Here is a 60,948-nt window from a genome sequence, read left to right as displayed (position 1 = left end):
CAGTTTCCTTCCATATGAAACCCAAGTTATAGGTGATCCATATAATTGATAAATCAATGGACTCACTACGGTGGAAGGTGATGAAGGTCTCTGGTTTAAAAGAGACAAATTCACCAATAATTTGCTTTAGAACAATTTGATTGTGTTCTTTTATTTAAAATAGGTTACATTTTTTGTGGATTACATTTTAGTATATTCAACTTTTATTGTTTTACAGTTTAAGAATTCAACTTTTAAAATTTGCTATTTATTATACTTTTGATTTACAATTTATTACAATTTAGATCATATGTGACATTTAGCTGATGGAAGTGCTAAAAGGCCATATCATGTGAGTTGCACGTGGGGTATCAAAGTGCAATTTTTTAAAAAGTAAAAGCTACTAATTAAATAGCAAAATTTTAAAACAAAAATGCATTGGTTAAATGTATTTTAATACCCTTTGGTTTTATACTTTTGTAGGTACTAAGGCCTATATCACAGCTTTTGTAAGTTAAGGATTAAAAAATTGCGAAATTGCGAAAATCGAAGATACCAAAATAAAATAAAGCTTTATTTTATTTTCTTCTGCAAAATATGTATATACATAAGGGTGTTTCTACGGTGCAGACCGTCTGCATGTGGACCCGCACCTTTGACGATGGTTTTTGAAAAATCTGTCATAAAAAATGTATCTTTGTAATGGTACTGACGATGGTTTTTTCAAAAATCATCGTCAAAGGTGTGGATCCGCATGCGAATGGTTCGTACTGTAGACTAACCCTACAACATAATACTGAATTATTTTTAATTTATGAAAGGATATATGTTATAATTTTAAAGCTAAAAAACTTCATTCACATTTTTGCCTTTTAATCAGTAGGCTATGCAATGTGAAATTAATTAATCTTTTTGAACCCAACTTACTATCAGTATCTTTGATATATTATCACATTTCCTAGTTTAGAATTAGAATAATAATTAGCGCAAATAAAACAATTGAAAGAGCATATATATATATATATATATAATATGCATAGAATATGTTTATGGTGCGAATGTTTACACATTATTATCATGCAGACGGCTAGAAAGATGACGGTTTTTGAAGAAATCATTGTCAATACTATCATATAAAGATGAATATTGATGACGGTTTTTTAAAAAACTATTATCTTTGTGGGCCTCCACACGATAAAAATGTGCAAATATCTGCACCGTAGAATTTTTAGGTATACATATATATATATATATATATATATACAAGCATTGATGCGGGCCTTAATCACGGATCTTAGTGACTAAAAGTCTGAAAGAATTGAATGCATAGTAACATATATATGTTTGAGTTAGTATACACTTGAAAGGATTAAACTAATGATTAAAGTGTGAAAGCACAGTTTTCTGAAATGCATTAGCTATAATTAAGTAGGCTGCTTGAGTAGGGTGAACGGAATCCCAAAATATATATTTAGATGCATCTGAACACGACCATACAAGCTCATTACACAGAGGACCAAGCTCTATCAACCCCGTCCCGCAGCACCCTTCAAGTGTTCGATCAAATCCTTCATATAAGACAATAATATTTACAAGTTAGCTATAATAAACTTATCTAATCAAATCAAACTAGAGCACTAGCATATATTATATATGTGTATATTTATGTTTGATATAATTAAGGGTGGGACTGCTATAATACCATATTTATGTGGGTTGGTAAACATATCCATCATGACATTGTAAGCGTCCAAATAGACAATTTTGGCTTTGTGCAAGGAGGCTTGCGACTTAAGAAGACTGAGTTGGAGTTTGGTATTGTAGGCCCGAGAGTCATTGTTCTGCTGCTCTACACACACACGGCCAAGCATGTGTTCGACGCTGCGCAGAGTGACTTGCATCGGTAAGCATCCGATGGGTGGAAGACCTGCCACTGCAAACCGCCGTGCACCTTGCCTATGGAGCCTCTGCAGCAACACCCACAAGTTTACTATATATCAGTCTTCGACTCCACTAGTATTAGGGACTCAGTATACATATCGTCCACTAAAAAGCTAACATATATAACATAAAGATAAAAGGATCAATAAACTTACTAATACATTTAAATATGTACATGCCATGATCAAATTTCCTTGTCTCAATAATGTAATTCCTATGTGAAATATGCTGTTTAATGGATTACTCAAACATAATGGAAAAATTCCCCATATAGTTTAGTAGTATTGAGTTGACGTATAAATAACATTTTATAATCTCATGACGGATCAAGAGCTTTGCACTTTACCTTTTAAATTATAAAAATTCATCCTCATATATATCACTTTTATGAACTATTATTTATATGTCACATTAGTCCAATAATACAGTTTTGTCTAATGAATTTGGCAAAATTAGCCACATCTTATGAGAGATTTTGTATAAATTTATTTTGATGTTGTCAAATTTATTTGTTAAAATGTATGGTTGGATTGAAGTGGGAAAAAATAAATAGTTCTAAGGGACTATACAAAAGTTTTTTTTTTTTGGCTTGGCACATGAAATCTAAGGTTGCTATGAGATTCATATGTTTATATATATTTATGCAAGATTGCCCCTTTTATTATTTTCCATCCATCATTGATAATATATTAGCTCATTTAAAAACATTAGTAAATAAATAACATAAATAAAATGATAAAAAAATAACTATTTTAATATAAAATAAGATTCTATTATTGGTTGGACATAAATAGAGAGAGAATCTAGACAAAAGATCTTCATCTCTTATGTGCACTTGTTCTCGATTCTCAAATTCTCTGTGATAGCTAGCTTATGGAAATTAATTAAGTGTTTCCATCTATTTAAGCTCTAAATATTGAGAATGTAAAAAATGAACAGCCCTTAAAAAGGGTGGTTAGACAACAGAGATATTACCCGAATGAAAGATTCAAGCTCTTGGAGCAGAAAATCCTGATACTCAGAAACAGAATACTCAAGCCTCCTCCGAGGAAGATCATAGTAATTAAACAACATATCATTGGTACCAACACTGATCACAAACAATGCCTTTTCCACCAAATTCCTACTTTTCATCCCCCCAACCTCTCTCTTTATCCTTCTCAAGGCTTCATGAAAATAATCCAACTGTTTCCACATATCGAAAGCCTTAGTAAGATCTATTGTCAGTTCATCTAAACCGGAACCTGCTGACGCAAAACTCACTCCGGTGAGCAAGTCACCGCCGGTCAGGTTCCGGTCCAGGTAAGCCGGCAACAACTCCTTGAGACCTAGATTGGAGACCATGTAGTCTGTTGCAAGCTTTCCATTAGAGAACCTACCGGTGGCGAGGTGTCCCGGGAAGTCCCGGCCGTATGGCGGATGGTTGCTGTGGAAGAGTGTATTCAGGCCGTCGTTGTTGCCGGAATCGAGGGTTGAATCGCCAAAGGCATAAAGGGAAGGTATTGACGGAGATGCATTGATAGTTTGAACTGAGAAGGAAATCAAGAATGCAAAAGAGATGGATACAAGGAAAACGGGGTTTTTTTCCTCCATTGTTTTCTTTTTTCCTCAGGTCATGCCTGGTACGTGTAAAGCTAATTAAGATTAGTTAATTGATTGGCTTTTGTTTAAGACTACAATAAAAAAAAAAAAAAAGTTATAGAAAAAAAGAGTCTTGATTCTATAGGGTTTTTGGTTGGATAGTTGAGTTTCATTCCAAGTTCTAACTCTTTTAGTTTTGAAAATCCTGTTGAATAGTAGTAATCATTTGCAGCTATATTATTATTTTAATTATTTATTAGTTTTTCTTTTTATTGAAAGAACTCACTTATTATTTTTTGGTTAGTAATTGAAGGCACATATCTAGGATCCAATTTTTGCTTGGTAGTCCCTTAACCAATTAATACTGACTTCTTGTTATCGGTCCTAAAAATAAATAAATAAATAATTAATTTGTTATTTTATTTTTTTACAAAGATGTAAGATATCGTTTTTCTTAAGTGTAGTCAAACGTATTTGTTCCTTTAAAAAATATATATATATATATATTTGCTTTTCATTTTTTGGTTTTTATACTCAATTCTTTTGTTGGTTCTTTTTATAAGAGATAAAGAACTCAAATTCAAAATTTAACTGTTTTTCCACCTTGCTTATCCTTGTGATTGATTGCAAAAATAATATATCATTCTAAATGCAAACTATGATTTTTTAATATATATATATATATATATATATATATTAAAAAGGAAGATATTTGAACTCGAAACAGGCTTTAAGGATTTTTTTTTTTTAAATTCTTTTCATTTAAAATATTTTCCCCCTTCATCTTGAGGTCTTAAGCCAATGAGCTCCTACTACATAAGCATCCTTAATGGTTAAACCTTTGACATATAAGCATTTTTTGTTTTTAATTTATTATAATGTTGATAGTTTTAATTAAATAGGGACAAGTGTTTTTTTTTTTTTTTAATAGTAATGCTATAGGTATCCAAATATTCAGCAAATTTATTTATTAAATAATACGCACGAAAATATTATTGGTTGATATATTTATATAATCTAAATATAATGAGGTAAACTCTTAAATAAATAAGTGAATTAATAAAAAAATTAATTAAATATTGCCACATTATTTACAGCACCATTTAAAAAATAAATTTGATAAACATTTTCGTCAGTTTAACATTATTGTTTGTTTTTATTATTACAAATTGAAGGAGGACAATTTCACCCATATTGAAGCTTAAACCTTAGACCTATGTATTTTCAATAATTTTACCATTCTAATAAGCCTACGAATACTATAAAAAATAAATTTTTTTTTTTTTAAAAAAAAGGTTAATGTAGATGGATCAAAATTGTTTGATTATAGTAAATTTTATCCTAGGCCTAAAGATTATTTTTAGACTTCCCAATCTCAAACATGGAATATGTAAAAATAAGATTCTTTAGATTTGTTATCTTAATAAAAAGGGCAAATTTCATTTGGACATTTCAATTTTATTATTGTTACTCTTATGCCCTATTTGAAAAGTATCAAAATTTTTAGTTTTCTAGAATTAGTTTTCCTTTTTTTATGTTTGGTAAGTAATATAAAAATTAGGATATGTAAGTAATTAAATTTAATATTGTGTAATAAATCAAGGGTAAATTTATATTTTTAAAAAAATTCTAAAACTATTTCCTGTGATTTTTAAAATAACACCTCCATATGCGAGAATAACTTTCCTACATATTTTTTAATATTTAAAACGAGAAAAGTCATTACTTTCCCGTAAAAATTAAATTCTCATTAATTATCATTATCTAAATCGGATCTTAGATATTACGCTTTTGACAAATCATCATTAACCTTCTTTTAGTTTTTCTACATCTATCAAAACATATTCATTTATTCATTTTTATCTTTTAGAGACTAAAAATCAGTATTTTATGATTGAATATATCATTAAAATATACTTTGGGTCTTTAAAAATAAAATTAGTTTGTAAAAATTAAGGGTATACTTGGTACGTAGAAAAAACATAGGAATAGAATAATTATGATCTATAAGTTGAACTATTCCTTTGTTTGATATATTTTAAATTTCAATAACATTTATTCTATAGATATACATATTCCTCAATTTCCATGGAATGGTCATTCCTTTTAAAAAATTCAGAGTTAATATTCATTCATTTCAAACAAACAACATACTTACCATACTTAAAATATATTTAAATGTAGATTGATTATTCTATATAAAAAATACATAAATAACTATAAATTTTGACCTTTAGTTAATTTTTACCAACGTTGAATCTTGTTTTGAAAAAAAATAGTTATAAATGCTAAATTCAATATAATAACCAAATATATTAATAAAAATAACTATTCTCTTTTCCCTTTTTTAATTCCTATAAATATTTATTTCTATTTTATAGGAAATAATCACTCTACATACCAAATTTGCTATAATAGATGAATTTATTTTGATAGTTTTAAAAAGTAAAGGTAAATTTAGTTTTCATAAATATTATTCCTATTAAAATGGAAATAACTTTTTATAGGAATAAAAAATATGAATAATTATTCATATTTATATATTTGTTAATAATATTAAATTATATTCAAAGTTTAGCTTTTATAAATACTTGTGGAATAATACTAAAGGCAACATCAAATTTACTAAATTATCTATCAAATGCACACATATTATTATTTGATTGGTTTATATTTACTATATTTATCTTTTCAAGTATTGACTTATTCATATCTAGGCTATATTAATATATTAACCAATTAAATAAAAACACATATATATTTGGTAGATAACTTGTTAAACTAAATGATTCTTGTAGCGTTATTCATACTTTTGTTTTAAAAAAATTTCAAATTTTATCAAAATTATAAAAAAATCAACATATATATTTATTTATAAATTTTACCATATGATAAACAATCTAAATTTAAATTTATTACAAATATGATAAAGATAGATATATTTAAAGATATATTTAATGCTTATTTAAAATAGAATATGGGAATAGCAATTCTATAATATATTCTAAAGCTTTAAAAATGAATAGTTATTTCTAAAATGAAAGCTTTTCTATTCTTTAATAACTTTTTTTTTTTTTTTGGAACTAAATGAAACTAAAATCGAACCAAACAAGAAATATCCTTTTGCAATGAGAAAGTAAAAATTCAAAAACTTCTTCCATCCAAAATTCAAACTCAACTAAAGACAAAACATGTTTTGCAAGCATATGGCTACTCAATTAGCTTCCCTACGGAAGAATAAATAAGAAATACTATAAGTAGATTGCAACATCCTCCTTATATCCTCCACCAAAAACACATCCAGACCAATGTAATTATGAGTATTAGCAATCAAATTTATAGCAACCTAGGAATTACTAGCCAACACTCCTTGCAAGAGACTCGACTCTGAAACCAAACACGTGACCTTCAATAACGGCCATAAGTTCCACAATTAAAGGAAAGCAACAAAGCCGAAAGGGAATGGCAACAATAGCCATCAGGAGCCCTTTACAATTATGACGAATAATAATGCCCCACCCACCAGATTACAAGACACAACAACAACCACATTTACCATATGCTGACTACATACAGTAGAAAAAATCAAAATTTTTCACAAAATTTCTATTTTTAGGATATTAAAAAAAAATTTAACTTCCAAATGCAAACAAATATAATTTCTATAATAACCATAAATTTTTTTTGACATTTCTCCATAATTTTTATGGAAATTTTTGTTATAATAGCCATGTCAAATCATTCATAATTTGATTAAAAAATCCATAATTTCCATAGAAACTTTCATAGAAATCCCACCCAAAAATCCCTATCTGAGGACACTGGTCTCTGATCCCTTATCACACACACGATAGGCACGTGATGAGAACAGTAAAAAGACATGATCTACCCTCGCTTGATGATCACTTGCGCAGCACATGGTCATTCCGTTAAGCTTTTTTGACAGAAGAACCAACGGTGCAAACGAAATACAAGTTTAGGGTGCATAATGCCAGGAAAAATAGTTTAAGGTGCAATGTGTCAACCCCGATAAAGTTCGAGGTAGATAACTGCCAATATCTCTATTTAAAATGATACTAGCCTATCATTAGGGAAAAAATTTCTAGTAATCTCATTTCACTGAATAATAGGAGAGCTGTAACACCTCGTCTCAAAATACAACAGAAATTTTCTTGCGTTGATTGAGTTTGACCGGGTTTGACCAACATTGACCAAGTGGGGCCTATTTTGACTTTTTGCTCCGGATGGAATTTTGTATTGACTGAGCTACCATTGTAGAGTATACATTGACTCGAGTTCATAGACTAATAGCATGTCAAAAATAGAGTTACGAATTGAAAGTTATGAGTGAAATAATTTGCGGTCTGAAGTGCCATGTTTGACTTTTTATTTTTGTAAAATTTTGCTTTGACTCATGTATGGTTGTTAAGTACTCATTGATACGAGTATATAGACTAGTGGCACGCCTAATTTGGATACTTGGTTAGAAAGCTATGGATCTGCAAAATTTTTCTCAGATAACGTTTACAAGGCACTGATCTATGTGTGCACAGTATCCAATGACACTGTACCATGTGTCAAAAAATTGGCTAATCTATGAGTGAACAGTGGCACCCATGGATGTTTTGATTGGCTGAGAGGGGTGAGAGAGGAGAGAGAAAGAGGAGAGAAAAAAGAGAAAAAAATCGACCACCACTGGTTGACCCATTTTTTACCATCCACCTGTTACATGTGCCACACCACCGTGACCCACCCCTCAAAACTGGCCGGCCACTCAAATTTCACTGTTTCCTATCATAGGCAATTTCTCTTGAACCAGCCATCCATTTTTTACAGCGCCAATCCCAATGTATTACCCATTCTCCTGAAAATCCAGTTCCCGTGAGTTGTCAATCACACTATCCACCTTTTCCTCCTAATTTGACCTCCCTAAATCCAAATCCGAAGTCTGTTTCCCCCAATTCTTGAGGGATTAAGAAATTTGAGGACATTAATTTTGGAACCTTTCTTATGAGATTCCGGCTACCACAGGTCCGATCTCCAAAAAGGTAAGAATCAATCCGTAATCCTTGCTTCATAAGCTTCATTTTGATATATCATTTGCATATTTTGGACAACGTTTGTGTTAGTTCCCCCGATATCCGTGTGTAACATACTCTAATTAAAATATTAATTTAAACGGTTTTGTGTGATATTGATATTTTAGATACATGTGTGAGTCATGGGATCAATCCTGTAGAGGATCTTGATTGACTCACGTGCTTGAGGTGAGTGATCCACTTTCAAATTTATTTTTGGGTTGTTAAACTATGCATATTTGTGTTAATTGAATGTTTGAAAAATATATTTTATCTGTTGGGTGTTTAATAAAAATTCTAATTTGATTTATGATGCCAAATTGGTTGAAATGAAAATATATGTGCATAAAAAAAATCATATTTTGATTTTTTAAGAAATTATGGATTTAATTTTTATTAAATTATTGTTGAGCAAATGTTGAATCTATGATGCAATAATAAATGTGTTCTTATGCCTTTAATTATATATGAATTTTATGTGTTTTAATATTATTTTTGGTGTAGATCAATTTCAAGGATTTGAAGGAAAATATTTGTTTAAAATTTTTATGCTTCAAAATATATATACTTATGCATTTAAATAATTGTGGAATTTATTTTATGGTATTGAAAAAATTTGTGTATTTACACTAATGATTTTATGATGATGGATTAAAAGAAAAAGTGAGATTTTATGGGTTCAATGATATATTAAACCTGTTGTTTTTATCAAAATTTGGTATTTGTGAGATATGAGATTTTTATGATTTTAGATGCATGATGCAATACTAGTGTTGTGTACTGTATATGTGATTGTGATTAGCGCGCAAGTTTATATGATTTTTTTATGAGAGTCATGAACTTGAGAGTAGGCATGTATAATGCAAAGTGAGCGTCAGCCATCCCCCTCCATGGCCAGGATAATTCTTGATAGCATCGGTGTTGTTTGGAAGCCAAGACTATCGGATGTAAATTCTCTTTTTAACCTCGACATCAAAGTGGTACTTGGGATGCTGGGTACCGCCTGACACCATTGGTATATGATATGGTACGTCATGATGTTTTTCCACATGAATTTTCAAAATAAAATGTTTTAAAATCAAATTTGAATTTAAATATATTTAATTGTGTATTTATTTGATTTATCATATTTTTATCATCTCTTTTAAATTGATGTTTGAAGACGCATTTTGTCGTGTTTTTATTATTTATTTCAAATTTGAGATTTTAACATAAATTTTATGGTAGTTTACTTTCCATTTCAATTTAATGTTTTAAATTAATTAAAAGATTTCTGTCATTATTTATTGATTTATATAATCAAAATTTTATAAAGTTATATTCACATTAATTTTGTTTTTATACCAAATTTCTCTAATATGAATTTTAATTGTGATTTTATTTTATTTTATTTATGATATTTTATTCACAATTTAATAATTGTTATTAAATTTATTTTTCGTTATAAATTTCAGATTTTTAATTTATTGTATTTTTATTTGCATGTTATTTAATTAATTATTTCTTCATTTTGGGGGTATAAAATAATGGATTTTGTAAAAATCATTTTAAAGGGGGGCACATTTCCAACTAAGTGAAATCGTAAGAATTTTGAGAGAAAATATTAATTTTACTAATTTATTATTATTTATATTTACTTATTATTAATTAATCAAGTTTATTTTATATTGTTCTTATTATTATTATTTATGTAGTGGTTAGGGTTACTCACTGAAATGATTAACATCTAATATTTTAAATTCGTTCCCCTAAGCTGGGTTAGTAAGCATCGACCGTCCAGGGTGAGCTTGACGTCTTTGTTAAACCTAAGTCCAAGAAGCCTTTTCATTTTTTTTTATTCTTATCTTGTAATATTTCTTTGTATCTTATATTGAATTAACTTTTATATTTCATTGTATCTCTATAATGCTCTATATGCTACATTGGATGTTTATTTAATTAATATTGCACTTGTTTCCTATTTGTTATTATGAAGTGTTGAAAATTTGTAAAAACAAATTGTTATAAGGTGGGAGGAATAAAATAGTATTTTTAGAAGTGTATTTTCTGTGTAGAGAATTTTGTGATATATCCAACCTTTAGGGATGATACTGCCAAATTTTTCATTGAAAAATTCAGTAGGATTTCATTGGGATCATGATTTATTTAGAGTTTCGATGAGAGATCTTGGATGGATACTGACAAAAACACTCCTCTATATAATTTTGTTACATGTGGACACGTTTTCCAAGTTAGAATAACTGCAAAATGACAAAAATTAACTATTTTCTCTTCTTCTTCAAGCCCTTATAATCTAGAAAACAAAGCACCAATATTAATCTCCTCCATTTGAAGTTGAAAACATTACTTTGTATTTGTCGGCCAGCTAAATTATTTTCATCAAAAATTAAGTTTAAGATGAAGATGAACTTTCAATGAAATATATAAAGCAAAAGATGCATCGAGAAGTAGTTGTAGACTACAAGTGTATGCTAATGGAAGCCCAAAAAGGAAAAAGAAAATATTTTGAAGATGAAGAGAAATATGGGTTACTAGGTTTCTAAGAAGAAGATAAGCACAGATTCAATTTAATGGTTTCCTAATACTCAAATTTGACGACGGTTCTCCTTTCAAGGAAATCAATACTCAAAATCTTCTCCAAATGGAATAAAATAAAAATAATAATACCCAATGAAATAATTCAAATATCAAAAACCCATACTGGATTGTTAGATTTTGTTGTTACTCTTTTCTTAAATGGCTATGAGGGTTTGGTGAAGAATGTAAAGGTTTTCGTGTAGAACTGGAAGGCATATCACGTCATTAAACAAAAGGTAAAGGCTGTTTTCTGACATGGAAAAAATTGTCCATGTGTAATGAAATCATGTGGAGGAGTACTCACTGCTGAGTGCAAGGGGAGTATTAGAAAAATTTCCCATCACTAAGAAAAACACCACACACCCTTTCAATATCCCAACCACCAGAATCTATAATCAAATTCAAGACCTTTGAACCTGTAGGGAAAACTCTTGGTGGTAGAACTTTCATTGAACCAGTACAATTACGTCAAGAACAAGACTAGAAATTAATATAATATTGTGTTCATTCCCCACTCTCCTATACAACCATTTTCTAACACTTTATGACCCTAAATAAGACTACGCCATAAGAACAAAGGTTTTCAACAAATGCAAGGTTTCATAAAAAAAGAATGACCGAAATATTTAGCCTTCAACACTTATCTAGCTAAAGTCTCGAGATACATAAGTAGTCTTTGACCCTGCTTTACCAATAAAGCTAGATTAAAATTTTTTAAAGAAGAAAAACCTAGAACCTCCTAAAGATTTAAGCTGACAAATATAGGAAAAGCCAATTTTATAGAATAATTATTTTATTCATGCATTCATTCTATAGATCAAACGTACCCTAAAAAGAAGTTAGTAATAAAAAGAAGTTAGTAATGACTTTCTAAAAATATGGAGTTTAAGTATAATTAGGGTAAAAACAAAAATAGATAAAATTTTCTCTAATAAAAATAGATGCGGCTTTAATGCATGCGATGATAGATGATATAACTTCTAAGAATGATGTATTAAATCCATTCCTCCTTTTTCTTGTTATTTGATTTATTTTGCCTATCAGATATCCCAAATATATATATATATATATATATATATATTTTAAAAGTCTTAAATGTGCATAACATTGTTCATTTTGAGTTTTGATGTTTATTACCACTAATGATGAGTGCAATTAAGATCTTTATTTAAGATAACAAATACAAATTGGATACATTTAATGCTATTTTAATTTTTTATACTAAAACTAGTTAAATTGGTACCCGACATAGGATCTCATTTCGTTAATTACCATTGATGGCAAATTGTATTTTTCTATTCTTTAGATGATATTGTAAATTTCCCTTTATTTTTCTTTTTGGTGAACACTTGTTAGAAAATGTGATTTCATAAGAGTTACTTTTTTTTTCTCTAAGAAGTGATTTATGAGAAATCACTTAATTAATCGCTGTTTCTTCCGAAATCACCAAATTGGTGACTTTCATGAAACAAAATCACCAAAAAGAATATATATATATATATATATATATATATTTTATAGGTTTTCTGTTGCTGTTTTTAGCCTCTTCGCAATGCCTAGGGCTTTCACTCTCAAATGCAAGACATGTTTGGCATAGCTTTTGCCTATTAGAATACTTCTTGAAATGCTAGTTTTTAAAGACCTAAAACAATTTAAAAAAATTATCCAAATATTTTCAAAAGAAGCTTTTAACCTTAAAAACAAAAAACAACTTTTAAAAGACTATGCCAAATAAGGTATTAATATATTGTATCAGTAGCACTGTTAAATTTTATTATATGGTATATTGATTTTTCATATCAAATTATCAATTATATTTTATTTGATATTTCAAAAAACATTTTTTCAAAAGCTATATTTATAAGAGATGGATCCATAAAATAGTTTATATATACTTCAATATGCTCCCTTCAAGTATAATTAATTTAATATCCTTTAGGCTTGGTTTAGAGTATCTGTGGACTATTAATAGGATTCATTTTTCCTTTTAGTTTTTCATATTATGAGATTTATTTTTCATTAGAACCCACAAATTTCTTCTTTTAAATATTATCCAAACAAGAGAAATTTTCACTTTTCTAGGAAATTTTAAAATCCCACTAACTTTACCACTACCCAAACACCTCATCAAAGAATCAACAAAAGTTGTGTTAAAACAACTATTAGCTTTATTATCAATGCGATAAGTGTATAAAATTTTATTTCAAAATTGTTAAAAGCTACAAAATTATAATTTAAATGTTTGATAAATAAACATTTATATTAGTACTTTTAATATTATAAATCTTGATTCTGATTTTAATAGAATTTTCAAAGTTACCTATGATTAAATATCAAATTCTTTAAAAGAGTGATTATTGAAAAATATGGAATTTACAAATTTATAAAACATTTTCATTTTTCAAAAAAAATAATAATAATAATAATTTACGATGTATTTTGAGTGTCTAAATTTAACTCTAAACATACACTTATTCAAGACATTTATCAAATGTGAATTATACTATTTTTTCAATCACTTTAAAAAAAAAAAAAAATCTCTCATTATTTCTCAAATTCTTGCTTTTTTAAAAGGATGATTATTGAAAGATTTTGAAAGGATGATTATTAAAAGATTTTGAAATGTAGAAATTTACCAAATATCCTCTTTTCAGAAGAAAAAAAATGTTCAATAAATTTATAAATTTCAAAATTTTTCAGTAATCACTGTAATCAATTGTGGGAGTCTTAAATTAACTCCAAACTTACACTTTCCCTTGTAAGTTGGTCAAAATTTTATCAAGCATAGAAAAGTTGACCGATAACTCTTTATCAGAAAAGATAATGAACTTGACAAAATCTATACTTATTTGAACATGAATTTGTGTTATAGAAGATGATGAGTTTTGGGTAATTTATGAATTAAGTAATTTATACTGGTACAAGCCTCATGTTATACTAAAATTGTTGAAAGTCGTCTTAACAAAAATAGTTGAGGTTGATTTTGTAAGAAATTAAAATAAGATTAACATTCTCTATTTATTAACCATCTTGTAAAAATAATAATAATAATTAATAATTCATCGAAAAAATAATAATAATCAACTTCGATATTATCTACAACTGTCTTAATTTAAGAATTTTTTTTTGGTTCCTTGACTTTAAAACTAAAAGGTTTGAAAGAGAGTGTTGATGGATTTATCGACGATAACGCAAATTTTGCTTTCTTAAAGATTTTAATATATGAAAATATTAGGAAAAAAAAAAAAATATATATATATATATATATAACAATAAATAAATAAACACAGTTCACGAGGGGAAGGTGTAAGGTGTGCTAAAAGGAGGGAAAATGAAAATACAAGCAGCCAATAGGCAACGTCCGTGTAGGTGAAAAAAGATGAGGTTTAGGACACTCTCCCCTCCACTATGACGGTTTGAAGAAAGAGAACACAGGCCACAACAAAGCCGGCTTTGGTATATCCTTCAGGTATCTTCCTCTTTTTATACCTCTATTCCTCTTCATCTTCTTCTATGCTTCGCCATTTTCCTTCACTCTCTCAACAATGGCGAGGTCACCTCCAATACTTCATCACAACAACAATTACTTGCTTTTCTCCTTTGCCTCCAAAAACTCCAACCACTCTCACTTCCATTACTCTCTTCGCCACACGAAGCCTCTGCTGCTTTCTTTATCATCTTCCTCTTCGTTTTCTTCTTCGTCGTCTTCATCGTATTCTCATATCACTCGCGTCACCACCGCGCCGTTGGAATACGCGCTGACGCCTCCGGACTTCGATTTCCACCGTGAAATTTCGCGGCTCAAAGCTCTTCGTTCCAGACTGTCTGATTCTAAATCCCTGGAAGAGAAGGTCATGGTGATTGACAGAGACAAGAGAGTTAAGAGCTTCTTCAATTCAAGGAGATATGGATTCTCTAGGGCTCTGGCTTCGTTGAATTTGAGTGAATACGAGCTGTTCTTGTTGAAGTGCTTGGTTGCGGCTGGGCAAGAGCATGTTCTCAGTTTCGGATGTGAATTTGTGGACAGCGAAGTGGAATCGGTTAGGAGTTCGGTGAAGAGTGCGTTGTATGCGTTGGTGGAGATGATAGAGAAATTGGACGTCAATGGCGGTGGTGGTGGTGGTCAGAGTTTGGAGACTAATATTGGTTTCGCTTTGAATGATGAAGACATTAGCGACTTGAGGAAACTGTTGAAAATTTTGGGAGAGGTTGAACGGTTCTATGACTGCATTGGAGGCATTATAGGGTGAGTTGCTATTTCTAGTTTCTTGTATTTTTCAACCAGCATATTTATTAGATAGAAACTATAAATGGAATTGATGGAAGTTTTTAGTATGTAGTTAATAAGAATGTTAAGTTTTGTTGAATTCCTGTAAAAATTATGCCTGATGTGCAGAATGACTTAAAGAGATATTTCTGACTGCATTGTTCTGCCAAAAAAAAAAAAAAAAAAAGAAGCATCTTCTTACGTATTGTCAGCTGTCCAGATGATTCTGCTAATATGCACTCCAATGTATAAATTTTGGTTCTATAAATTACCTTAATGATAGGAACTTCTACTTTATTGTTACTGTGACCGAAACTTTGTCCCTAAGGTCTTGTGCAATTGAAATTTTCTGATAAGAAAGGTCAAATAAAGTTCAAAACCAGCTAAATATGATATATGTATTATAAAGATATGCTTAAATCAATGTAACTGTTAAATCTCTGTTCATACCTATAATGGTTTTAGGAATGGATTGGCATTTTCTTTTACTTTTTCGCTCCTGGTTTGGTGAAGACTGAAGATTGCCAAAAAATTTAAGCTTACGACATTATGAGGTCTATTCACGCTGTTTTTATTACTATTAATTTTCTCTTTTTCTGTTATATTTGTAAAATTTATTCAAGTTCTTTTTTGGCATCTATTTTAGAAATTATGTTTTGGGTATAGGTGGATATCAGGTATTAGGACTTGATCTCTTAACTAAAATGCGAAAACATTCAACATGGATTTTATTTTTCTTTCTTACTCAATTACACCTTTTGTTTGACTACGCCCTCTTTCCCCTTAATAAAGGTCTTTACCATTTCATCATTACCAATGTATTCATCATTAATTATGTTTATGCTGCAGATATCAGATAACAGTTCTGGAGCTTCTTACCCAGGCAATATCTGAAAGGTGGACAACAAACCGGTCCAAACATGTAAATGAAATAATGGAATGCCAATTTTTGGAAATTCATGCTCCCAGTGGACTTAATCTTTCTCAAAACACGCAATATGCATTACAAGCTGCATTATGGGGAATTGAGGTTGGTACCTTAATATATATTTTCATTCAACATGAAGGATGTTCCACAGATTGTCTTGAACTACAACATCTTATCCTTCTAGGGTTTGCCAAACCTAGGTGAAATTTATCCTTTAGGAGGCTCTGCAGACAGGCTTGGTTTAGTTGATCCTGACACAGGCGAATGTCTTCCTGCTGCAATGCTTCCTTATTGTGGACGGACCTTATTGGAAGGTCTTATAAGAGATCTTCAGGTATAAAATCTCTATATTTCGAGCCTGAAAGAACTTGATTATGGCTTGGATGCTTGAAAAGAACATTAATTTGCATTACAGTCATTAATTCTTTAGTGATGAAATCACTGAATCGTACGTTTGTCTGTTTCATATGCTAGGCTAGAGAGTTTTTGTACTTCAAGTTGTATGGAAAACAATGCATCACCCCTGTTGCAATCATGACTAGCTCTGCAAAGAACAACCATGAACGCATTACTTCTCTTTGTGAAAGACTTGGATGGTTTGGAAGAGGTCGATCAAGTTTCCAACTTTTTGAACAGGTTTTATGTGGAAACAGATAATGATATGTGCTATTCTTCTTTCTGAGAGAACTCTTTCCATCATTCTGTTGATGAATTCTCATCTAGATTAATAATTTGTGGATGCCAGCCTCTTGTTCCAGCTGTTAGTGCTGAAGATGGGCAATGGCTGGTCACCAAACCTTTTGCACTTGTATGCAAGCCTGGTGGTCACGGCGTAATATGGAAACTTGCCTATGATAAAGGTGTTTTCAAGTGGTTTTATGGTCACGGAAGAAAAGGTGCAACTATCCGACAAGCGAGGTATGCTTTAGTTAGCAAATTTGATACCATGAATCCTTTAGTTTCTTCAATTAATGGTGGGTGAACCTGCAGTAATGTAGTGGCTGCCACAGATGTGACCCTTTTGGCATTGGCAGGGATTGGTTTGCACCATGGTAAGGTAGGATTCTCCTTTAATAGGAACTTATATTGACTATAGAAGAAAGCACACATTTTCGAATTTGTCTACTGGAACACTCTATTTTTAAGTTGCAATTTAACTTAAATGTACTTGATTTAACATCAAGAAATTACTATCAAGTTTGTTGACTTTATGGAGATTGGTAGCTATGTTGACTGAGGAGTTAATGCAGTCTGTCTTTCTTTGTCTTTCTTTTCCTTTCTCGATTTCTATGTTAATTGTCCATGCAACAGAAACTGGGGTTTGCATCATGTAAGAGGAACTCAGGGGCTACAGAAGGAGTTAATGTTCTAATTGAGAAGAAAAATATTGATGGGAGGTGGTCATACGGTTTGTCGTGCATTGAGTACACAGAGTTTGACAAGTTTGGGATAGCAGATGAAACTCTTTATCCTAATGGGTATAGTTTTAATTCATATTCATATTATATCCAATAGTGCTTTAAACTTGCGCAATGGCTGCATGTGCAACTGTGTTGGCATTGTTGTTGCTTCATAATTTTTTTCTGGTAAAAAATACTGTTGTAAGAAAATGCATACCTTCATCTAAAAATGTTTGCTTAGCACTAACTGTTAATTAGATCTTCAGAATCAAGATATCATTGCAAACGGCTGGACAGAAGCAAAACCGTTGAATTGACATGCTTTTTAATATGGAACATTTCGGTGCTTTGCCAGTTTATAACCTAGAATGCCAAAATATGTTGAATATTTGCGCCTTTCCTGATAAATGCAAATAAATTTGTTTCTTTTCCTATTAAAATTACATTTGGGGGAGAAGAATTAGTGCTAGTATCTATTCAGTTTCTTAAAGCATATCTTACTTTATTTGGTGTCAGCTAATATGGATTCTTTTTGGCATTTGTTCATGAACTCACTTCATAAGTTTCTTGGTTTCTAAAAACAAAAAACACAAACAAAATTGGTTTTTCCTTTGTCCACCATGTTCCTTTTCCCTCATATGTATCTTGTAGTATAAGATTTCTAAAAAATTAGTCCAGTATATTAACCTTTTGTTTTTTTCTGCTATCAAGTTTGCAGGCAGAGTTTCCTGCCAATACGAACGTCCTGTATGTGGATCTACCTTCTGCAGAATTGGTTGGATCAAGTAATAATGGAAACAGCTTACCAGGCATGGTGCTTAATGTGAAAAAACCAATTGAGTTTGCAGACTATTTTGGAAAACGACACAGGTACCTTTCTAAAATTTTGACTGCTATATGCAAAACTGACATTTTTGGTTGATGTTAGATTGCCCTTTATCAAAGATTCCTTTTTAGCCCATAATTTTAATTACTGTCTCTATGGAAAAAGCCATTTGTGGTTATGTCAGAATTTATAGCTCATGGTATTGGTGAAAAAATGATAAATGTTATAGCACATAATATTAGTGAAAATCTTCTTTTTTTTTTTTTTGTTGGTGGGTCTTTCAGCAATAAGAATATTAGTATTCACTGATGAAGATATCTAGATTCTAACAAAATTTTGCTTTTCATAGTGTCTCTGGTGGCAGGCTGGAGTGCACAATGCAAAATATTGCTGATAACTTTTTTAACACTTGTTCATCTCGATGTTATAAGGCCGTGGAAGGTATACTTTCTGTATGTTGGTAATAATTGTGATTCATAAAATATTATTTCCTTTCTATGTTTATTATTTCTTTCTGCTTGCCGGTAACTTGCATGACCCTTTTTAGCAGATGAGCTGGATACTTTTATCGTGTTTAATGAGAGGAGAAGGGTTACTTCATCTGCTAAGAAGAAAAGAAGACATACAGACAAATCTTTACACCAGGTAATACTTATCTGATTATGTTTCCTTTGTTCTCTAGCTATGGAAAAATTGATCTGATGCTTATAATCCATGGAATTGAATCTACTTTTTGGAACTGTAGACCTGGCCAAAATTGTAACTTAAGAAACATGTCATGCCAATTTATGAAATTACTTCCTGGAAATGTCTTGCTGTCCAGAAGTGAAACTTCAAGCCAAACCATAGTTTGCAACTAAACTTCTTCTTCCCATGGGTAATAAGTTTTACGTTTAAATTCATGCGCAGACTCCTGATGGTTCACTGTTGGATATCTTAAGAAATGCTCGTGATCTTCTTTCTCAATGCAACATTAAACTACCTGAGGTACATCCTCTTAAATATTCTGCTGTATCAGTGCATTGCAGATGAGCAATGACTAAGTAATAACTCATTTTATGTCAATGGTATATTGTATCTGTGTGGTAATTCTCTTCTTCACCTATGGTACTTTTTTTCATATTTAATATGCAGATTGAAGATAATAGCAAATATCTTGATTCTGCACCACCATTTCTTATTCTTCTACACCCTGCTCTTGGCCCTCTTTGGGAGGTCGCCAGGCAAAAAGTGAGTTTACTATAGTATGACCATTATGATATATTTCATGATTCAACTCTTTTTTAGATTTTTCTTTTTGGGGGGTGCGGAATGTGAATTAAGTTATCTACTTGACTACTTATGAATTACGCATGATGTTTTCCTTCCTTCACATCTAAGAATATACATCTTTGGTTCTTTTGTCATTTTTCCCCTTTCATCTTGTCAAGACTGAAGCTCCCAACGACTAAGTATCACATCATAACTTTGTTCATCTCTTTTCTGTTAGTTCCATGAAGGTTCCATATCCAAGGGCTCTGAATTACAAGTAGAAGTTTCAGAATTCCTGTGGAGCAATGTTCAGGTTAGTAATATTTAACTTGATAATAATTTTTTAAAAAAATGGAGGATTATTATTATAACAACATTTAGAATGAAGAAATAAAGACTTCATGGCCTATAGCATTCACATGGTACAATGTATGTACGTTTGTAGTAGCCCTATGCAATTGAGAAGCAATTTTTACATAAATACAAGAGAAATAAACGGTTGTACAGATATTACAATTGTGAGATTGATGGAACTAATGTTTCTCCTTATCAATTTTTGTGATGTAATTGGTTTCTCCTCTTATCCAGCTTGATGGAAGTCTGATCATAGAGAATGACAGTGTTATGGGCTCAACTAAGATAGATGATACTGGAGAACATATTCTAAAATATGGACACAGGTATAATGCAATCTCCATTCTTTTTTCTTTTTTCTTTTTCCCTTTTTTATTTTTTTTTATTTTTATTTATTTATTTATTTTGGTAGAAAATAATAGCAAGTTTATTTAAAGTAGTTCATCTGGATAGGTGTGGAAGGTGTAGATTACAGAATGTCAAAGTACTGAATGAGGGAATTGACTGGAATCATGGGGACAATGTATACTGGAAGCATGATGTACAACGTTTGGAGGCATGCAAGATCATATTGCATGGAAATGCTGAATTTGAGGCATCCAATGTTACCTTACAGGTTAGATAAAATCAATATTTACTGAGTACAGATTTGCAGGGCGGTACATGTGTGGCATATTCCTTAATAAGTCATGTACTTTTATTCCCGAGATATTATAAGTCTATAATGTTTTACCGTTTTGTATGTTATAATTATTATCCCTGTTTTTTGTATAGCGTTGCTAAAAACTCTGTTTAAAGCTGGAAAATTCAAGCTTCTTTGTTACTTTTCTATCGATGCAGGGAAATCATACATTTGAAGTTCCAAGTGGGTACAAATTGAAGATCAGCCCACAAAATTCAGGTTTTCCTCAGGGTTCAAAACTTTCCATACGTATTTGTTCTTTTATTTCTTTCTTTCTTTTACCTTGTGATTTCAAAAAGCTAATTTCCTATGGCAGATTGACCATGCTGTTAGGCACCATTATCATATAAAACCTATAATATTCACATGGATTGTCTATACATATACATACATATTAACATTTTATGGTCAAGGATGTTCTTTCTTCTCTTTTTCTGCCTCTAAAGGCATGGTGAAGTGTTCATCTCTTGATCTAACGTGGATCCATATTCTCTGCATTGCTCCAGGACTGCGAGTCTTTGATTGATGATGAGACCATCATAACTTAACTCTTTCTCCAGTACAAAACTACACATACACGATACAAAACTGCATATACATGTCTATGCATGCCAACTTAAACATAAATGATCAAATTCATCCATCACTTAATGCAGGTATAGCAGTGGAATTAGTCCCTATTGAACAAAATATGATGGACAGTGGGAGCTGGTACTGGAAATACAAGATAAAAGGCTTGCACATTGAATTGGAATTGGTAGAGTTTTAAGCAGTTAACCATAACTCACAACCTCACCAGACATGAATCCTAGTTCATTGATGGTGTGTATCTCACCTCTTATTCTCGAGCTCTTTTGAGTTGATTTGGTTGAACATAAGTTGAACCATGTTCGAGTTAATTCGAGTCAAAAAAATTTTTGGCTCAATCCAGCTGCTGCTTATCTTTCTTGTCTTTTTCCTTTTATTTATTTATTTTTAAAATCGGTAGTAGGGAGAAATTGGGAAAACGGGTTGGAGCAGCTAATGTAACTTGTATAAAAGAAGAGTTCGAGCAATAAAATATGTCCCATTTTTTTAATTTTTAATAGAGAATTTTGTATTATATGCAATGCATCAATTTTTTTATTATTATTACGATTATGTTAGAGGACAAATTGCTGGCTTGCAATATGCTTTTTTCTTCCTTCTACAACAATAGGTCTTGACTTTGAATCCTCATCCCCAACATAAAAAAATATTAATAATAAAGATAAAATTAAAAAGCTTTATAAAACCATTGACCTATAAGATTTAGAGAATGTTGATGTGAATTTGATCTCGCATTTTAATGTAAATTTTGGAAGTCCCCATTTATAAATGTCCTAATCTCATTTTACTTCAAGTTCTACCTGAAGTTTCATCTTCTGTGATCCTCTACTGTTCAAATTGTTTCTATGTGAACCCTTTTGGTTTCCCATATAGCCTTTCCAATATTATAAGGATGAATTCAACTTAAAGTTTGATGGATTTAAAATGAATTATAGATTTTAAAAAATTTGATAAGATGTTATGGAATTCTATAGATTTCATAAAGATTTTATAAGAATCCAACGAAATATTTGGATTTAAGATTGGATTTTATATTGATATATTTTTTTCACAATTTCATTATTAAAATCCTTTTAAATCTATTTAAATCTATCATTTTTTCAAGTCTTTTAAAATCAATGATTTTTTTAATACCATCAGATTTTAAAAGAATTTTACAAATTTCTAATTAAATACAACTAAATTTTAATGAACTTTCATAAAATCTATCAAAATCCAAATTGAATACCATTACACTTATATGGACTATTTTAAAAGCTAAATCGAATACTTCTAAATTTTTAAAAACTTTTAAAATCCTTCAAATTCTAAATTGAATACACTTCTTTTATTTCCTAAAAATCAAAAATTAAAACATGTTTTAGGGATAACTGCCTTCTCATTAGGATTATCCTTAATTACATATTGCTCACATGGAAAGATTTTTAGTTGAACAGGTTTAATATAAAAGAAAATGCAGATGAAATGGTCTCGAAACTAACAATAATTTATCAGATGAAAGATCCAGTTAAAATAACAAATGAACCAGCATTCATTTATATGCTTTTCACAAAATATACACTTGGATCTCCCTCTATATATTCTTGTTCCATGGTTATCCAACCTGATTGTGCGATTGAAAACAACACCTATCCAGTAATCTAAGCAAAGCATCAGCCTTTTTTCGAGCTTTCAAAGACCCATCAGCAGCCAAGCTATGAAGAGAAGGAATACTTCTAGGGTTCATCAGCAATCTTCTTGCTACCTCCTCTCTGTATCTTCCATCTTTGCACAATCCCAACAAAAGTGTTATCGAATTCTCCTTCCCTTTTGGAGAACCGAATCTTAGAAGATCAATGAGAAGCGGAACAATAACTCTACTCTTTCTTATCTCCTCCAGTCCCTCCGGACAGCCCAATAGTAGAGAAAGAACTGCCAAGGCATCGTCTGTTATCCCTGCCTTGGCATCCATCAACAGCTCAATGAGCAATGGAACAGCTCCGGCGATGACTACATAGGTTTTGTTTGCATTATATACCGCGAGGTTGAAGAGTGCTGTCGCAGCATCCTTTTTACCGGCTGGTGTGCCTTCTTTCAAGAGCCCAACAAGTGCTGAAATGGCTCTTGGACGTGCTCCTATGGCTACTTTGCAGTCGTCGATCATGGACAAGCTGAATATAACTGCTGCTGCATTCTCTCTTGCTTCCATTGTCTTCCCTGATCCCAAAACATCTATTATCTTGTCGATTGCCCCGGCCGCCATTATCAAAATCTTGTTGTTGTTGAAGATAGAAAGGTTGAGCAATGCAGTGATAGCATTTTCTTGAATTCTGGCATCGTGTGAACAAAGCAAGGTGACCAGAAAAGGAATTGCTCCTGCCTCGGCAATGATCCTTCGATTATCCATGCCAGTTTTGGCAAGCAAACGAAGCTCGTAAGCAGCCTGCCTTTGGATTTCCAGCGACCCGGTTGCTAGTTTTCCCACTAGGAATTCTGATGTCATTTTGATAGCATCTGCAGCAATTTTTGTGGCTGAAATATGATCAACAGCGTTCTCGTTTTGTTTTCCATTTTTGTTGCTGTTTCTCTCCAAGTCTGAGACAGATGATAGATTGGAGTCTACCAAAGGAATGTTGTTCTCCTCGCACCATTGTTGTAGAAGACTTTTCAATGCATAGTTTGGTATCAGTGCCATGTGAATCAGCTTTTGCCCACTTTTTGGACATGTATGGTGCCCTGAATTGATCCACTGAGCTATCGAATTCCGATCATAAGTGTGTCCAGACGCTACAATCACAGGATCTTTCATCAAGTCCAATGAAATCGGGCATCGGAATTCATCTGGGATATTGAAACTCATAGATTGTGAAGATGAAGAATGATGAATGTTATAAAATCTATTTGTAGACAGCTGTTTAAAGTCTCGTTTGGTTTTCTCAGATTCTTCATCACTAAAAAGTATGGATTTGCAATAAGAGACAAGTGATATAAGATTGTTGATATTGGACACCACAATTAGTCCACCAGTCCCTGCTTGCTTCTGAGCTTCTGTCTCTAACTTCAAAATCTCTTCCTCATAATCTAGTGGATTTCTCAGGCCAATGCCATTCAAAATCTCTTTCAACTCTGCGAAATCTGAAAACCCTTTTTTCTTGCTGGTCTTTTTGTTGTTTCTGGCCATTAATTGTAGAAGCTCTTCTCTTTTATGAAGCTCTTTAAGATCAGTAAACAATTCTACCCTCTTTGCTTGCTTGTGAAGAAGTTCAACTTGTTCTCGAATATCTGCTGTGATATTAAGCAAACTCAGAGGCAAAATATCAAGGGCCCTGCCCATTTCCTTCACCAGGACATGAAACTGGTTTGAAACAAACTCAGTCTGTATTAGTCCCCAAAGAGAGCTTCCATCTTTGCAACTTTGTATCATAAATTTCACTCTCCGAATCACGTAGAAAAGCTCGGTGAGACAGAGAATTGAAGATGGAGGAAGTGGACCATTTGTTTCCTGAATTTCTTCAAACAAAGAAGACAGTAGCTTGATCCTCCTTATCATGGTTGAGATATTCCTGACCTGCACTGAAGGAAGATTTTCCATGGAACAAACTTCATTTGATATATGAATCAATGACTCAATCAAAGACCCAGTTGGCAAAAATCCAGAGGAAACCATTACAGGAGGAGGAAGAGCTAAATCCATGGAAATTAATTCCAGTTCCACTATGATTATGCTTCTGCTTATTGTTGTTACAAAAGATTTTCTCTTTTTCTTTTGTCAGGGATTTTGGATTACTGGGAGAAATTTTCAAAATCATTGCAAATAACAAAAAAAGAAAAAGAAAAAAGGGACCCGCAAAAGTAATGTTGGGATTCAAATGGCTCCAAAAGAAAGAAAAAATATTAAATTAATTACATGGACACTTGACTGCTTCTGTCTGTAAAGTTGACATTAGAGACAATTATAAAGAATGGTAGAAAAGGAAAAGGAAGGTTTCTAATTTGCTGCCACTTGGAGGAACGTCCGGCCTTAGCGGCTTAGTTCTACTCCTCAATTTTTATATTCTACGTTCTGTAAATATTGAACATATAAGCTTTGTCAAAATTGTGTTCGGTGGCCTCTAGTTACAACCAAGTGTTTTGCTTTTTGGTAAAAGTTACAACCAAGTGTTTCATGTCTTATATATTTGGAATCTCTCATTATAAAGCCTAATTAAAGCTAAATACGTGGTCCTATTGTATATGATCACAAAACATTATTTGAAAGTGAAATATATGCCCTAGAAAGCTTTCATGTTAATTTACCAAAAAATTAAAAAATTAAAAAATTAAAAAAAATATAACTTTCAGAAAGGAATTACCAAAAAAAAAAAAAAAAAACTTTTCCATTGTTTTCAAAGTATAATAGAATAGTCATTTTACTGATTTTTTATTGTTTTGAGTTTTTTTTTTTTTAATATAATTTTTGTATAAATAACACTTTGAATCTTGAACTCTGTGTAGAGGCAGCGTTCTTAGTCCAAAAGCAACACCTTGGTTGATGACTTTTTCTGGTGACATTAATTAGTATCTTGAATATTGATTTGTTGTTATAGTGATAATCAATACAAGCATTATTGCTAATGGATCTGATCGCATATTTAAAATGTATGGCCAAATGGTTAAGCATCATCTTATACTTTCTAGAATATTCAAAATTAATTACTTCGTGAACATTTTTTCTCTGTTCAAAATTAATTATCAAAAATAATAGTTTAAGTTTTTAAAATTAGTGATAATTTAATATAATATGAAAGTTTAAAATCATAGATATATAGGTTAAGTCTCACTACCATCTATTTAAGAAAAATTAACACTAGCAAGAACTATAATGACTTACAAGTAAAGGAAAATGTTGATATAGCTTGATAGACATTATGTATATATATGTGTATTGACATAGCATAATGTATATGATAAATTCAGGTCCTTATAACTTAAACCAATTAATAGTAAGTTAACATGTTATTAAAGCTTAAAATACTAGACATGGTCAAGTCACACCGTCACCCATATAAAACAGAACTAATGCTTAGAATAACCAAAAAGCCTACAAGCCATAAGAAATATTTACATAGCTAAGATTTTTGTTTTAATTATCACAATACTTATCACAATATTTACATAGCTAAAATATTTACATGGTATTTGCATGTGACATATACTAACTTGTATATTTATATTATTACACATATGGCTAAGATTTTTAAAGGAGTACATATGAATATTACATATATATATATATATATATATATATATATGTATATATATCGAGAGAGAGAGAGAGAGAGAGAGAGAGAGAGAGAGAGCATGTATATGTGTATGAATAGCAATGAAAGAATAGCTTTTAAATGTTTGTATTTGCATGTGACATATAGTAACTTGTACATATGGCTAAGATTTTTAAAAGGAGTACTTCGATTTTATGCCAGCAGAAAATATTAACGCACTTATGTCACAAGGTTTGACATTTGGTACCAATATTACACTTGCATTTGTAATTTATTATCATAAAATTATATAATAAATATGACCGATATATATATGTAGTTGACTTACCAAAAAAAACACATAATAGTTTGTATGCATGCCAGTGTTATTAATTCAACCTTGATGTAAGCTTATGACTTAAATTTCATTTTGTTCTTGTCTTTTTTGCGTTCTTTAATTATCCCATCATTTTGCCCACTTTTGTTTCTCTTTCACGGAATTTGTCAAGAAAGCATCAACAAAACACACAATTTTCATATTATGTCTCCTTTGTTATATAATTAGTATTATTTTACAATATTACAACTCATTATAATTGGGGAGGAGATTTTACATAGATTAAGATTTGAGTTATAGATTTGAATATGTATTTTTAATGGTTTTTATACTTAAGAATACTTCTATTTATTTTGTATGCTCCAGTTTAGTATTAATTTTCATTATTTAAGATAGGAATTTTTTTTTTTGGGTGTTTCTTTTTTAATTCATAACAAAAATATATATGTAGAAAGATAGAAAAATTGCTAAATACTCCAAAATTTTAGGGTTCTCAAAACTTTTCCAAATAATATTAGGTCAAATCTTACATATGGTTTGCTGCTTCATCAAGTAGATATTTTTAATCATATATTAAGGTGGCAACCCATAGTCCATTTGGAAAAATATTTAATTAAGAATCCAAATTTTTTGGGCAATAAATTTTGGGATCTTTAGCATCTTCCAAAATTTAGTTTGATCAGGTCTTATGCTCAAACTATGAGCATTTGAAATTTGATAATAGACTTATAAAAACTGGTCATGACAATATATAAATAAATATATATGGATCAATTTCTTATCCGGACATTTTGATTTTTTTTTATGAGGACATCACTTCTCAACCTTTAGATAATTTAAGTGCTGAGATTTAAAGATATTTTAATGGTTTAAATGAATTAAGTGATGTACTAAAATCTTATAAGGGCAAAGCGAACCACATATGAACTCATTTAAATCTAAAAAATTATTTTACATCTTAACCCTTAAAAAGCAATCTAAACACTGAGAAGTTAGAAGTTACGTCAGAATAGAAAAACCATCAAAATATCTTAATATAAGAATTCTCTTATATTTGGAAGTATATATATAGAGTAAGGCTCTTATGTGGGGAATATTGGACAATTTTTGTTCGGGACAAACGTCAAGAAAAATTATATATATATATATATATAAGTATGCAGTTTTGGTTTGGAGACTTATGGAGGGAGACTATGAGAAATAGCATCCATAGCCGTCAGATCTGTCTGATCTCATACTCTGATAGCTGTGGATGTCAATCATCCACAGTCCTTCTCTATAAATCATTCATCATATATCAAACTCGTATATATATAGTTTTAATATGATAAAAATTTATGAAGAAGGCTTATAAAAGATAGCTATATCTATGATTGCCAAATCACGAAAATCATACAAATCTAAAATTATATATATATATATATATATATGAATTTTTGATTAGAAAAAAAAACGCAATGTTGCCTGACATAATGCGTGCAAAATATGGTGAGGATGAAGTGTGCATTGAGCATATATATATATATATATATATATATGTACATCGTCAGGCAACATATTACCTGATTTAAAGTGCTCAAAATATGGTTAAGATGAGACACGCATTGTAGCAGGCATGCATTGTAGCAAATATATATATATATATATATATATGTAATCGGGTTCAAGTAAGGTACAAATGAAGGTTTACCTTTGGTAACCATTAGATCATATTAAGTATTATGATTTAATATTCAGAAAGGGTTAAATATGGATTTATGACATACTAAAACTCTATTTAAAGAAAGTAAATCATGTTGGACCTAGTGATTAATAAATGTAATTTTAAATCTTAACACTTGATGCGATCTAAATACTAAAAATAGAAGATCTTATGTTGGTTTTCATATTAAAGACCATATTTGAGTATGGTTCTATATGTATGTAAATGTAATGATCAATTTTCTTCTCCAATTCCTTACCTTACATATAAAGCTAGGACTTTTAAATTATAAATCTATGCTTAAAAACTTTGGCACTAGAATAGTTCTAAAATAAATTAAACCCACAAATATTTTCTCATAAAAAGGAGGAGGAAAAAAAAGAAGAAAGAACACGCAAATATAATTTTTTCACACAATTTGATAATTAAAAGTAGAATTGAGTCTGTTTCACTTGTCCACCTACTAAATTGGATTCTTTTGTTTGTACTGTATATGTGCGACCGGTTTGCTTTTGTTCTTATTAATGTTATCGTTATTCGTTGTTTAACTTACTAATTTGCTTTTTAATTAACTAGCTCAATGTAATAAAAGATATCATATAGAATATTAGTCATTCTCTTGGCAAATATAGGTAAGGACTAAAGACAACATACATCAACCAATCTGCAGATAATAACATAGGAATTAATCCGCATATTGATAATGTCAAACAGCATATGTCACCTTTTCTTCTTCTTCAAGTTATATGCATTGTTAAAAGTATAGCGGATTTACAAGTCTACCTCATGATTACTTTTACCTTTTTTATCAATTTTTGTAGGACAAAAAACAAAAAATATAAGCGTTGATGATCGGATGAGTATCTTTCACTTTAAAGCAAGAGTTCGAGTCCATTATAATCAACTTATAAAATAGTCAATTTAGAAGATCTAAATTATATTATGATCATTCATGGGTATAAATCCCCCTAAATGTCAAAAAGGGCATGTGTCATTTTTATTCTTCTTCTAAGTAATATGTATTGTTAAAAGTAACCATAGCCAGCTTACATAATTACGTTATGGTGATATGGACACACATTCCACCAATTTTAGTGGGATGTCAAACCAGGAATATGTGGTTTGGTAGGATACTCGTCGTTTAGTGAGTTCCCGTAATAAAAAATTATATGTAAAAATAATTATACTTCGAAAACACTAAGAATTTAACCCAACTTAATTGCAGATGGACTCTGATCATCGTAAAAATTAGTCAGGATTTGCATAGCCAGCCCATCCCCACAAACAGAGTTTTTGGCCCACTATCCATATTACAAACGGAGGAAAAATACCGCTTATAATTTTTTTTCTTTTTTTAAATACTAGCCAGATCAGGTTTCTTTTTTTTTCTTTTTTTTTCCTTCTAATTATTATTTGTATCACATATATTGTAATAATCTTTCTAAACAAGTCATGGCGTTTATAGACGGAGAAATGAAATGACAGTTTAGGGGTCTATCAAATCAAATTTATGACACAAAACGGATAACAAAGAAATTGAGAGAAAGGAACATCATGATCTTGATTTTAAAAGTATGTACTATTTAATGGGCCTTGGTAAGCCCACATGTATACTAAAAAAAGTTCGAGGAAGATCAACTACTGAATGCATGACACAAATCAGACAACGCAACATTGAGGTCCATTTAGAAAATATCAAACTTTTGAACAAAATTGATTTTTGAAATTCAGTTTTTTAGGATTGAGTTTTTCTCATATATGGGAATGTTAAGGTCATAAAATAATTAAATTAAGTTTTGTATTATAAATTAAATATAATTTTATATTTTAAAAAATCTTATAATTAGTTTTTCAAAAATTTTCAAAATAACATATTTTTAGGTAAAAACAACTTTATCATATAGTTTTTTCAAATTTTAAATTTTAATTCTTGAACATACATTTTCTCATTTTCAAATAATTATTCAAATATATAAAAGTTGTCAAATTTCGCAAGAAAATTAGACGCCTACTCAAGGACACATTTAGGTGCTCAATTTTTTTTTTAATTAATTCTATTTTTGTTGTTAACTAAATTAGCCCTCAAGTCTTCCTTATATTAATTTTTTTGTCTTTTTGTATTCTAGTTTAATAATTTGTTTTTACCAATAATATACTTTATTACAATAATAACTATTTAATATAATGGAAATATTTTTTGAAGTAAATAAATCAAAATATCTATAATTTTTTTAGCAAAATAATCATTACTTAACCGCTATATTAAATATTTTATTTGTCATTATAATTATTTAATAACAAAAGAAATATGTAATTAAAACAAAAATATGATTATCACAATACTTATTTATCTTTTTATTTTAATTACACAAAAATGGATTTGCCGAATTTATAAAGTTAATTACATATTTCTTCTGGCTAGCTTTTTTCTTTATAAAAATATTGAATTTACTTTAGTTTGTTAACTACTGTCAAAATCAACCATTTTTCATCTTCAAAGAGTATAAATATTTATTTTGTTTTATAAATTTGTAATAAATTTAGTGTGAACGGCAAATCAAATTTGTCAAAATCATTGAAATTATATTTTTCTCTCAAAAAGTTTGAATAAAATTGGAAAAGAATATTTAATCCTATCCAGTTTAGTGAAGATTTCAAATTTTATTTATATATTATTGAATATTTTAATTAATTAAAGCATGATATAGCAAAAGATTTTTAGATGTTTTTCTTTCCAAACTATAAATTTGAGAACAATGTATTACCCCAAAAAAAAATAATAATAAAAAAAAAAAAAAAAAACCAACCCAACACTATCATATATTTTGGGAAAAAAAATAAAAAAAATCAAACACTATCTTATAATGGTATTCCTTCCTAAAAAAAATTTCCTTTGTAGGTCATTGCGCCTGCTAACTTTACCATTTTTTTCTTAATTATTAGTTTACTCGAATTGATGATAAGCGTCAACATTGTTCTTAGGCTGTTTTTATGGGCAATCATCCTTACATTTTCTATCTATATATATATATATATATATATGGGGTATAATTTTCAATCACTTGTTTTTTTTTTGGGCAAAAATTTATTTTTCATTCACTCATATTCATGTGAAATGATCACATTTAGTGTCCCCACAAGTCAAATCTCGAAACATGTAGATGGGCTTTGATTAATTCCAAGTGGAAATTGAGAAAAATTGGAAGGTGGGAGGTGGGGCAACATTCGAGGCCAGCACACACTTAATTCAAATCTACCATTTTACTTCATTCATATTCATGACATGATAAAATCCACACCACTTTAATAACCCAACGAAAATATCAAGCCAAAGTGCTGCTACTCACTCATCGTTTCGTCCTTAAGCATTCATTATTGGGCCGGCCCATTTTTGTTGTACCATGTTCCAAACGCTCCTTCTAGCAGTTTGTAATTCACTCTCCACTATTATTGTGGTTCACATTTTATGTCGGGAAAATGCGTGAGAAACACTCTCGGGGTCTTGCTTTCTAGGTTCGTGTGGTGTGGGAAAACGACGGCCATTAACCCAAGTGGCTCTCCTCTTAGAGGACCACTATTATCATCTTCCACTCCAATACGGTTGAAGTGACATTTATATTCCTCCTAACTAAAAAATAAATTATGAAAAAAAAAATATATATATATATATATGCCTTTTTTCTTTTTCTTTGTTTTTTTTTTCCTGCGACCTTAAGTACGTTCTACCCTTAAATACTAAAAAACAAATTAAATTAAGACATAATTAAAACATGGTAAGATTTCTTCATGTTTTTTTATGAAAATATTGAAATCGTCATATTGTTTTATGAAATTGGCCTAATTGCAAACTATTATTTCCATAAATAATATTGAATCATATTTTTGGCGTTCAATAATATTTTTACATCAACATATTAAAAATTCTTAACTTTGTCTTCAATATTTTCAAAGGAGTAAGTTTAATGTTGACCCCCCAAAAAAAAAAAAAAAAGGCGTAGGAATTTGACTTTAATTATTCACAATAGAGAATCTTAAACTTGTAAAATTTATATTGGCATGGATTTATAAAAATTGAAACGCTTAAACTTTATTAGAAAAATTCATGGGGTGCAAAAGATCTGCTTTTGGAATTCTTTGGGTAGCTATGGCTACAGCGTTCACTCCATCTATCATTTTCTCTTTGATGCAACTTGGTTAGCCAGTTAGGTGACCGAAGAAGTAATATCATTATTATTATTATTATTATTATTATTATTATTACTATTATTATTATTCATTTTTTCCCTGAATACTTCTTTTAATTAAAGCTTGTTTACTTTTTTTTTTTTGGTTTTTTTAACACACAAAAACAAAAAACAGATTTATAGAAATTGATTGCAGGTTTTATAAAGTTGATTTGCTTATGAATTTAAAGCCTAATAAAGGTCTGAATATATACTTAAACCAAATTATATATGCAATTAACAACATGTCCAGACACTCATTGACATGTTTCAAATATGGAACTGAATTTCACCAATAGACTTATAGTATCTTTAAGGAGGGGAAATTATGAGATCCGTATTAGTCTAACAACATGACAAGAAATTCAGTCGTGCTAATGAAAGAATCCAAAGAATATTATATGGAGCGAACTATTTCATCTAATTGTTTTTTGACGTTGAGCAGAGATGCTTCACCACAAGTTTGCAATTTATATTAACCAAGGCTCGACTGGGCATGTGAAAGGGGGGGAAATTTTTATTTTTTATTTTTTATTTTTTTTATTTTTAATAATGAAAGACATACAAGAAGCATATAAACACTTATAATGTAGCATAATTGGGCAGATATTGGTAAATGGGTAATTCATCCATTTTCATGTTTCATTATTCCTTCTCATAGATGTTTCCAACTTTCTTCACTTTTATTGTGAAACCTCTTTTCCACATTCAATGAAATATCAAATATCTCATCCTTGTGGATAAACTATCATATGGTTGATGTCCCAGTCACATCTTAACTCACCAATAGATATTACCCCACTTTGAATTATTTGGACTCCTCCTAACCCTCTTCAATGTAAGAGGAAAATGAATGGAGATAATAATAGCAAAAGGAAGACCAATGTATACAATAGAAATGGAGAAAAATACTCGTGGAAATCATAGAGAATGGAACCAATTAAGGATTTTTTTTTTTTTTTTTTAATCATAGAACCAATTAAGTTATAATTGTTTACATAATATAAATATAATGATAAAGCATATCCACCTTAATACATTTTGGTATCGATGCAAGAAATTTGATGTCAAAAACATTATAAAATAAATTAATAAATGGCCCATGCAGGTCTCGAACCTGCGACCTTCGCGTTATTAGCACGACGCTCTAACCAACTGAGCTAATAGGCCAAGTGATTGGCAGAAAGTTCCAAATATTATTTATCATAAAGCTAAGTTCATGAATAAAATAAACAAATATAAATAATGGATGAGGAGGTTATTGTATTAGGAATGGTGGATGCGATGAAGGGGGGTGGCCATAGAGCCCGTTCAAGCACATCCTGTGCCGCTTGCAAGTTCTTGAAAAGAAGATGCATTCCTAACTGCATATTCGCACCTTATTTCCGTTCCGACGAGCCGAAGAAATTCGCAAAAGTCCACAAAGTATTCGGAGCAAGCAATGTGAGCAAGATCCTCAATGAAGTAGCAGAGGAGCAAAGGGAGGACGCGGTGAATTCACTTGCTTATGAAGCTGAGGCGAGGCTGAGAGATCCAGTTTATGGTTGCATTGGAGCTATAGCTATGTTGCAAAGAAAAATGGTTGAGCTCCAAAACGATCTTGCTCTTGCCAGAGCTCGTCTCGCCGCTCGATGTGCAACCAATATTTCTTCTTTTTCATCATCATCTTCTTCTTCCTCTTATACCATCTTTGATGATCGCCTTACTGGGACTAGTTTGAGTGGTATGCAATCTGCAGCTTATAATGGATTTACTGATAGCCTCAGCTGCTACAGTAGTAGTACCAATTTGACGGAATCTATCCCACATGGATTAATGTATGATTATAGTTATGTCCCATATATCTTATGATGAATTTAATTATGTATGATCATTTCCCCTATTTTATTGATGATCATGAAAGAATATGATCAAAATTGATTCATCGAGTTCTCTTTGATTTTGATCATTTTTAGTTTGCTTATAGAGATTCTATACAATCTCAAAGTGTGTTTTCTTCAAATTTTGAAAAGGGGCAGCGGAATTCATCTTGGGATTTGACAATTCATGAACCAAGAAGATCAAAAATGATTGATTTGAGGATGCACAATACCTGTTTTGATGCATTCTTTTTTTTTTTTTTTTTTTTAAAAAAAAAAAATAAGATACTTTTCCTGAATTTTCTCGAAATTCCTCACAATCTCGTACCCACTTTGTCTTGGTCTTGTATTTTTATTTTTTCTTTTGTTTCTGGAGAATCAATTATAGAAGTTTTCTTTTTTTAAAAAAAAAAAAAAAAATCAAAGCTTTGTCCGTTGAACAAAACCTCAATTGGTATATATGAGCCTAAAGATTCTATAAACACCCAGTTAGCCCAAGAGTGGAGGAGACCATCAGAGAAAGAACTATATGAATTTGGTTGAACATTATTGCTCTTTTAGGTTAATTACACCTTACTCATTTGAAAAAAAAAAAAAAAAATTTCCTAAAGAAGGATGTATGGACCAAACATGGCACTGCATTGATCGGAATAGTATCAAAGAACTGTTGAGGACCTAAAGCAGGCAGTGATTGATGACCCCTATTGCAGTGGCCAGGTCACACTACGACACTTGAAGTACACTGGATGGATCAGACCGAGCCATAAGCGATGCTCTAGTATAATAAAGTAACAAAATAGCACACCAGAGCTAAAAGCTCAATGAGATTGAAAGGCACGTGTTGCATTTTACCTTCAAAACTATCCCCCAAAAAAAAAAAAAAAGAGGAAAAATGTCATGTTAGCCTCGGAATTATTATTTTTTTTAATCATTTTAGTTTAATTATGCATTTTAATTTTAAACAAACGAATTTTGTAGGAGTAACCATACACAATTAATGTCATTTTATTTAAAAAAAAAAACTACTTTATTATTGTTTTATTTCATTTTTAATTGGTGCACATATTTAATTTCGCCAAATTTGTTAGAAAAAAAATGGCCGAGAATTGAACTAAACTGAAGAAAAAACAATAGTTTATAAAGTAACGTGATACTTTTTCAAATTTAAAAGTAAAGTGCAAAATATATACAATGTCACGAACAATCGCAAAAATAAAAAATTTAAATTTAAATTTGGTTTGGTTTGAATGGTATTAAATAATTTGACTGTTGGTGGTTCTAAGATTAACTTTTTATTGATTAAAAGTTTTGTTTTAATTGGTATACCGTAGTAAAGAGCTCATCAATACAAGTTCGCAAACTGACAATAGGGCTAACTAATTTTAAGTTAATTTTGGAAAGTTTTCAAATATTAGTATTTTATCTATGCACAAACCAATTCACCTTATTGTCTTTTAATGAACCCAAGGTCTGAGAATTATGTCCTCATTAAACAAATTAAAAAATATCCAAAAAGTCACAAAAATCCTCCCCAATCCCATGGAATCTAAATTGGGTCAACGGGACCTATTTTATCATCAAACCAAATCAATGTCGATTTGACCCTTTTTTAAGCGCTGGACAAGGCTCTTGCCTACTGAATTTCTAACTAAACCGTGGAATCTTATAGCTGCCCACCACTAGATGTGCTGGGATTGGCCACCCAACATAAGTGATGGCAGCTCACAGGTTTCATCAAAGTTTGACTGCTTTCCGGCCATTTCAAGCCACCCCATTAACCTTTCCCCCCTATTTTGAATTCTCTGAGCTTATTTCCAATATTTATTTTTTGAAATTGTTTTGCAAGATCCAATAAAACCAAGTTTGATTGATACTTTGGGGAGGTTTTCTGACCACCGACAATGTCAATTGGCCGAAGTAAGTGCACCACTGCATTCTTTGTTTCATTTGCTTTTTGTTAATATAAAGTTTATAAATTTTGAACGTCGTTTGGTATTTTTTCTATTTTTTAATCAATTAATGTAATACTTGATAACTTTAGACCCTGTTTGGATATAATTGGATAAAATGGACGAAATTGAAATTGAATAGTGCAATTAGGTGTCAGTGGGATCCAATTGAAGGTCTAATTTTAATAAATTAGTCTTCAAATGAAAAATCCTAATTTTGGATATCTGATATTTAAGGCTTACAGTATAATTGGGTTGTTCGATATCCAATTTGAAAAATTTAAACTTATTAAAGTTATTTTTGAAGATTGGTATGTATCCAATCTCTTTTGTTTAATTTTGGAAGCCTAATGTCATGTTCCGCACAAAAGGAATGAAATTCTCTAGGCTTAGTGTGAGATCCCACATCGATTGGAAAGGGGAACGAAGCATGCCTTATAAAGTTGTGAATATTTTTCCCTTGTGAAGCATTTTAAACCCGTGCGGGTGAGACCCAAAGCGAACAATATCACAAGCGGGTGGGTCTGGGCTGTTACAGTTGGTATCAGAGCCAGTACCAGGATCGATGTGCCAGCGAGGACGCTAGGCCCCAAGGGGGATGGATTGTGAGATCCCACATCGGTTGGAAAAGGGAACGAAGCATGCCTTATAAGGCTGTAGATACATTTCCCTTATGATACGTTTTAAACCCATGCGGACGGGACCCAAAGCAAACAATATCACAAGCAGGTGGACCTGGGCTATTACATTTAGCCGGAAGATTCTACATTCTCCATGAGAATTCAAGAAAAATCCATAGGGGTCCGGAAGATTCTAGAAGCTTATAGGTTAGAGAAGTCTAGAAAGTTTTAGATGATTCAAAAGAAGTTTAGAAAGTTCTAGATAATTCAAGAGAAGTCTAAAAGGTTCTAGAAGTTCCAAGAATATTCTAAACTAATGTAATTAGTAAGCTATTTAGAATAGTTTTTATAAATATCTAGTAGAATATTCTAGAAGAAGCTTGTATTCTCATACTACGTGTCAATCCCTCTATATAAAGGAGGTGAACCTTCATTTGTAAACATCAACCCATGTAACCAAGTATTTTAGCAATACAAGCACTCTTCATATTCTCTCAAACTCTCTAAAACTCTCTTACTTCCTACTTTACTACTTTTAGCTTCTGCATTTTGTTAGCTTGTGGACAAGGTTTAGTTAGTAAAGGAGATGCTAAGTGCCGAACAGGAATGTTGAAAAAGATAGGCTCGTGACACTAATGAATATTATATTATTATTTTAGGTATCCGGACTAATATTGAAGGTGATCCGATCGGAAAAGCTAGTTTGAGCTACAATCTATGGGTAAATTTTATTTTCTAAAATGGTTTGGGAATTATGTGTTTGATTATATGTGATATATAAATTATTCTATTATTATTATTATTATTATTAGTATTAGTATTATCTAGAATTATTTGAATTACATGTTTTATCACATGCTACAAAAAAATTATTTAATTTATCATATTATAGTATGCAAAAAGGAATTGTTTAACTTAAACAAATTCTAATTTATGGTTATACAAATGTATATATATATATATATATATATGTTTATGTTAGTATATGTGAAAATATTTTAATATGATGATTATGGATAATTATTTAAATAATTATATAAATATATTCGGTTGTAGATCTTTATATACCATACTATACCATGAATATGAATTTATTAAAATATTATTACACGCCTTTGTTTGACCATCTCATGCTTGATTATGTGTTTCTTGAAATTGGATAGGAGATCTTTCAATTTGCGATGCCTCTATGACGATGAGGGCTGCGTTAACAGTTTTTCCTACTTTAGAAGTCGACAACACACTGGGCTGCTAATGTGGTTAGAGGACTGGTTATGATAATGAATATGGACACATAATTATTGTTATTAGACTATGGTTATAGTATATGGTTATTTATATTTTTCATTGTCGATAGTTATAATTCATTACTTATAAAAATATTATTTTATTATAACGTGGAGAATATTTAAGCTCATTTTATAATTTTGTTTTTTTAAAAAAAAAAACTATTTCTCCTAGATCTCACCTAGCAATTGATGCATACTATGTATAGGAATCATTCCATCATCATCGCTTTTGTATAATTTATCATTATTACATCTTCACATTCAACACATTTTTGCTGCTGATTTATTGCCTCTTTTCTAATTTATTGCCTCTTTTCTATTTTCTATAAGACTATTATATTTTTTATTTTATTTATCTTTGTATTTATTTATTTTCTTTTAAGTATACTTTGGTGGCTTAACTCAATATGTATGGTTATTTTTATTTTTTTCTCTTAAGTTGGAATTCTTAATTAGTATGACTATGATTTAAGAAATTCTATTAAAAATTGTTATTTTTTTTTTATGCTATTGGATTATATCCAATTTATATAAATATCCTGCTAAACTCTGGTACCAATTTAATAGAGTTTTCTTATGTAGGGCTATCTTAGATATCCGGAAAGATTTCGAAAGAGGTTTTTCATACAATAATGCTAGACTTATCAAAATATTCATCAAATTTATTTACTAAATGATGTAACAAATGGTGCGTCAGTATTTAATTAGTTTATTTTTTCAATTTACTTATCTATTTAAAAATTTACTTTTTATATTTAAATTATATAAACATGCTAATGAATAATATTTTAACACATGTATCATTTAATAAATAAATTTAATGAACATTAATATATGTAGTATTATCAAAATACATAATAATTCATAAAGATAGAATGATGTATTTGACCCTCCTTTGTTTACTATCATTGCGTACTTTTTTATTTTCACTTTTTGATTTAATTTTACCATAAGAAATTTCTAAATATTACCAAATTAAGAAAATTACGTGATATCAAATCAGAAATCAGGGACAAAATATGTAAAAGATTGGTAAAGTTGCTAGTAAAGGATCTGAGCAAAGATTTGTGGCTAAATTGCCGGCTTCTCTGTCAGCAAGCGCAAGGAAATTGAGTGTATAATAAGACTCTTATATATTATCACTAGGAAGGCTTCAAAGGTGATCTGAAAACGTGGTTTTATTTGAAGGAGCTGAGATGTTCATTTTCATATATATGTTTGAAATACAAATTATATGTGAAGTAAGATAATACAGTACAAACCAATCGGTCCTTCCCCTTATCATATAGTGCCGGATAGTGTGGTACTGGAAAAGAAAATAAAGACTATGGAATAAAAGCCAATGATCGACCCCATGGAACATGTCCAATCAATTTGATTTTTATTGTCTTTCTATTTTTTTTTATTTTTTTAATTTTATTATTTTCTGCACACTCAATAATTTCCAGTTACCTTTGGGTCTGTTAGACTATTGCTGATGGTACCACTTCATATATATATTACAAATATGTAAAGCATCTTAATTTTCATTGTTTAATTATGAAAAATGTATGGAAAAGAAAAGAAAAGAAAAAGAAAATGTATTACCACAATCTATATATATATATATTGATATTCTATATGCATAAGTGAAGAATTGACATTTTAAACTTGAAACAATAATTTAAAAGTTATAGATTCATTTAGGAGATTCAAGATAAAAGAAAGAAATAAAGTTTTTACCATCCCTAAATTAGTAACAACTTTTTCTCGTGCAGATAAACGAATAGAACAAATTGAAAGAGAAAAAAAAATTAAAATAAAAAGGGGTATGTTCTATTAGAGGTTTTTCTCATAGACAGAAATTGTAATAATCTTTCCACTTAAGAACATTTGACTCGAGTCTGTTTATGGGAAAAAAAACAGCAAGATCTTGGTGCTAAAGCAAAGCGTTAAACTATCTAGTGGGCCTTCAGTAAAGGCTACATGCATAATTGAAAGTTCTGAAGAAGAAGATCAAGTAGGCCCGTTTATTTTCACTCAGGCCCTACGAGTCAAATCTCGTGAAAAGATGCTTTTTGATTTATGAATGAAATCCCACGTGGAAAGTATAGCCGGTGGGTGGTGGGGGTCCAATATGAAAGACAAGCAAAACCGCACCAAGTTGAGAGATACTTTTCTGAGGGTTGTATTTGGGATAGCATTTGTTTATGCTTTTTTTAAGAGCTTCAACCTTTTTAGAACACTCTTTTGGAAAACTACATTTCACTACGTGTTTAAGTTAGAACTCCTGAAAATCTAAAGTTTAATATAGTTCAAACTCTCTTTACAAACTGCTTTTGAAACGTGTGAATCTTAATAATCAAAACAATGTTTTTAAAGCTATGCCAAATAATATATTCTGATTTTATACACATCACTTTGTAACCCAATAAAATAGCAACTTGAAAAAATGTTTAATGATATAGAAACTTGAAAAAAATATTTACTTCAACATCTTAGTTGGTATAATTTCTGTTTAAAAAAAAATGCTTATTGAAAAACAACTAATTTTAATCAAAAACTCTTTTAAAAATTTAAAATATTTATAAAAAAAATTATCCAAACAATCTAAAAAATAGTATACTTTTTCTTTTACTATTTATGAAAGTTTAAAATATTTAAAAATATTTCTTAAAAAAACTACTCTTTTAAAGCAATTTCAGAAAAATTATTACTCTTGGATGCTGAATCTTAAAAATTGTTTATAATTTTTTAAAAGCTATGATAAATTAGCCTGAGCATCCCTGATCACTCAATATTGGGCCGGCCCATTGTTTCACAACACATCTTTCATGTAATGTGTACACCACGCTCCTTCCAACCATTTGTCATGCACTGTCCACCAATATTTGTCTGACTGGGGCTGGCACTCAAAGCGTGAGACACACTCTCAGCCTTGCTTTTATGGGCTACGTGTGGTGTGGAAAACGACGGCCATTAAACAAAGTAGGCTCTTCGGAGGGAGAAAAGGAGGAGGAGCACCATTATCGTCTTTGTACCTTTTCCACCCCCCTACCACTCAATTAAGTTTAAAATTTTGAAGTGACACTTTTTAGTTCGAGAATAAATCATAAAGACTCAAAAAAAAGAAAAAACTTACGAATGTTGAATTATGGAAATGTATAGCTTCTCTGAACTCACATTGAGACATTCATGCTAGCTAGCTTCTTGATTAACATACGCTTGTTCTTACATAAGGCTTCTTCTATATACAAAATATCTCTTTCACCAAAAAATATATATATATATATATATATACAAAATTTAACAAAAATCTTATTTTGATCATTGAATTGGTATATATAAAGGGGTAGGAACAATGAGAAATTTTTTGTATAGTTATAATCATATTTTATATAACATTAAATATATCTATTCAACGATCAAAAATGATTTTTTATTCAAAAAAATTTTAGTCGAAAATCTTGGTTTATGAAACTTTCTTCTTCTTAGATTATGCAATACATTATTAGACAATAAAAATGTTATTTGCATTGTCCATTTAAATCCAAATTTGTAAAAAAAAAGCACTTTATAAAGAAACATGATAAATTTTAATTTTTAGCAATATACCGAATTTAAAAGATGTTCGGAGTATGGAATATATGAGAGAAAAATAAGAAAAACAAATATAAAGAACTCCATTTTTTTTTCTCTGATTAAAAAATTACAAAGAAAATAAATAATCTGAAAAATGAAAAGAAAATGCATGTATTATTTTTTTATTAGGTTTCTTTCTTCTTTTATCAATAAATTTTAATTTCTTTTGTCATTATATATATATATATATTTTTTTTTTCTTTTATTAAATTGCAAAGCGTGGATGATTAGTAAGTAGAAGAGGAAATCCTTTTTGTAGAAGTGGATTGCGTTGTATATATATATATATATATATTTTTTTTTTCTCTTATTAAATTGCAAAGCGTGGATGATTAGTAAGTAGAAGAGGAAATCCTTTTTGTAGAAGTGGATTGCGTTGGCTGTGGTGATTGTTAATGCAGAGCACTTTGGGGGCAGAGTTAGCTAAATAATCTATGCTTCAATGATTCCTTCTTGTGGAGATGTAACTTTCTTCACTTTTTCTTCTTAACTTCTTTTTTCCTTTGTCCATGTACTAGCATCTTTTATGCATCAATCTTATCATGAACTACAAGTGTTTGAATTCATTCCACTTTCAAATGAAACAAACCAAGCAAAATACATAACAATAAATATATATATATATATATATATATAAGATAAAACCTAAATAATATTAAGAACATTTAGTGAATGTTTATCAACACAAAGTGGGCTATGTAAAGCTTGTAAAAGGGGTATAGATGGTACATTTTCATGTGCTGTGGGAATCCATTAGTTAGCCAAAAAGTTGAGGAAACATAATAGATAGAAAAAAGAACATGATAGATTAGAAAAGTACATTCAAAGAATTTAGCAGGAAAAACATTAAATGAGAAATACAGCGGGAAAAATAAGCAGTTTATGTTATGATGCTTTATTGCAATGTATGATATATGAAATTACAAGAATTACCGATTGCACAACCAAGATTGACAAAAGAGCCATTAAATCTAGCTTAAAAAATTAAATGTGCCATGTCTTATATATGGAGTTTCACCCAAAAAAAAAAAAAAAAAAAAAGTGAGGACACTGGACAAAGAGGGAGAATCAAAGAAGAATGAAGCCGACGGACGATCCAAAACAAACACCACCTCCAAGTGATACTTTTCAAGGAAAACAACTAAATATTAATGTCAAACGAGAAAAATTTAAATGTAATGGTTGTATAAAATAAATGATATGACAGTCAATAATTAGGTACAATATCAACAAATAATTTATAATTCCATACAACTTATAATTCCATACAATGTAAATACCGTGTATCATCCATCCAATACAATAATTGTATATGTCTTTTCCAATAAATTAAAATGCAAACAATGAAGACCACGTAAATTTGGGCTTACCCCTATATTAATTTGCATTGCAATAACATGATTTTCCCAATTGAATGGATCGAGTTCTTTTTATATGATTAAAAATTATAATATATAATATGTTCTTTTGTTGGTATTTTTTGTATTAGATGCTTGGAATTGGAAGATACATTTTCACCTGGAGGACGATATGTTCAACTTTATTTAAAAAAAAGAAAAAGAAAAAGAAATAAAATATATTTTCCCTTTTATTATAAAGTAGAGAAAAAACTATTTATCCATTTAATTCCATAAAATTAATTTGAATACCATTTTTATTTTCCAAATATAACATCATTGTTTTGAATCAATTAGATTTCAAATGCAGATAATCTACCATCAAATTTTTTTTTTTTTTTTGGAAAAAAGAACTTATAAAATTTTACAATATATGATTTTAAAAAGATATCCTCGACTACATCCTCAAAATGAAGTTTGTTTATCAAGATTGGTTTCGTAAAATTGTTTAAGTTTATCACCCATACTCAAACCCATTCTCTGCATTTCATCAAGAACCTTCATTGCCTCCTCCGATCTCTGAAACTTAATCAAACGGTTAACCAAACACCCATAACTCTCCCTATCCAGCCACGTGTCCTTCCCACTGTAAATCCTAACAAACTTCATCGCCTGCTCATAATATCCAACGCTCAACATCGCATCAATCACATAATTACGTGTCGAAAGCAGCATGGGCAATCCATCATCCTCCATCCTCCGCAGAAGCACCAGAGCACCCTCAACGTTCCCAACCCTACACGCGCCGAGAACAAGCGCGTCGTACGTACGCGTGTCCGCTCTCATCTCCTCCTCTTCCATTCTCGTCAGTATTCGGGCCGCCATAGCCAGATCTCCTATGAAACAGTACGTCATCAAGAAGTAATTATAAACCGTCAGATCCGGCGACACACCGGTCGTCTTCATTATATCCAACAAGCGCCACGCCTCGTCCATCCTTCTCTTCCTCGTGAGCGAGTTGAGAATTGAGTGGAAGCTGCAGGAATTCAAGCCGTAACCCCCACGCGCCATGGTTTCCACCAACCGTAGACACTCGTCGATTCGATACAGCTTGCAGAGGCGAGAGATGAGGGAGTCGTACGCGCTCTTACGCGTGAAGCCCTTGTCAAGCCGAGACAGGGTGTGGGAAAGGACGTCGAGGGAGAGAGAAGACTCGGCGCTGGTGATGAAACTGAAGGTTTTGGAGGTGGGGAAGCAGCCGTCTTTCACGCGCTTGTTGAGGAGGTGGCGGAGGGTTTCGAAGTCCCTGGAACGACCCGCGGTGTTAACGAGCTCGTCGTAGTAGGCGGAAGTGGGCTCGTCGGGAAATGGGTTTGGGTTTGGATCCGGGTGCGGTATCGGGTTTTGGGTGGTGAAGAAACGGATCGGGATGGTGACCTTACGTTGAGAATTGAGGAGCTTGCGGGGTAATTTGCGGAGGAGCAACATGGCTTTAGGGTTCCACTGTTACAGATAGATGATACTGACATTGAAGAAGATGGGGTTTCAGACTGCAGAGAATTTAGGGTTTAAGCTCAGAGCTACAAAACCCCTTTTGCAGAAAATGGGCCTTACTAGATTAAGCCCATTAAGCTAATGTGAGAAACTATAGTTTGGGTTTTGGATGAGCCCATTAGATACCCTTTTCCAGTTTTTAATGGGCCTTTTGAAATTGCTCATGAAAGAAAGCTTTTATGCTTCCGTCACAAAATAGAGAACATTTTAAATATGCATGGTCCAAAGTATTTAATGTAGTTTATAACTGAATAATTTAAAATGTGCATTCAATTTAGAATTTAATATATTTAAAATAAATTATAGATTTTAAAATATTTGATGGATTATTATGAAATTTTATAAATTGTATAAAAAATTTATAAAAGTCTAATGAAATATTTTAGATACGCTTGGATTTTATATTAATAATTTTTTTCATAATTTTTTTTTTAAATTCATTAAAATCTATCATTTTTTAAAAAATTTTAAATTTATAAATTTTTGAATACTTTATATATTTTAAAAATTTTTATAAAATTCTAATTCAATACATCTAGATTTTAATGGATTTTTATAAATCGAATACCTTTAAATTTTTAAATATTTTTCAAAATTTTCAAATTCTAAATTAAATACATCTCTTAAGACTGTTTTGTAACTCCTAACAATTCAATGTTGTTCGGCCAATGAAAATGGAACAAAACTTTGAATGTTTAAAGAGAAATTTTGTTGGATCTATGGAAAATGGTCGGTTTGGCATAATTTTGAATTTTATACCATCTTCGATACAACTTGTGGTCACGAGAGAAAGAGTAACAAAACTTCCGCATAAATACCAGCAAGTCTTTTGTCTTTTTGCTTCTAGCATAAATGCTAGAAAGTCAAGCATCCTAGGTTATGCTTCCAAGCCTTAATTTGTGAGGCTTTTATTAGGGACAGGTGCATTGTTTGGAGAAATTTGGGAAGCCTTAAAAGAGGGAGGTGGAAAACGAAGAATTTGGAGAGAGAAACGGTAGTTGGTAATCTACCTCCATGCTTAAAATGAGATTTCAGAACAGCTATCGAGAGCTCAATCAAAAGCAAAACGTTATTAATTTGTCTAGCCGTCACCAATATAAGTCATAGTAGTCACGTTTCAAAATATTTTTAAAATCCTATACCAGTCAAGTGTCGTACTCATGGAAATCCTATTTTTTATTTTTGGATCAAATGGAAATACTATTTAAGGGAAATCAATTCTCCATATTGTATCTCATAGCTAGAGTTGAAGACATACTAATGTTTAATTATAAACAAATTCATCTTTTACAGGAAAAAAAATAAATCCTAACAACTTCATTTTAACATTAGCTTTGCAGAAACTATATCAGATACTTAGAAAATAGTAAAAAGTGTATCGAAATTGCACTTTAAAGCATTAATAAACTCTTTCAAACAAAAATAAATAAATAAATAACCTTTTTTCCTAATAAAATTAACATTAAACTAATCATAAGAACTAGGAAAACTAACTGGCTATAAAATCATGTTATATATTACTTGGCTATAAAATCCAGATCAGCTGTATTGAATTTACCACTCTAAACAAGAAAAGAGAAAAGGGTGAACTTTTTTTTGTCGGTAAACAAGAAAAAGGGTGACTGAATTATGGTATTGTGGATAGTCCGCTAATTAATTTTTACTAATTAACATTAGTTTTAACCGACATCTGAATTGAAAAAGAAAACGACTTTATCACCAAAATGATGACACAGTCGATAATTAGTTTTTACCGAAAAGCTGACTGGGGCTAACATTTGGTATCAAAAAGTATCCCCTATAAGATCTGATTAAAATTCCTTTTTTCCTTTTTTTTTTTTTTTTTGGCTAAGAACATGTTGTCTTGGTGTTTGCTTTTTGTTTGAAAAGACATGATGGGTTTGAATCGATCAACAAAACCCAATCTGAAGAAAAAAAAGCATAAGAAACAAATTAGTAAACGTTTGCATGCATGCAGATATATCCATATATTGCATATCTATCAGAATAAAAAGCAAGATTTTGAACTTTTTTGGCCTTTCTTATCTCTATCCCATGTGTTGTCTTCTGCTTTATGCCTTGCCTATGAGAAAAAAATATATAAGCTTCATCTTTTGGTCCTATGGCCAATTTGGGGGTCCTCTTAATTTTGACCAATAATTTTCCTAAAACCACAGTATTATATATCTTATCCCACTGATCTGATAATATTCTACCAAACAACAAATAGATTTAATTCAATTAAACAAATTCAACGGTTATAGTTAGAGATCACAGGATAATATTACCATCTCTACGTGATAAGAGATTTACTACCCGTAAGGCTGTTGGCCAATATATGGAGTCTTTTTCAGTGCCTCACTAGTAAGTTGTCTTTCTCTCCGTTTTAGAGCATCTTTGAAGAAGAAAAATAAATAGGGCAGTGGTAGGTTATGATTTGACAAGGGCATCTGTGGTTTTGTCATGCTTAACACCATGCACATGACCGATGACTACTTTGCATTACTTGGAGCTACTTTGACACTTTTTACAGCTTATCACACATACAAAAACTTTATACATATATAATATTGATATTGATATTCATCATATTGATACATTTATGTTTTTTCGTTCACTTTTTAATATGCTTATTTAATTGGCTCCAAACGTGCAATAGATCTACTACAGCTTTCATAGTTGTTCCAATCAAATTACTTAATCAGATGCTTTAGAATGATATATTAACACGCATTATTTTTAGTCAAATTATATATAATTATTGTCCGTGGCTTAATTAGTAAAACTTGTTACATGGCCTCATGTTATTGAATGACTAACATATATATATACACACACAAATTTTTTAAAATAATATTGTTATTGTATACACAGATATTATACTCCAAAGCTAATCTGTGAAAGAGAAGCTTCGGGAAAGAATTGGACTGATTATTATATCATGTGTATTTGTTTTTTCTACGATAAAGATACATGTGTATCCTTGTGCAAATGTTATTAGATACAGCATAATTATATAGTATTTAGAGAAGCAAGAAAATAGTTTGCGTTACTCCGTCCTGTATTTTGGCTATATGTATATAAACACACATCTGAGGTACATACTGACATGCATGCAAAGACAAAACAATCTTACTTAAGCTGACGTACGCTGCCATGGAAATAAGCAGATATTTACACCGTCCAGAGTAGGTAAAGTTGCATATGGACACCTATTACTACCTTTGTCTATAACAGACAAAAAATGCCCTCTCGTTATGGGAATTCGAGAGGCAAAACCTCAGATCATGCCAACAAATGAGAGGACCATGCCGAAATTGCCTATATGGTACCCGAGGTAACAATATTAGATTGATCAATAAATATTATATATATAATTTTGATATATGTGAAAAACGAAATTTTTATTTCATACGGGGTGTTTAGCAAGGATTAAGAGTTGTTACTTTTTCAATTAGATTTTAATATTAAATTATTAATTAAGAATGTAAAATTTATATCACTTTGTACTTAAATTTTAGGTGTTAGATTGAGTTTGACTAAGTAAACTGCATATGGCTTTAATAGTTGACTTTTTGTATAATGAAATTTTTATTTTGATTACTATAATTGTGTAGATTTCATTGACAAAAATTCATAAACGAATGACACATTTAATTTTGAATTATGATTTGAAAATTATAAATTTGTAAAATTTTATGTTTAATTATTTTACCTGTATTAGAATATCACCAATATTGTTTTAAAATGACCTAAGAATGTGTATATATATATATATATATATATGGGGACCGCTTACATGGAGAACAATAAATTAAAAATATCCTTAGTATCCCTAGACTCCGTGGAACAAAACACCCCTAGGATATTCCCGTCAAGGTCATCAATAATCGACAAATCTGGCAAATTGACCCCCAATTCAGTCGAACTACCTTACACATGCCCTCCATTCAAGTTGCTCATAGAAAATCTGGCTAGCCCTCAAAGTTTCCAACCTTTCCTAATTAGTAACCCATTGGATCAACCATTTTTGTTGGCAGGATCAAAATTTTTTAGTCATTCAAATTTGGCCGATTTTAGGCCATGAGACCAATCCATCACCCTTATTTTAGGCATTCCAAATCCATTTTTACCCTCTTTTTGCTCCAATTTTGTAGGTTTAAGCGATCTATTAACTAGAAGTTTGATCAAAGTTTCCTATTGATTTTTTCCACCATCGACGACAATAATTGATCGAGATGAGCATGCCATAGTGTTATTCATCTCATGGATTTTTCATTGATATATAAATTGCCCATTATAATTGAGTTTTGAATAATTATCTAATATGGATCAATTTGTGAAAATACTTGGTAAAATTGGGCTCCGATAATCTAGGACAAAATTATCATTGCTGATGTGTTCTTAAAGGCCATTAGAAGCTAATAAAAGGTTTAATTTTATAAAATTGACAATAATTTAAAAACTCCATTTTTGGATACTAGGTCTAATGGATTTATAGTGTAATTATACTCTTCAATGTTCAATTTCTATAATCCTAAAGTGATAAAATTAATTTTAAGGCTTTTGGTACACATCATTGTCTTTAGATAAAGTTTTGTAAGCCTAAATGATATTTTTTATATTTTAGGCACCTTTGGTAAACCTAAAAGATATCTAGTAGTTGAACAGGAATGGACATCATTCGTACTATGAAAATTATTTTTCAAATAAATTTGAGCACGTTAAATAGTTAATTTCATGGTTTTGAATTTTAATAAAAATTTTAACTAATTATAACCGGGAAGAGTCTTTAGTGTGGATGTTTGTATTTTAAAATGCGGATGTCCACATTGGAGATGCACTAATTATAACTACATATATGTGGACATATATTTTAATCTATATATATATATATATAATTTCATATAATTTTTAATAAGATTTTAAATGTTTATAGATTTATTCTGTTCATCTTGAAATTGTAAATTATGGTATTTAAATTCATATTTTATTCCAATTGTTCTTAATTCGATCTTATGAAAAATCATTAGTTTTGAGAAAGTGAAATAAAAAAATATTGGTTGGTAAATATTGTAAGTGAGAAAATGGAATTATGAAATGTTGATTTATATGGAACAATTTGATGGAATTGAGAATTGAGCTTGTGGAACATATATGGATTATATGGTTAAATGATGATATTGGATTTTATTGGATAAGTGTACCATGCAGTACTAGGAACTATATTGGATATTGATTATGGCCATAATATTAATATATATATATATATATATATATATATATATATGTTATCCTCTAATATAAATAGTGAAGATGAGATTCTGCCAAAATGTCTTTATGGTACTAAAGAGTCGTGATGAGTTTCCAATCTCCCTTGTTTTATGGTGCTTTGAGACATCAAGAGCCATGTAGTTACATTAATGGCCCGTTTGGAAAATATCAAAATTGGAGAAAAATTGATTTCCGAAATTTAGTTTCTTAGAAATTAGTTTTCTAAGAATTAATTTTTCTCTTGTTATATTTGCTGAGTAATATGAAAATTAGGATTTGTAAGTAATTAAATTTAATATTGTATAATAAATTAAAGACAAATATGTATTTTTAAAAAATTTTAAAACTATTTTCTTTCAGATTTTAAAATGATACATTTATAGGAAGAAACAACTTTCCCACATATTTTCTTATATTTGTGAGAATCTAATTCCCTGCTCCCACATTTTTCCAGTTCAAAATAAATATGCAAATAAAAAAAATAATTATTTTTTCAAAAAAATTAAATTCCTATTAACTTTACCATTGTCAAAATAGACCATAAGTATATTATATGGTACATGAGTCACCATAAATGGATTAGATACTGATGATTTGTAATTATTTATGATTTTGAGTAAATTTATTTGAAAGGTTTAATTGTGTGATTCAATTATTTTTTTAATATTAAACATCTGATTTTGCATATGATTATTTATGGTTTTGATTTATTTAATTGATTATATTAAAGTGGTTTGAATTGTTTTTTTTTTTTTAATGTAAAAAGTGGTTTTAATTGTTGAGTTATTCATCAGACACCAAATTTTATTCAATAAAATTGTTAGGGCTATGAATATGTGTTTGTAAAAGAATTTTTAAAACTGTAAACTTTTCAACAAGTGTGAGGTTTTGAGAAGAAAAAATTTCAATGGTAAATAGGTACTTTTTTGTATTAAATAATCCACCCACTAAGATGTTCTTATATCATATTTTATTGTTTTAATTTGTTCCCTTATGTTATAATTGTTACTTGGCAGCTCCCTTCACACATTATTTCTCTTGCATAACCACATCAGTAGTTTCCCCTAATCTTTTAATTTTTATCTTGCGGTTATCCACATCAGTAGTTTCCTCTAATCTTTTTATTTTTATCTTACTTATACTATTTGTTCCACTTTTATTGATTTAAATTTTGTAATACCTCTTAGTAACATTTGAATTTTGGTAACAATGCTATTGTGTTATGTTTGTGGATTAGTGGTGGCTGCTAATTGATGAGTTTAAGTTTCGAGGTTAGATTGAGGTTGTGAATATATTAAAGTATATTTTTATTTACAAGGAATTTTTTTTTGCGTTATTTCTATTTTAGGAGAGATTCTGTTGGATTTTTTGTAAAACTATCCTATGAAGCTTTTTTGAAACAAAGTTACCTAGGAATTTTGGAGGGATCATTAAGGCGAGTCCTATTAAAGAAGGCATCCTCAACATTTGATACGTTAACATATTTCTACCTTATACGGGAAGCATGTTTTCAATAAATTATTATTTAATTAATGTTCACAACATATTATCTTTCCATGATGTTGGAAGTTTAGAATCCACATTCATGCACTTAAAGGTGCATATAAATTCATGAAACACACACACACACACACACACACACACACATATATATATATATGAGTAAGTCTCTTATTAGGAAACCAAAAATGCTTACATGACTAAAGAATCAACCATTATATAAAATGATAATTAGGATTTGAATTCAAATTTAAAACTTTAGATGAGATGTGACAACTCTCAGCATTTTCTATTTAATCATCTCTTACTTTTCAAAGTCAAGGAATTCTTGACTAATATATTCCTGTATATATGTAGATACATATATACAACTAGGCTTATATCAGGTTGATTTGATAACTTTACCAATAGTGCTTCACTTATCAACTTTGAATTATTCAAAAGCTAAGATCTAAAAATATATGTATGGTTCATCCGATCTTTCACTTTCCCTAAAGAACATGTTAGTATGTCATTAAATTTATATTAAACCATTAATTGATTTTTAAATCTAAATCTTTAAAATGATTCAAGGGCTAATAAAGTAAAATCTTATGTTGAAACTATAAAGTTGACTTAATATGAGCTTGACTCCTTATATATGTGAGAATTGATTTTTTTGGCAGGAAAAAAAACCTTTTTTATGTAACTAGTATACAAATGATTTGTGTCTCGTTTCACTAACAATTGAATGCATAACAATTTTTAAAAAAAGACTATATGCTTTATCTTGATATAGTATGACATTGTGCATGACTATAAATCATTTACATTACATGCGATGATTAGAAGGGATAAGGTTGTTACATATATTACCTTCTTCCCCAAAAAAAATATTCAGGTAGACTACTGATAATCATCTCCTTTTTATATTATTAGCTACTTGATTTTACATTTGATTATATTTTGCTTTTAATTTTTAAATTAAAAACCTAATATAAGATAGTGAACCTTTAGGGGTAAGGTAGCATACGAGTTCCATTTTTTATGTCCATATTAGTTCGTATCCAAGATAAATTGAGAACTCTTACAAAAGATCAATCATGATATGTATAGTAAAGTTTACATAAGGTTGACTAGATGATTTTAGAATTAGATCTCCTCTTATTAGACCTTGGATTATTTAAAGTGCTAGAATTTAAAAATTAGTTAATAATGTAATATGGATTTAGTTAAATATTAAAACTACTTTTAGAGAAATTAAATCCTTTAAGGACTCAGTAAAGTACAAATACCTTTTTAAATTTCAATCTTTGAAACCATCCAATGGTTTATAAAGGAAGTTCTTATAGTAAAACCATAAAATCGATTTAATGTGTGCTTATATATATATATATATATATATAAGCATTCTCTAGTCAAGATTTCTTAGATTTTTTAGATATTGATGGATGGTTATGTAGCAATTGCTCAAAGTTAGGGCATCTCGTGTATGGTTTTAGGTTTAATTCAAATCACAATTATCAATTTATCTTCTAATGGATAAAACTTTGATTTATAAGTTGGGATTCTATAATATATATGCAATCAGTTTATTATCATATTGATATTATAATATTATATAAAAAATTCTCAACACAACGATTAGATATTTTTGAATTTGTTTAATTAGGTTTGATCTATTTTTAAAATTTAAATCTAAAATTTTGAAATCATAATTAGTATGATGCTATTAAGTCAACCTAATAACAAATTATTGTATATATGTAATACTTTCCACTAATTAATTTCGCCGGCAATTTTGTAAAGCATTCCTCTTTTTTTTTTTTTTTTTTTTTTTTTTTTGGGCCGTCCCCCCTTTGAGGGCTGGAAAACATATTTGCATCAAAGCATGGCTTATTTGATCTTTGTCCAACAAAGGCCAAGCTTACAGCTAGTTTTGCTTTTGAGGTGTCTATACTGTCTAGGTATCAATATCTCCATTGTCCGGAAAAGATTTTGTTCATGCCCATTAAAAGTTGCAATATGCATGGAACGAATTCCTTCCTTTTTCTATTCTTTCTTGTTTCTTTTTCTTTAAAAAAAATAAAAATGCATTCACATGATATGCCTAAGTCTTTCAATTACTTATTCTATACATGAAGGGCTAAGTTATAATAATTATGTAAGGCATATATAGGTATAGATTATGAATCTGGCTTTGACATCTCCGACCATACCATGTGCCAATAAGGAAGATTGAGGATTTGATAATATCCTCTATGTGTAAGTAGGCATATATACTTTACCTCTTCTATCCTTGAAATTAATAATTTATGTATCTATCATTTTATAAGGACCCAATGAATAAAGCCAACTCCATGTTATATAATATTACTATTTGTCTAATTGTCTTTAAATGCGTGGGCTAATTATTGGTAGATTTTTTTATTAAAAAAAATCATTAGGATACAAATTTAAGATAACTGTTAAGGAAAACAGGGATTTGCTATTAGGTTCTCAAGATACAATTATTGGTAGAATTTAAGTTATACGATATTAATACCATAATATTAAATACGTTTAAATTAATATGTTTAAGGGAATTGGATAATTATAGCACTCGTATAGTCAGACGACACCCCAAGAGCCAAATGCCCCAAGTTTATAATAATAATTATTATTATAATTATAATCATATGATATGAAATAGTATGTATATATATATATACAATTTTGATATAGTAAAGGATTTATATGAAAAACAACATTCACAGTTATCAGATCTATATGATATGTGTGTGTGTGTGTGTGTGTGTGCATGCGCGTGAAGTTTTTTTACTATTTCTTTTTTTGGGTAAATAAAAAAAAAATCTTCAAGTAGTATCATATGCATCAGGACAGAGGCAGTAATAAAGCCAAGACTCAAAGCATAACTCTTAAATCTACATATATGATGGTTAAGTGACTTTTTCCCCCTAAATTACCACCTTTTGTGGTATGTTATGTTAGTTGCTTATTACATCAATCTAGTATTAGTTATACTAAACCTCTTAGATAAACCTTTTTAATTTAATTTTAAAAAATAGGTTCAACTTAGCTCAACTAAATAAACTTAACTAAATCAAGTGATTTAGATAAAATTAAAAAAATAATAATAAAAAAGAGATAATATCAGGACGACATAATAGTTTTAACATAAAATTTTCCTATAGTAACTCATGAATTATATCAATAGCGAGAATTTAAAATTCAATTAATAGTTAAATTTGAGTCTAATAACATGGTGAAACCCTGTTTAGTGAAAATGAATCTATTTGAATCCAAAGAATGATAAATTTATTTTTAAATATCGACTATTGATGCAATTCAAAAGTTGAAAAAGAAGATCCTACTAGGTTCTAACCATCAAAACGATTTGATTTAAGTCTAGTTATATATATATATATATATATTAGTATAATATATATAATTAAATAATCTCCAATAAAAATCTAGATTGTTATCCATATAGTCCAAAAAATGGAAGAACTTGCTATTTATGTGAAATGAATGTTTACTTAATAAATATTCAACCTAAAAATTATCCTTCAATGACTTCGTCTAACCCCAATTAATTAATGATGTATCAATCTTTTTTTTTTTCCTTTAAATTTTTTTTTTCTTGATAAGATTTGTTATTAAATGTTTTTTAAGTCATATTGTCTAAAAAACTTTTTGAAAGTAGATTGTCACCCCTTATAATAATGTTTATTTATTTTCTCTTTAAGTATTACTATTTATCATCTGTAATAGTAATTGCAAATGAGAACATTATTGACAAGATAATTACTAATTGGTTGCATTTAATTATATATTAATTTTTTATTTTAAAAACCTAATTCAAAAATTGAATAATTTTGGACAATTATTTAAACTGACAAATGATATATGAGTTCTACCAGTGATGGTTACAATATTTTTCTTACTTTTTTGTTACGTCAACTTGATAGAGATAGAGTTCTTGGACAGTCCCACTAGAAAAAATATAGAATAATTTTGGACAATTATTTAAACTGAAAAATGATATATGAGTTCTACTAGTGATGGTTACAATATTTTTCTTACTTTTTTGTTACGTCAACTTGATAGAGATAGAGTTCTTGGACAGTTCCAATAGAAAAATATTTTTTTTTTAAGTGATTGTCTATATTTATGATGTAACAAGAGAATTTAAACAATCTAATGCTATTGGATATGCTCTTACATTGTTTTTTACTTTATGTCACATCAACTTTTCGAAGTCCTTAACGAGATAATTTTATTGGAAAGTATTAATTTTTAAATGGTTGATTGCTGGCATCTGTCATAAGGTAAACCATCACCTTTCAAGCCCCTAACTAATTAAATTGTAGATGCCAACGATAGACACCCTTTCCACAAACAAAGCTTACAACTTTCATTGTACTATGCTTTCCAAAGAGCAATTCTTCTCAAAATCTCAAAATGTGCTAAGTCGGAATTCCATTAATAAAGAGCTTTCCTATCTTTTTTGCCCGACTCTTTGATATTAAGATTGTTGGTTTCATGGTTTTGAATGAGAAAAGGAAGTAAGAAATCTTCTTTTTGACTCTAACTCTCCTATTCCAATTATTGATTTTCTTTCTATTACTTAGAAAGTAGCTTGTCAGGACCCGTCCAGAATTCCTCCTTGGAACCCTAGACAAGCCCTGATCCCAGAGAAATACCACCGAACCTTCCAACAGAAAATCCGGCAACACCTCCCCTAAGGGTAAGACTTACCAAAAATTACCTGTACTGAAAATACGCTTCTATACTCATCCCCTTATTCCTCCCGCAAAACTACAAATTGATTCCACAATTCACAACACTTCACAACAATAGCGGTAAACCAGTGCATAAATAAAACATAAGTGTCCAAATAGTATACAGAGCTTTATGAAGTGCTAATCAACAGAAATACAACAAAGATGAAAGAAATAATACAACTGAAATGAATGAGTACAAAGGTACTTCTCGAAACACGATAGCAGCGGAAAATTGGTTCGCTCCGGAAGAACGTCTACCACCCCTTTGCACTTAAGGGAAAGGAACTTAAAAACGTGAGATGCTAATCATCTCAATGAGTGACCCTAACTACTGAACACTTTTAATGATAATAATAATAATAATATAACAAATAAGGGAATTGAATTAATACCAACAATTAATAAATAAATAGTAACAACAATTGAAAGTAATAATTTTCCCTCAAAACTCTCACCAATCACTCCGTTGGAAATGTTCCCTTTTTAAAACGATTTCACAAAACCCGATATTCATACTTCCCGAAAACCAAGGAATCAAACATTTGATAAACAATAAATAAATAAATACCCCAATATATAATTAAAATGTAATACATTATAATAAATAATTTTTGAACACCTTTGGGGTTTGAAACTTTATTTGAAAATTACACTTGACGCACCACACCATATACCGGTGATGCCCTCTGATACCCAGCGTTCTGAGCACCGACTGGCGGGGGGATTAAAGAGAGAAACTTGCAAACGGCACTTTGGCGTCCCGACAGTACCGCTGCTGAAACCATCATCCCGGCCAAGGAGGGGGGCAGCTGTGGCCAATAACAAACTTGCCTGCCCACGGTCCAATGGCAACTCACGGGTGAAATAATAATACTTGCGCGCTGAACCACATATACATATACCAGAACACCAATACTGTATGAATGCGTTAAAAATAATTATTAAACCAACTGTATCGTTTTCCAAAATTTACCGTGGAAAATATACCAAATTTTCACAAAATACCATCCCACATATTTCCTTTTCACAATCCGGTACGAAAACATCAATAACAAATAAACCATAATTTTCTCGTAACACGAGGTTCAACAATTAAAATAGCGCAGGCATAATTTATACAATTTAAACAAATATTTTCATAAAATAATTAACCCAATTATGCCCTAAAATAATACTTAAAACCTCGTACGATTTTTACTGAAATATACTTTGCTCATGCATAATAAGTAAATTAAATCACAATAAAACCATAATTAAATTGTACCACATGAGCATAATTTAAATAACAATTAAACATAATTAATTGCCCAAAATATTTTTAAAGGTGGGTCACTCACCTTAAGCGCGTAAATTAGCTAAGATCCTCCGCAGGATCAACTCCACTACTCGTACGCGCACTGAATCGAAGCTTGAGTGATGAGGATCACGGATTCGTTCTTACTTTCCGGTGATCGGACCCGAGGTGGTCGGAATCTCACCAGAAAGCTTTCGGGTTTCAACTCCTCAATTCTCCCAAACCGTTGCGAATTGGCGGAAAAAGATGCCGGATTCGGGTTCAGGAGGTCGAACATAGTGGACAAAGACCGGCGGTGTGACTGGGTACTCGCCGAAACAGTAACTTCCGGTGAGCCACCGCAGTCACCGGCAACCGTCGCCGGCGCCGGTGCATGCGGTGGCCGTTGGCTGAGATTTTTTGCAGATTTGTAGATCGAGGGGAGAGGAATCCAACGGGACTGATGTTGAGGCAAACGGGGGCCGGACGGTGGAGAAATCGGGGTTTGAAGAATTTCAGCCCCTCGCCGGAAAAAGCTCCGATCCCGGCGCGTCGGAGGTCCGGTGGCCGTGAAATTTGGTGGGTAGGCCAGACTTGAGGAGGTGGTGAGGGGTGGCTGGCGCGTGTGGCTTGAAAATGGCCGGAAAGGGGTCAAATGGCGGTGGAGAAAAAAATCGCCGCCGATCTTCGCCGCCTCGATCCAGGCGCGTCCGGCGACCAACGGTAGTGAAATTTCAGGGTTTGGTTGGAAATGGGGACAGGCGTCCGTCTGGCCGGCGCGTGTAACGTGAATTGGCCGGAAAATTTGAAGATTCCGGTGGCTGGTCAGTTTCTCTCTCTCTCTCTCTTTCTCTCTCTTCCCCGACATTTTTGTCAAATAAAAGCCACCGTGCTGACACTGTTCATTCCATGTGGACCAATCAGGTGCTGACATGTGGTGTTACTGTACTTAAGCCAGATATAATAAAATATTACGGTATCCGGTGAATTTCAAACGTCCATAACTTTTTAACCAAATGTCCGATTTAAGCATGCCGCTAGCCTATGAACTCGTATCGACGAGTACTTTACAACCATACAAGAGTCAAAACAAAATTACACCACAAGAAAAAGTCAACTCCCGGCACCTTTTGGACTATTTGCACCTCAACTTGTTTTGCCCATAACTTTCAAACCGTAGCTCCGTTTTCGACGTGCTACTAGTCTACGAACTCGGGGCATCATGCACTTCGCCACGATACCCTGGTCAACTAGAAATTCCAACAGGGACAAAAAGTCAACTTTTAACCCGCTCGATCAACGATCAACCTCGGTTAACGTGCACGGATTTCGGTGCGATTTGGGACGGGGTGTTACATAGCTGCTTTAGCTTTAGCTATTCGAATATTCGATATTCCTTTTTATTTCTCATCAAACAAATGGAAGTATCTTCTAGAAATCCTAACTATTCTTAGCATGATGTTGCTAAACCTATTGATGGCTGAAGCCAAATTTTAGCTTCTGAATCCCAATTAATTGAATCACTTGCCCTAGGTAATATTTTGAGACGTTTGGAATACAAGCTTCTTTAAATAGCACTTATTACCATTGATGTGATGATTCCTATTGAACAAGTAGTTATTAGGGATAGGGAAAAGAGAGATTTCATTATTTATGTATCACTTAAATTAATATAGTAAATTGAGACCGTAGAGTGTATTATAGTTATGGTAGACTAATACACACTTTACATAAGAGGCAGTTGTTTCTTAATCATAAAATTCTTCCACAAATAGCTGTATTAAATAGGAATTAGAATTAAATTTGTTTTTCGTTGCACTAGAAATCGATTATACTTGATTATATTTGATTTGATTCAATTTCAATTGGGAGAAGGAAAATTAAGGTGTATAAACATAAGTATATGACAAAAAAATTTGTCAATCCTGTGATCTCTTAGGTCCATCTAATAATAGATTTGTTGTTTATATATATACACACATATTAGAGAATGCTCCTACCATAAAACACATATCAGAGAATGCAGAAATATTTCATTTACTTTGTCCCATGATTTATCCACCCGTGAATTACTGACTCTAGATCTACCCTATTTGTCTACTACAATATTGATAATGTAGCTTATTAGATCAAAACTATGTATACACACATATATCAAATAGTAAGTCCATGATTCTATAATATATTTAAAAAAGAAGATGTAATTAAGTTAATGATAGATCAGTTGAAATGATCGATGTTTATTCAGATAATGAATGACAAGAATATATTTACAAATGGATATCTTGGCTTGCATCACAAAGATTTTAAACCTAAAAAAAAGGGATAACTATGAAGGAAAATGAACATGGAATCAATTAATGAAATAAATAAATTTAATTAGGCTTATGTAGGGACCCCCAAAGGAAATTCATTGGTATCGATACCAAATCTGGTGATTTCATCAGTTTAACTTTGTATGCAATGTAGTGTAGTCCATATCTACAGGAGGAATAAAGGAAATTTTATGGGGTTCCGTCACGAAAGTACTCAGCAGTAGAGGACATCCTCTACACCTATATATATATATATATATATATGTCTAAAAAAAGATATAATTGAAAACTAGTAGAACGTGAATCCTGCTTTCTTACATCTATATATGCCACAAATGTCAGGGACAATACATTCTTAAAAAACCGACATAAGAGAGAGTCAGCAAAGCTTGAAAATTAATATAGTTGGTTATTAGGAGCATCTTTTAAAATTCTGTGCTTATATTAGCTCTAAGCTTTTTAAAAGAACATTGACATCTCATATGCGTATATTTTGCGTCTTTCTTCTGATCTTATATTTATTTTGGATTTATATGTGTATTTAATTCCCACTAAACCCAGTAAAAAAAACAAAAAGTAAATTCCCCTTTGGTATCCTTTAATTTGGGATAATTACACTTTGGACTCCCAAGTGTAAAATATTACAATTTAAATTCTT

At 30.6% G+C, this 60,948-nt stretch overlaps 5 protein-coding genes and 1 non-coding gene across 8 annotated transcripts; 2 read left to right on the top strand and 4 right to left on the bottom strand.

The window, feature by feature from the left end:
• Positions 1–1,264: 1,264 nt before the first annotated feature.
• LOC107413886 (GDSL esterase/lipase At2g40250) lies at positions 1,265–3,662 on the bottom strand. The gene is made up of 3 exons (XM_048469571.2): positions 2,896–3,662; positions 1,682–1,946; positions 1,265–1,547 (listed from the first exon to the last, which is right to left on the bottom strand). The coding sequence occupies exons 1-3, from the start codon at positions 3,511–3,513 to the stop codon at positions 1,354–1,356; spliced, it is 1,077 nt and encodes a 358-aa protein (XP_048325528.2). The 5' UTR covers positions 3,514–3,662; the 3' UTR covers positions 1,265–1,353.
• A 10,875-nt stretch (positions 3,663–14,537) lies between these two features.
• On the top strand, positions 14,538–21,956 carry LOC107413885 (UTP--glucose-1-phosphate uridylyltransferase 3, chloroplastic). 3 transcript variants are annotated; one of them, XM_048470390.2, is made up of 17 exons: positions 14,542–15,402; positions 16,273–16,453; positions 16,536–16,685; positions 16,826–16,987; positions 17,097–17,269; positions 17,342–17,408; positions 17,663–17,829; positions 18,463–18,621; positions 18,927–19,018; positions 19,125–19,222; positions 19,487–19,564; positions 19,712–19,807; positions 20,067–20,141; positions 20,417–20,508; positions 20,636–20,798; positions 21,023–21,083; positions 21,521–21,956. In XM_048470390.2, exons 1-17 carry the CDS (start codon positions 14,702–14,704, stop codon positions 21,631–21,633), a joined length of 2,628 nt encoding a protein of 875 aa, XP_048326347.2. In that variant the 5' UTR covers positions 14,542–14,701; the 3' UTR covers positions 21,634–21,956. The 3 variants fall into 3 exon arrangements, with proteins under 3 accessions (XP_048326349.2, XP_048326347.2, XP_048326348.2); XM_048470391.2 differs by having other exon boundaries at positions 14,544–15,402; positions 19,128–19,222; XM_048470392.2 differs by lacking the exons at positions 21,023–21,083; positions 21,521–21,956 and having other exon boundaries at positions 14,538–15,402; positions 20,623–20,762.
• Positions 21,957–22,907: 951 nt separating this feature from the next.
• LOC107413903 (U-box domain-containing protein 1) lies at positions 22,908–25,254 on the bottom strand. Its single transcript, XM_016021957.4, has one exon. It carries the CDS (start codon positions 25,123–25,125, stop codon positions 23,047–23,049), a length of 2,079 nt encoding a protein of 692 aa, XP_015877443.3. The 5' UTR covers positions 25,126–25,254; the 3' UTR covers positions 22,908–23,046.
• An 8,775-nt stretch (positions 25,255–34,029) lies between these two features.
• TRNAI-AAU (transfer RNA isoleucine (anticodon AAU)) lies at positions 34,030–34,103 on the bottom strand. Its single transcript has one exon. It is a non-coding gene; the product is annotated as a tRNA-Ile (tRNA).
• Positions 34,104–34,163: 60 nt separating this feature from the next.
• LOC107413901 (LOB domain-containing protein 21) lies at positions 34,164–34,976 on the top strand. The gene has a single exon (XM_016021956.4). It carries the CDS (start codon positions 34,179–34,181, stop codon positions 34,782–34,784), a length of 606 nt encoding a protein of 201 aa, XP_015877442.4. The 5' UTR covers positions 34,164–34,178; the 3' UTR covers positions 34,785–34,976.
• Positions 34,977–43,844: 8,868 nt separating this feature from the next.
• On the bottom strand, positions 43,845–45,361 carry LOC107413899 (pentatricopeptide repeat-containing protein At3g56030, mitochondrial). Its single transcript, XM_016021954.4, has one exon. The coding sequence runs from the start codon at positions 45,094–45,096 to the stop codon at positions 44,074–44,076; it is 1,023 nt and encodes a 340-aa protein (XP_015877440.3). The 5' UTR covers positions 45,097–45,361; the 3' UTR covers positions 43,845–44,073.
• Positions 45,362–60,948: the final 15,587 nt, after the last annotated feature.

The sequence above is a fragment of the Ziziphus jujuba genome, chromosome 8, assembly GCF_031755915.1.
Source record: "Ziziphus jujuba cultivar Dongzao chromosome 8, ASM3175591v1".
NCBI classification, from domain to species: Eukaryota; Viridiplantae; Streptophyta; class Magnoliopsida; order Rosales; family Rhamnaceae; genus Ziziphus; species Ziziphus jujuba.
The sequence above is the reverse complement of the archived record's forward strand: the minus strand, read 5'-3'. Positions and strand labels throughout refer to the sequence as shown.

Bases quoted from the DNA above. Each gene is read 5' to 3' on its own strand.
- LOC107413899 (XM_016021954.4), bottom strand. From the start codon at position 45,096: ATGTTGCTCCTCCGCAAATTACCCCGCAAGCTCCTCAATTCTCAACGT.
- LOC107413901 (XM_016021956.4), top strand. From the start codon at position 34,179: ATGGATGAGGAGGTTATTGTATTAGGAATGGTGGATGCGATGAAGGGG.
- LOC107413903 (XM_016021957.4), bottom strand. From the start codon at position 25,125: ATGGATTTAGCTCTTCCTCCTCCTGTAATGGTTTCCTCTGGATTTTTG.
- LOC107413886 (XM_048469571.2), bottom strand. From the start codon at position 3,513: ATGGAGGAAAAAAACCCCGTTTTCCTTGTATCCATCTCTTTTGCATTC. The intron at 1,947-2,895 runs GTAATATCTCTG...GTGTTGCTGCAG, and splicing joins AGCTTGAATCTTTCATTCGG to AGGCTCCATAGGCAAGGTGC. The intron at 1,548-1,681 runs GTATTATAGCAG...TCTTATATGAAG, and splicing joins TACCAACCCACATAAATATG to GATTTGATCGAACACTTGAA.
- LOC107413885 (XM_048470390.2), top strand. From the start codon at position 14,702: ATGGCGAGGTCACCTCCAATACTTCATCACAACAACAATTACTTGCTT. The intron at 19,223-19,486 runs GTAATACTTATC...ATTCATGCGCAG, and splicing joins CAGACAAATCTTTACACCAG to ACTCCTGATGGTTCACTGTT. The intron at 20,799-21,022 runs GTTAGATAAAAT...CTATCGATGCAG, and splicing joins CATCCAATGTTACCTTACAG to GGAAATCATACATTTGAAGT.